Here is a 56627-nt window from a genome sequence, read left to right as displayed (position 1 = left end):
CTGACTTAGTTAACCTGTCAACTATCACCCAAATCGAGTTCATCCTTCGCGGTGAAACTGGCAATCCTACCACACAATCCATGGTGACATCTTCCCACTTCCATGTGGGTATTGGCAATGGTTTCAGGAGTCCCGCTGGCCTTTGATGCTCAACTTTTACCTGTTGACAAGTCAAGCATTCACGCACAAACCTTATGATATCCTTCTTCATACCTGGCCACCAATATAAGGATTGTAGATCCTTATACATTTTTGTACTTCCTGGATGAATGGAATACGGAACAGTATGGGCTTCAGTCATCATTTCAACTCTCAGTGAGTCTACTGCTGGCACCCACATTCTACCTCGGTGATGAACAATTCCATCTTTGACAGTGTACAAGGTACCACCCTTAGCTTCATCTTTGTTCCTCCACAACGTCAACTGTTCATCAAAAGCTTGGCCTGTTCGGATTCTATCGAGCAAATTCGGTACTACCGTTATTGCTGATAGTGTGCACACATCCATTGGTTCGAGTACCTTCAAGCTCATCTGTTCAAAATCAGCAATCACCTCCTGCTGGACTGTCAATTGGTTCAATGACGCGGACTTGCGACTCAATGCATCTGCTACTACATTAGCCTTACCTGGATGGTAGCTAATATCACAGTAGTAATCCTTCACCAATTCCAGCCATCTCCTTTGCCTCATGTTCAACTCCTTCTGGGTGAAGAAGTATTTTAGGCTTTTGTGGTCAGTGAAAATCTGACACCTTTCGCCGTACAAGTAGTGTCTCCATAGATTCAAATCAAAAACAACTGCCGCCAACTCAAGATCATGAGTCGGGTAGTTCCTCTCATGGACCTTCAGCTGTCGAGATGCATATGCTATAACTTTATCATCCTGCATCAAAACAGCTCCTAATCCACTCTTAGAAGCATCGGTATAAACCACAAAACGACCCGTTCCTTTGGGAATTGCTAGCACTGGCGCTGAAATCAGTCTTTCTTTCAACTTTGCAAAGCTCTTCTCACATTGTTCTGACCACAAAAACTTCACACCTTTTCGAGTTAAGGAAGTCAGTGGTAGAGCTATCTTGGAGAAGTCTTGAATAAATCTCCTATAGTAGCCTGCTAAACCCAAGAAGCTCCGTATTTCTGTAGCATTTTTCGGGGAAGCCCAATTACGAACCGCTTCCACCTTTGACGGATCCACCTTAATTCCCTTAGCTGAAACTATATGACCCAAAAATGAAATCTGCTCCAGCCAAAATTCACACTTACTGAACTTAGCATACAGTTGCTTTTCTTTCAAAATCTGCAACACTGTAGTCAAGTGCTGACGATGTTCCTCCAAACTGCGAGAATAGATCAATATGTCATCTATAAAGACTATGACAAACTGATCCAAGAAAGGTTGAAACACCCTATTCATCAAATCCATAAACACAGATGGTGCATTGGTCAACCCAAACGGCATTACCAAGAACTCGTAGTGGCCATAGCGAGTCCTGAATGCTATCTTCTGCACATCTACATCCTTCAGCTGATGGTAGCCTGATCGTAGATCGATTTTTTAGAACACCTCTGCCCCTTGCAATTGGTCGAACAAGTCGTCTATTCTGGGCAAGGGATATTTGTTCTTCACCGTAACTCGATTCAGCTCTCTATAATCAATGCACAGCCTCATCGACCCATCTTTCTTCTTAACAAACAACACCGGTGCACCCCATGGCGATACACTCGGTTTGATGAACCCCTTATCCAGCAACTCTTGCAATTGATCTTTTAGTTCTTTCATCTCAGTCGGTGCTAATCTGTACGGTGCCTTAGAAGCTGGCTTAGTTCCAGGCATCAATTCTATCCCAAATTCAACTTCCCTGACTGGAGGCAATACCGCAACATCGTCGGGAAAAACTTATGGAAAGTCCTTCACTACCTCCACTTCCACGAGTTTCGGTCGCGGCACTTCCGAATCGCCAGTTTGACTTGCAAGAAATCCTGTACACCCATTACTCAATAACTGCCAAGTTGTTCCTGCAGAGATCATACCTGGTTAGCTCCTCTTAGATGTAGTGCGATACACAAATGGTTTTCCGTTCTGATCTTTCAAAGAGAAAGTTCTCCGTTTGCAGTCAATAATAGCTTCATGCTGAGCCAACCAGTCCATCCCAAAAATCGCATCGAAATCCACCATCTTCAAAACGATAAAATCTGCACACAACACTAGACTCTGCATCTGAACCTTGCAATTTCTTAGCACACTACTAATTTTCAGTTCTTCTCCTAAGGGTAATGACACACAAAATTCCGAAATAGATTCTTCCGGAAAGACCCTCAATTTCATCATAAAACTAAAAGACATAAAAGAGTGCGTAGCTCCTATATCTATCAACACAAAAGTAGGTAAATCAACAATACGGATCATACCTGTGACAATTGCAGAATCTAGGTCAACCTGATCGTGACTCATAGCAAACACTCTTCCCTTGATTGGATCCTTGGATTGTGGGCAATCCTTGGCGAAATGCCCTGGCTTCTTGCAAAGAAAGCAAGTATTGGTCTCAAGCATGCATTGACCTGAGTGTGACTTCCCACACTTCTGACAGATAGGTGCATTCTCCGGCCTTGGAGCATTGGCGTTCGGCTGATTATGTCCTTGAGGTCGCGCCTGATTGGGGTTTTGGCGCTGCTGCTGCTGCGGTCTCCTTTGAGCTGGAGCTTGGTACGGCCTCTTTTGACTAGGCCCTTGCTGCTCTCTCCCCTGGTAACTGACTCTTTTCGCTTGCGATTCCTTGATAATATCATTCCCATCTTTTTCTGACAACATAGCCTCATCGACTGCTGCTCGGTACGTTTGTGCCCCACTCAATCTGACATCACGTCGAATAGTGGCATTCAGTCCCTCTGTGAAATGCTTCAACTCCTCTGCAGCATTACCCGAAATCATGGGCACAAAGTACCTCCCCCTCTCAAACTTCTTCACATACTCAGCAATAGACATGATCCCTTGGCGGAGCTCCAGGAATTTTCTAGCAAGTCTAGTCCTGGTGCTGATAGTGAAATATTTCCCATAGAACACATCTTTGAATCCATTCCAAGTCAACGTAGTCATATCCACAGCAGAACGGGCTCCCTGCCACCAACCCGTGCATCCTCACGAAACATAAAGATGGCACACCTCACACGGTCTGCATTAGTGAGGGCGCTCGGCGCGGGCGCGCCTCCTGTGCGCAAACATGCGCGACTCAGGAGCGGGCGCGCCGTCGCGACTTCTTTTTCCGAAAACTGATCTTTTCTGCACTATTTCAAAACCCACAATGCTTTGGGACGTTTTTCATCAAAAATACCATTCAACAACATCAAAATTTCAAAATAACCTGTACCAATACATCAAACATTTCAAAGATTTTGAATCAAAAACCTTCATAACTACTTTTACCCAAAAATCTGATCTATTGCATTCAAATCTTTCAAAACTCAATAAACATGAACCGAACACATCAGAAATTCTTCACGTATCACAATCAAGCAACACTCATAAAATTTTCAAGAAAACATTCATAGATCATCAATCAAACACCTAGGGTTTTATCTTGAAAATATCTATATTCTTGAATGGGTTTTAAAAAAAAACAGTAAAAGCTTGCCTGAATCGTCTGATTGGGATTAACCTGGACTGCGGAACGATCTAGCCTTGAGAAGTCGAAGAACCCTAGCTTGAAGATCGCAGTGTTTGAGAGAAATTTTGAGAAAAAAAAGTGAGCGTTCAAATGAGAGTTCAGGAATAAATTCTGAACGCTTTTCTTTTGTGATTAATGGGCTCCAACACGGCCCATTAGTTACACTTAAAATCCTTTAAAATTTTACTCTCTCATTTAATAAAAATACACTGCATCCCATTAAATTTAATTTATATAGAAGAAAAACAAATTTTCTTTACTCCTGCCAAGGCTAGGCTCGTCCCTACGACCCAAAATTAAAACCAACCTGAAACTTTAAAAAAATAACACATATCACATAATTCACATAATAATTAATCTATCTAATTAACATGCATTAAATCATATAATTAAATCAATTAATCGTGATTAGGCTAGTGGACTTTTTGGACCTTACAAGCACAAAAACAACAAAACTCGCGCATAAATTTGCTTGAAACAAACAATTAACAATTAAAATCATAATCTAATTAAGTGTATAAAATAAACTTATCAGAAAATTTATATAAAATAAATCATTTCAAAAAGATAGATATCAGAAAGTCTGTTTCACAATTATTTTTTAGAAACCCACGATTTCACACATCAATTAAATTAAGTGGTTAAAAAACAAAATTTAATTTAAAGATACACAAAAATCCAGATAAAAATTGAACTTTAGGAGCGAGTGAGAATAAACTTGAATGAAAAAATTAAATTAAGAAAAAAATGTGTTTCATCTTCTTAATTCATTTTTTTTTTTTGAAAAACAATTTTGTAAATCAAACAACGCATATCCCACAAATATACTTCAAAAAAAAATATCTGGACCAAGTCTACACAAATATGTTTCAGAAAATGGATCGGACCAAGTATTGGGCTAAACAAAAAAATTAGGATGAGTTGATATTACAATTTAACTTTAAATAATTAAATATACAATATAACTAATAAATTTTATTTTTTTAAGCATGGGTTGGAGTCCACCCCAGCCTTTGGGATGACTACGTCCCTGAGAGAAACTCCTTGAGTCACTGATATTATCTAAAAGAATAATAATTCTGATTTGTACTTGAATATATTTTGTCCATTATTATTATCTATACTATATATGATATTTCAGCAGCAATAATATCTTTTTATGACTTTTAAAATTCACAAAATACCTCTATTTCTTTTTTATCCCTTATTGAAAATTATATCTATGTACAAAAAAATTTAAAAAAAAAGTTAATAAAAAAATTAGAAATTTAAATTTAAATTTAAAATTTTCAATTTTAATTTCAATTAAACAGATTTATATGTAAATAAATCGAATCAAAATCCTTCAACAAATACTGACGTAATATTTTTGTTGTTATTTGGGGTTTTATATTTATTACAAATAGAACCATCTAAATAGATGGATTGAATTGGTATCACCAAAAAAAACATATTGAGTTGTATGATAGATTAGTGGGTTGTGGGCCAATCTGTCCTAACGGTTCACTAAGCCCATTCTCGTGCCGTCAAATAATGAGTTGTACGGATCAGCCCAACCGTTGCCATGTTTGGGAGGCCCAAAATGTTTTTGGAGTTGTTGTGCAATTCTTTTCCCCAAATCACAAGTCTGATTGATATATAACCTCGGCGGGCAGGGTTTAACGTTATAGCTTTCCAATTCTCTCTCAACTTTTGAAGATTTGTTGTTGTTATTCATTCTCATTCAAAGGTTAGATCTTTCCCACCAAAATTCTCGTTTCCAAGCACGTAATTCACGCGTATTGACTAGTTTTTTTTTGTGATTGATTCTTCGGTTTTATCTTTCTGCGTTCGATATTTTACTTCTTTGATGGTTTCGAGTGGGTCAATCTATTGAGGTCGTGGAAACTTCAGTGGCGTGCCCATGTGGCCACGTCTAACCCCAATTTCTCCAAACCCTAGGCCAGCTAGCTGTTCGGGGATTAGCAATATAACGCAATTTGATAACTGCGTGTTCGGTACACACTGTTGATTTGATTGCACAAAAGGGCTTCATAGAGCAAGATTAGGTCATTGTTTGTCAGAATTTGGCCAATTATTTGATTTGAGTGTTGGGTAGTTCGATATGGTGAGGGTGAGAATTGGTGTGGAAAAGTTGAGCGAAAATATGCACTAAAACTTTACTGGCTACTGGTCCGACTAGTTCCCCTTGTGTGAGTAAAGTTGGAAACTTGGGGGAGTTTTGACTGACGGAATATATGTTCGCGCGAAATCTAGATAATGCATTAATTAGTACGCACTCGTGTGAAGAAACTACAATGTTAGAGCTTTTTCCGGTGTTTAATTGAAATTACCAATTATTTTGTTTCGATCACCAGCTCTATTTCCACTTTCACAAAAATGTTGGCATTCTTTTGGCAAAAAGGAGATTTCTGGAAAGATATTTCTTTCTGTATTTAATCTTCTTTAGAATTAAAAAAATTGTACATCTGGGTTTTATTTTCGCTGCTTTGTCTTGTATCTTATGTGTTGAGATAACGATTTGCGTGAAAGCCTTTTTTTCCTTCATGTCGATGACAGGGAATTCTGTTAATGATCTTGATGAGTAACAATATTTTATCCTGCCCTCTATCATAACTGGCGTTGAGGGGAACACATGAATATCTGCTATGCACTGCCTTGTTTTTAAATCTCTTTTGTATTTTCTTGGAAATGACATTTTCTAAGCCTTTAAAAGATCGATTGATTGGCTATTAATGAGTTCGTGTGTCTTCTGATCGTGTTTCTTACATCATGATCATCTGTTGTGTTGTCGCTTCACAGAAAATATTCCTAAAAAATACACTTTTCTTATGGTGGTTGATGGTGTTTTTGCTGTTCACCAGGAGATCATTCTGAAAAATGAGCGGAGCAGCAGAGAAGGCATCAACTACTAAAACTCCAGCTGATTTCCTCAAATCTATACGTGGGCGACCTGTTGTGGTCAAGTTAAATTCAGGGGTTGATTATCGAGGTGAGTCACCTCTAACTTTTTTTTTTTTGCCTTTTCCTTGTTTCTTATTCGTTGTAAATTTTTGTTGTTATGGTCTTTTTCTCATACATCGTAACAAGAAACTTTTATCTCTTGGGCAGAATTTTATTTTGAATTTCAATCAGTATTATATTTATTTATTTAATGAAAATAAATTACGCTATAAATATACAATAAAAAAAAATATATTAAGTGACGCACAAGTCTTTAAACTATTATGCTTATATGAAATCTATGTCAATAGCAATACCAATATATTTCTCGATATGAATTAATCATAATATAATATACAAATTGTTCTCATAATGTTGTTTCAAATTGCTGTTTAAATAAGTTTAGTATTGGAAAAAAGGTTATATGGTTTCAGTAGTTCATAAATTTTGGAACAAATTGGTTGTTTCCAATATAATGAATCTTCATTAAAGATGGATATATGGTATTATCCTTTATAGAGAACAATATTGCCAAAGGAAATATTTAAAAAAGATTTTGGGTCTCTTAAATTTTGGGGTTAATTTTAATGAAATAGGGTCAAATGTCTGCTGGGCATTTGCCCGCCTTTGCCCACATATTAATCTCCCCCTGCTTCATACCTATCAATTTCCTTGGCATTGCACTGTTTCGGTTCTACTGGTGTGTTAGATTGGAGCGATATCAACTATTTGACACTTTCACGCCAACCCCCATGAAGCCAAAAACAAATTTAAATAATGATGGGCTCTTCTATTCTGCATGGGGCAGCAATGTTGATGGGGCAGAGGGGCAACATTATTCCGCCTTCATCTCATTGAAAGCATTTTATGCTACTGCTAAGGTGTCACTTGTTGATTAAAAAAATAGCTCACTTTGGCAGAGCACTAATCCACGATTAATTTTAGAACCTCAGTTTTTTGTGGTGCATAAATAAGAAGATTTCAATACGATAAAGATTTATGTATGGTAAAAATATTGGATTGTCGATACCCTTGGTACCTTCCCATCCAGGGCTGATAGGTTAACACTGTAGCCGTGCTTCAACGTCTCATCTTGTTCCCAGCCTAAAAATTCAGAATGGATGTATGAGCATGAACAAGTCACTGTCCTATGCATCATTCTCTTGAAGATTACGTATCTCAGCCAATTGTTCTCATTGTAACCGATTTTTTATACTTGCTACTATTAGAGAGCAAGAAAATTCCATATGTTTGTTGTTATCTGATTAGAAGTTCTAGGTTGTCATTCAGCCTAAACTATGTTCCTGCTTGTCAGGACGACAGATTAGGATATCCATCATCATCACTTCTTAATCCCATGCATTCACCAACATTGTCAACTTGTTATGTCGTTAAATGGCATAATAATGAGTTACTATTTAATAGATTCTTTTAACAAACTGATGCTTAAGCTTTTACTACCAACATAACTTTGATCAGCTATAAGCTATTCTAGTGATGAGTAGTGAACTTTGACATGGTCTTCTTCGTCTTTTAAAGTTGTGAGATCTGTCCATAATTTTCGGCCAAGTTCTGGTGAATGTTGGTTGACTTGATGGATAAAAAAAAGTATGTTTATTTTTTTTACAGGTATTCTTGCATGTTTGGATGGATATATGAACATTGCCATGGAACAGACAGAGGAATACGTCAATGGTCAATTGAAAAACAAATATGGGGATGCCTTTATTCGAGGGAACAATGGTAAGAATCAGTCTTGAGGATATTTTATTGAATTGATATATTACCGTCGCGACTGTTATATCAGCTATGTTGATTCAAATTCTTTATAATACAGTGCTGTATATAAGCACGTCGAAGAGGACCCTGGCAGAAGGGGCGTAACTGCGGCAATGCAAGAGGATGCGAAGATGATGGAGACCATGTTTATTGTTAAAAAGCATGTGTAGTTCTTCGCAGTATCTGTACTTTAAACTTACAATGGAGCACTAGTATTTATTGGACCCTGGTGACTAGGTTTGCTTCAATCAACTATTGTTATGTTAACTAATGGTTATGCATAAAGTTTCCTCTACTTAGATGGGTTTGGAAAAGATTTTAAAAAGCCATTTTTTAGGATTCGGGTGATGGGTTATGTCCCTCAAACGTTTGCATTCCTATTTATATCCCTCATTTGTTAGTTTGATTCCAAAAAATGTCCCTGCCGTCAATTGCTCCGTGAATGTTAAACGGAATTTAGACGTAATGTGCACGTGCGTCTGAAATTGCTTCAATTATAGCCCTATTCTCGGGATAATGCATTATTATATCTTTGTAGTTTTTCGATTTTCGTTTTTCTCACTTATATCTCTCAAACACTTGTGTTTCCATTTATATCCCTAATACATTAGTTTGGTTCTAGAAAATGTCCTTACCGTCAATTGGTCTATGAATGTCGAACGAACGTCATGTGCACGCGATGTGCACGCGAGTTTGAGAATGTCCAAATTATAGACCGATTCTCTTTTTTCAGCATAAACAATCTTTAGGTCCCTAAATAAATTATTCATCTTCGCCCCAATTCCACTCGCGACGTCGATTTCTCTCCGATACCATGTGACGACGGTATAAGCTCGATTGTAAACTGTATGTACAATCTTTCTTAATTTCAATTGAATTTATTGATGTTCACGAAGTCACATTTTCTTCCATTTTCCGAACTTCATTATATTTTAATTGATTATTTTTCAATCTGAATTTGATTATATGATAAAATTCGCTAATTTGATTTTGTTCCTTAAATTAATAATAATGTGGCTAAATTCATTCCCTTCAGATTATATTAGTCATCTCTAATGTTGAATAATTTACTTTTATTTTGATTGGGATGGGTTGTGAATGTAACTTGATTTTATAGATAACATGGTAAGGTGTTTGATTTCATTTCACTTTGCAGAATAAATTTTGCAAGCTATATATATTATAAATTTAGGATTTATGTTTAAATGTTTTGTTGTAATATAGTGAATTGATCATATTTTCATAATTAAATCAGTATATTTTTTTAAAAAAATTTAACCCATCGGACCGAAAGATTGTCATATTGTATAAAATAATAATATAATATAGTAATTGATATATTTTAAATTTTAAAAACCTTAACTATGTGTATATATAATTATATATTTACCAAATTTTAAAATCTAAAAAACAGCATACAACAAAATAAAATATAATTATTTATATATTTTGTAAAAATAAAATAAACGAAAACAAGATCAAATACTACTAAAATAGTAGTTTTAAAAAGTTTAAAACCGACTAATCATATATATGTAACCAAAAATAAAATTTTTTTACTAGGAAATAAATTTTTTTATGGGAAAATAATAAATAATTATATTTTAAAAAAAATTATTTTTTTTTAAAAAAAATTAGATGAACTGGTCGAACCGGGTTGGACCGGACAAACGTGTTTTGAGATTACTCCGGACTAGACCGTGACATGTTAGCGGTCGAACCGACCGGTCCGGTTTTAAAAACATTGGAATGGATCAATTCAAATTTAAAAATTTTTTTGTTGTGATGTATAGGGACATAATAATGTATTATCACGAGAATAAAGATATAATCTGGATATTTTCACAGTCACGTGCAACACACGTGTAAGTTCCGTTTGACATTCACGGAGAAATTAACGGTATGGACTTTTTCTGGAACCAAATTAACAAATTAAAAATATAAATGGGAATGCAAACGTTTAAGGGACATAAGTGAGAAAAATGAAAAACTACAGGTACATAATAATGTATTATCCCCAAACATCATATATAATGTCATCTTAGGTTATTAAAACCTCACAATCGTCAAATTCGTGCGTAACGTGTCTTACCAGATATGATTCACAGATTCAGTTACTTGTACTGCATTATAGGATGGATATATGAAATCTTAATTGAAATGGGAATATTTTGCACAAAATAATTTAATAAGTCCCACTTTTTAGGTTAATAATAATAATAATAATTAACATCAGAGCTATTTCAGTTGTACGTTATGTGATTGAGCTTAGAAGTGAGAGAATAATAAATTAATAAAATCTATCTCAACTTTTGTGCAAACGAAGATATGTATATGCTTTTAATGGGTGTCCAAGTTGGTGGAGTAGGTAAACTCTTGACTAGAGATCAGGAGTTCGATTCCCTCTACCAACACCTTTTTGGACTAGTCTGTCACACAGGGCTTGCCTAGTGTAGTTTACCTGGCTAACGTAGTTTGCAGGCTATTGCATTAGTCCGGGGGTTTAACCAGTGCGCACCGAAGGTAGTGGCTGCGGGTTTCCACGTCACAAAAAAAATATATGTATATCATCTGCTATGTTATCATTAATCTACGTTATAAAACATCTGTCTACTAGAGATAAAGAGACTTTCCCTTTTTTCAATTTCAGAAAATACCTTTTGCTTTAAAAGTTGACGTGTGATGTACCACTGCCTGCTATATATTCATCTTGATATTTCATCATTAATCTAAAATGATAATGTATGATTAAATAAGTCATAACATTTCTAAGACGAATCATATGAAAAGAGGAAAAGAAAGGTAATAAGAATGGACATGGGGCTGGGGGCTCGAGTAAATCGAGTTGCTCATGAAGATTACATCTTGGAATATAAGGGGATTTCACAAGCACCTGAAACAAAAGAGTGTTTCTTCTTATATGAACACTCAACATGTGGATGTTTTTGGTTTATTGAAGACTAAATTGGATGATAAAAAGTTGAACAATTTGATGAGAATTCGGTTTATGGGTAAGAAAATTTGGTCAAATGTGCAAGTTTGTGCCAAGAGTCGTATTTTGGTAATTTGGAACCCGAAGACGGTGCAAGTTGATGTCTGTGGTGTGGGTATTCAATTTATACATGTCCGTATCTCATGTCTAAGGACTTAAGTTGTGATATTCACTACATTTGTATATGGGTTAAATAATCGAGTTCAGAAAAGAACTCTTTGGGATGAACTTTGTAATTTTGGACAAAATCTCATGGAGCCTTGGATGGTTATTGGGGACTTCAATAATGTTCTTTACTCGAAAGAAAAATTAGGGGGACTAATGGTACGGAACTGTGATATCAAGGATTTTGTGGAATGCGTTCAAGAATTAAACTTGGTGGATATGGCTTACTCGGCTCGGGTAATAAATTCACTTGGTCATGCCCGAGTGTTCGTTGCAAGTTAGACCGTGTCATGATTAACACGGCTTGTCTTAGGGGAAATTTTGGAGCTAAGGCCGAGTTTATAGTCCCCGGAAGTATCTCGGATCACTCTCTTGGGGTTGTTTCATTTGCTAATTCTCAAGTGAAGTGCCCTAAGCCTTTTAAATTTTTTAATATGTGGACTTTGAGTGACAATTTTTTTGGAGGTGGTCAAGAAGTATTGGGTATTTTTTGGTGGTGGGACGAAGCAATTTATTTTAAAAGAGAAGCTGGGAAGATTGAAAGCTCCTCTAAAAAAGTTGAACAATGTTGAATTCGGCCATATCTCCTCCCGTGCTCGGAAAGCAAGAGAGGATCTTTGTGCTATCCAAAATAATATTTTGAATGGTGGTATTATGGAGGACGGTTATAGCAATACAAGGAAAAAAGCGGAAAAACTCTTGGAGGCAGAGAGCCTCTTTCTTGCGCATAAACTTAGAGATGATTATATTCGTCAAGGTGATAGATGCACCAAGTTCTTCTATGATATCATCCGGAGAAATCAAGCTCGAAATTCTATTACTTGCATTCGGAATTGTGATGGCGTGGTCGTGGAGGATCCAAACTTGATTGCGAGTGTGTTTTTACATCACTTTAGCAATCTCCTGGGAACTAGTGGTCATAGGATGGATATTGCTACGGTGGCCTTGGAGCGTGGCCCAAAAGTTGCGATTGATTCTCATTCGGATCTTATAGCCCCGGTGACTATGGAGGAAGTAAAAGAAGCATTCTTTGACATTGATATTGAGAAAGCCCCTGGACCAGATGGATTTGGTTCTTTATTCTTTAGAAAATGTTGTGATTGGATTGGTATAAATGTTTTTGAAGCTATTGAGGAGTTTTTCAATAATGGTAAACTACTTAAACAATTGAATCATGCTTCAATTGCCTTAGTACCGATGAGTATAGGCCAATTTCGTGTTGCTCTGTTTTTTACAAAGCAATTTCGAAAATATTGGCTATGAGGCTAAAGAAGGTGATTGGGACCCTTATTGATCCGGCACAAGCAGCTTTCATTCAGGAAAGATCTATTGTTGATAATATCCATCTTGCACAAGAACTTTTGAGAGGGTATGCAAGGAAAAACTCTTCGGCCAAATGCACAATAAAAATTGACCTCCAAAAATCTTATGACATGGTGGAATGGGGGTTCATGAGAGACACTTTGAGTGGGCTGAATTTTCCACAATAGTTCATCAATCGGATTATGGAATGTGTCACTACTACTTCGTATTTTATATCTATTGAGGGACACCTTCATGGCTTTTTCATGGGGAAACGTGGTTTGAGAAAAGGAGATCCACTATCACCATTACTTTTCACTTTGTGTCTTGAGGTGCTATCACACATGATTCGACTTATGTTTAGCAACCCAATCTTCAAATACCATCCGAGGTGCATGTGTCTCCGAATTACACACTTGGCTTATGCGGATGACTTGTTATTATTTACTCGGGGTGACCACCGTAGCATTTCATTGATGTTCGATTGTCTTAATCGGTTTGGAAACACATCGGGAGTGAGAATTAACTTGGCAAAATCGAATATTTTCTTGGCGGGTGTGGATACGGATGAGAAAGAGTTTATTCTTGGTTCCTTGGATATTAATGAAGGAGTATTGCCAATCTGGTATCTTGGTATCCCAATTTATTCCTCTAGATTGAGGGCCTCGGATTTTGGAATTCTACTTGATGCTATCAGAAGAAAGATTACTTCTTGGCCCTCTCATACACTCTCCTATGCGGGTAAATTGGAGCTAGTTTGGTCGGTGCTACAAGGGGTTGAATGTTTTTGGCGTTCTATCCTACCTATTTCGGAGTATATCGTGGAGGAGATCCAGGGGCTTTGTAAAAAGTTTGTATGGCCTTCTAAATGACCACCGATTTCTTGGGAGAGCGCTTGTAAACCAAAAGAAGATGGAGGTTTGGGAATTAAAAATCTAGCAATTTGGAATAAGGCATTACTTGCCAAAACCCTTTGCAAAATCCACTTGAAAAAAGATAGTTTTTGGATCAAATGAATCAACGAGGAATTCTCGAACTATGGAGATGTGTGGAATTGAGAGTGGAAGAAGGACCTATCGACCTTGGTCAAGAAGATATTAACTATCCGGGATGACATCGTGAATAGGATGGGGTCGGTAGATGGAGCTATACATGAAATGGAGAAATGGTTTGCAACACGTAAGAGCTTGAACAAGGAGCATACCTTCTTCATTGTAGGTGATGGCAAGTTGCCCGGAAATCTCTAGTGTGGAAATCCTATGTTCTACCAAAGCATAAAATCATTTTATGGCTTCAAGCCCATGGGAAACTAATCACCCGGGATAGACTGGAGTTCGTGGACAACAAAATTTGTCCATTATGCAAGAATTTGGATGAATCAAAAGCACATTTATTTTTTCGATGTAGGGTGTCCAGCAGTTTATGGAACCGAGTTCGAGAGTGGCTTGGCATGAAGAAGATGATGAGTTCACAACATTCTATTTTGCAAGCGTATAGGAGGCAGTACATGGGATCTTCGAAAATAGAAAAGATGAGAATGGTGGCATTAGCAGCATCTGTGTACCAGGTGTGGACGGCACGTAACAGAGCAGCGTTCGAGGACATTAGCCCAGTAATAGATGAAATGTTCTCTAGAGTCCAGATTTTAGTATTTAGTTGTATTTCTTATGTACCTCAAATAGCCTGTGATTGATTGTATTACTGCCTCATTGAGGATGTTGTTTATTTGAGCTTGTGTATCTCCTGGGGATGCCCAGTGTATCTTGTATTTTTACCCTCTTTTAATGAAGCTATTTTCATTTTTTTTTAAAAACCCCACATATTTCCAATTTCGTTATACAATCTTGAGTCTTGACCATTCGAATTTCGAATAATACTCACTTGAGTATATAAAATAAAGACAAACATGGTATATTGCTCAAGTAATTTGGCATACATGGAAAAACAATAATTAATTAATCAAAAAAAAATTTTACTCAAATATTTTAGCATCTAGTTTAACCAAAAAAATAAAAGGATGTAAACAATCATGTCATGATATGATAAGAAACTTAAATCAAAGCAAGTATATATTTATAATTCATATTGAATCAATATTTTTTGTTAATATTGATAAATATTAGATTTTATATTATTATTGTTGACAAATATTATATCAAAAATCTTTTAGAATGTCGAAAAATCTCGAAAGATTTGATCCTTCATAAATATTGACAAATTTTATAACTTAGATCAATATTTTGCGAGAATATTGATAAATCTTAAATAATTATATCGTATTCGTAGATCTTTTGAATATCGATATAAAATGATGTTGTGTTACTTCAAGAACATCAACATAAAAGTAAAAGTTGTGTTTTTCAGGAGCATCAATATAACATAGAATTAATGCTAATTCGAGAGCATTAGTATTGAATCTAAATATTGTGCTATTTCAAAAAAAATTAATACAAAATTAGTAGTATGAACATAAAATTAAAATTTGTACTATTTCGAAGAGCACCATTATGATTTATGAGATCTAAATATTATGCCACTCCGAGAGCATTCAAACAAAGACGAAAATAAAATTATATACGAGTTTTACCTTGAAGATCACTCATGCAACTCTCAAAATTTAAAAAAAAAATCATTCGTGCTAATAGCGTGTAATAAATTTAATAGCGAAAGAGAAAGATAATAAAAGGGGAGAGAATGGAAAAGAAAGAAAATAAAATATGGAAAAATTCAATTATATCTCATGCCAACTTACACACATCAATTTATAGGGAAAAAAGATTATTACAAACAAATAATATCACAATCAAATTAATCACCTAAATATCATTTATATATAACATACATTACAATTTCGTTTTTTTTTTTTTGGTTTTTTTTCCAATATTCCAAATTGCAATTTAGCCTTTTGATAATTTTTAAATTACGATATCATTCTCATGTTAATATAATCAATTCAAATGACAGTATGACCTTTCGTTATTTTTTAAAGTATGATGATATTACTTTTATTTTAATATAAATCAAATCAATAGAAAAAAAATTTTTGTAAGCAGGCTATGGTGTACTAGTTAATATTAAAACTTCTTTTATATTTAAGCAGAGAGTATATTATGAGCCAACCGATCGTGCTACAGCTAATAAATTCTTGTATGTGACAACAATAAATACAACTCAACTCTGTATGTTACACTGGCTCTGTACTACCACAACACCGCATAAATCAAAGAAAAAAAAATTAGAGAATGGGTAGGCTTGAAAGATGCCCACGGCTAAAAAAATTGCCTACTGCTAAAAAAAGAAAAGCTGCCTGCTTCCTTGTAACGACAAGAATACATCCTACAAATTATCCATCAAATCTTCCACTGTGTTCCATACTGCATCTACGATATTGATGGGATGTTTACCAGGTGTAATATATATTGCGATTGGGTATTCGCAGCACATCCTACAATAGAACTCATTGGCAAACATCCTATCAACAATGCAGATGACGAAGCACCAGATATAATCAATATAGCGGTTTCTTGATCCAAGGTCAAGAACCATAAAGAAGAATCAATCTTTAAAGCAAGGTGGGAAACTTGGCGTCGAGAAAGTCTCGCAAGGTTTTTGCTGCTTTGTGACCCCCAATTAACTCGGTTAGCTTTTCTATAGGAAGTAGTGCAAGTTCTGCCAAGCTATTGCACCCCTCCATTATTGACCTGTAGTTAGAATCAGTCACCCCAGGTAGCCGTCTCAGGAACTCCATTGCCGAGGTATTGTAATTTTCAGCTCTGCCAACGACAACATTTTCCTTTAAACCCGAAGTACCAAACCAAGGCACGATTAAATAAAGCTTCTTAGTCCACTACTACATGCAATGGAACAACTAAATTTCACGACAAAAATTGTGACATGGGCTATGGGCACACATTCTGCGAACCACAAAGGTTCAGACCTAGTGATGGAAATGCATAATGAAAATGTCGCAACATCGAAGTGGACCTTACCTAGTGTTCTTCAATTTGGAATAATCAGTACTTACCAAGCAGGTGCTTGGTATCTAACATTGAGATACTATTCTCTTTCTGGCAATGAATAGTAGTAGTTCATCAAAGAGGATTAGCGCAAAATGACATTACCTGACATCGTTTCCAATAATACCCTCCTCTGATGGAACGCCAACTCTGATTGCCTTGACTTCATCTGGTTCATCCTGGTTTGCCTTGAACGTTGCAAAAATCTCTGCAGTAGCATGTAAACTGCGAGACCAAACAATGCGCAGCCGAGGAAAATGGAGCACAAGCAGGGACAGCTTGGATATAATACTAGTTGGCGTAACATCATCACCAATATCGCTTGCAGACTGCATAGACAAACCACGACTCTCCTTAAACAAACATAAATCCATTTCTTTGCATGATAGCCATATGCTATATTGTATATGAGATGTCGCTCGCATGTTGTGTATAACAATGTAGTAAGCAATGAATTTCCTTCAGCAAAGACAAATCCATTTCTTTGCATACAAGCCATATGCTATATTGTATATGAGATGTCACGCTCGAATATCGTGTATAACAATGTAGTAAGCAATGAATTTCCGGTTGGTCACATCAACATTTTAACCGATAAGCATATGACAGTGTGATCAATGATCATTGATCAGTTAGACACCCAATGGGTCCTATCATTCTTGTGCCTCACCTGAGTGTAGCATTACACGAGCCTATACAATACTAATTACCTGAAATGAAAAGCTTTTATCTTGAGAAAACTCGATCAGGAGAACAGGTATCTTATAATAACGTGACATCATCTCCACCTGGTGATATAATCTACCAGATGAAAAACTGATAAAAAGATCTTGCACACTTTTACGTTCAACACATATCAATGGTGACAATATATAATCTCCAACTTCCAAAGTCACGGGAATAATGCGGATGCCTTTTTGGTGGAGCACGTTTGGGAGACTGCTCATAAATTCTCTCATATCCACTATGACCTAGAAAAATATAAATATTACTTCCACAACAGGAGTTAGATTAACATCCAAAGAGAGAGAATCAATATTTAAACACCTGCATTTCTTTTTCTACTTCCTTTCTTCCACCTGCTTTTCTGGTGATCAAATTTTGGGCAGTAATAGATTGCGGCTCAAAGGAAGAATTTGATCCTTGAAAATTATCTTCCTGATGGCCATAAAGTAACAAATCATGAACTTATCATGCCGACGAGGGTGTATGAAAGGGAAAATAATATAATACTGAGAGCCATGCAAACAATACCGGGAACTTGCATCACAATAAAACACACCCCAAAGGCTAACACATCTAATTCCAGTGAAACAGAACCACCCCTAAAATTTTCTGGTAGAATTTTTTCTGGGTTTTCATGGTTCTTGTATATGTTGGTCAGTATGGTTGGAGAGGAACAGGAGGGTTTGGATGGTTTTTGAAAATGAAGAAGATTCGTTTGAAGATCTTTGGGATAAAAAAAAATTGAGGGTTCCAAGTTGGTCTTCGAGCATTGCTGATTTCTATACCTTTGCGGTTACATATTTGCATAGGGATTGGAGTTTAATTCTTGTTTAATTTGACTCCGGCTTTTGCGTGAAGTTCACTTTTGCGCGGACCTCTCGTTCGCTGTTTGTAATCATTTTCATTTGTTAATATAATATAATATCGTTTCTGAACAGGAAAAAAAGAAGAAAAAAAAAGGAACCATGTTAGGACCTGTAATATGGTGGGCCTAGATCCAAAGAGCCCAAAAGTCACAAACCATAGAAGAGTCTAGAAAGAGGACAATAAAGTGGAGTGGAGTGGAGTTAATTTCTTTTGGGTATGTTTTTGGATTTTATCCTTGCAAGTCAATGATGCTGTTAGTCCTAATGAAAACCAAGAACCCACAATAGTTGTCAGACATGGCAATTGAGCCACTGATTCAATTCAGATGAAAAATATGAATGCACATTTTTAAATGAGAGAGAGAGAGAGAGAGAGATCTCACAACCTGGAAGCCAAAAATACAGTGAAATCAACAATGTCAAACGTGAAGAAATCAACCGCGGGAAATTGAGCATGTAAAGCACATTGCAACAAAATTTGACCAAGAATGCAACAGGAGTGGTAATTTAATCAATAAACTCATGCCCCAATAAAAAGAAGCACATGATGTATCATACCTGACCAACTGGTATTAACATCAGAGATTTCTGTCTAATTAGGGATTCGAATGCTCCATTTTCTCTACGTACACTTGCCTCAAATTTCTGCACCTCAGTAGAATCTTCATAGAACAGAAAGTACACTTTCAATTTCTTGGAAGGATTTTCAGCTTTGTAAATTTCAATTTCTCTGACAAAAGCAAGGCTAGGGTGGTAAACTATTATGACAGAAGGTTGTAAAATATCCAGAATAGCTTGATCACTCTCCAGAGCGTGGAAATGCACTGATGGGAACTCATTAGTATTTTCTGATTTTTGACAATGTTTTCGAAGCACCCCTTTATTCAGAGATTCAGTTCCAGATTCATGACCATAAAGTTGATAGCTGACATTTGTCTTGTCTTCACTCTTTGAAGGATGATCCTCAGACTGAACACCAGTTTCCTGTTCAGAATCAGTTCTATCAATCACCGATTTCTTCTTCTTGCTTCGTGTTTTCCTACCTGTACCATGCTCTTCACTGGCCCCATCAACTTCAACAATAGAAACCCTTTTAGCTTCTTTACTTATATCATGAGCTGCGGCCATCAATGCATCATTTTCTTGCTTGCTTATGCTAGTAACTTCAGCTCTTTGTCCAGAAATAGAGGGAATAAATCCATCTAGAATTCCAAAACCTTTGGGTGCCTTTTGTTTATTTTTGCTACTTTTTGGCAAGGCCTGTAATTCTACTTTACCAAGCAAGTACTTCTCCCATTCCTCCAGCATGACCTTCAAAATTTAACAGACAATACACATGCATTAGTTATATCAAGCAAACTCAAGCATGATTCACTCTCATGGTGCTATACATTTTAAAAAACAGAAGAAGCCTCCGCAACAGATAGTTGATTCCTTATTCCTGACACATGCTAAAGCAATAAATAGGCAACAATATCTAACCCACAATATACCTCACAAACGAGCAGAAGACTTCGAATATAAAAAGCTATCAGTGACCAACACGTCGTCTTACAACCTAAACATTCTTGCTAAATTTCTCTAAACAAGCACATATCATTACCCGAAACCATAAAATTTGGACATAAGACCAGGCAATCATATTTTCTCAAATATCAATTTTCAGGTTTACATAGGAGTGGCAATTTTCAACATAGCCTGATCACTTAACTGAACCTGTCTCAAAATTATTGCGTATTTGAACTTAACTGCGCTTTTTTCAAATTTAGTCAATCCAATGATGGACCCAAAAATATTTGGCTGGGCTGAACCCAACTCAAACTGACCAGGCTCGAAAAGATCACCGTTCTTATGTTTATAAAACAAAGGTTATAGGCATAGAACTCTTTTGAAAGTCAAAAATGAATAAATGAAATTAAAGATTGAGGACCAATAAAAAATATTGGGTCCGAATCAGATAAACAAACTAGCAGAGAAATAGAAACTTTAAGCATTTCTAGTGTGCAACAAGCTATATGTATTTCCTCTTCTGTTGTGAAAGGTCAGATTCCAAATAATGACAACCGGGTTCATTCAGGGTACACGAGCCACTTTCTCAAAGTCCTGCCTAAAGCCTAGCAGGTAAATTTTAAGAAAAAATAGAATAGCTAAAAAGGAGGAACAAAAGAGAGAAAAAGAAGAAAGGCAAAGAAAATTAAATTGATTTCATTCTCAATGCTCGGTTGCTCAATCCCGTATGCATCGCAGAACGGAAACAAATTCTGAAAAGTTTAGCACCTAAAAAATACTTTCCACATAGTGATGATTTCCCATGATGAAGAACCATCAAATAAATTGTGTGCTTCTTACTCGTAACCTTATTTGCATTTTCTGAATCCTTCAACAGCCTACAATATACATGTATAATATCAGATCATCTTCAACACTCACATCTGCTACAGCTACCAATTGAAGCCACACAAATAAATATACAAAGAGGCTTCTCTGAAAAATTCATGACTTTGAGACAACTCAGAAACTTTACGGCGAGTAACTAATCAATCAATGGCACAGCTGAGAGGAAATGGATAAGAGAATAGTGTGGAAACCTTATGCTGGCCCTTGTTGATTAAGTCTTGAAGCTGCATGCACGTGTGTTCATCCTTGCATGCCACTAGAATGATTCCATTGTGATCCTCTTCACCTCCAACTGATAATTCTTCCCCGACCATATCTTGCTTTTGTCTTTCCTCTTGTACCTCTATGAGAATCTCCTGAGGAAAAACAATTGGGATAATGTATCTCCTCAAAAATGACATGGCAATTATAAAAACCAACTGAATATAGTTAAAAGAATTCCATTCTTGAATTTGTCTCAACAATATCATTCCACCAAGCATTTCACACAGGGGCGGAGCTTATTAAGGCCCAGTGTGGGCAAGTAAGGGATATATGTCCTACTTTTCTAACCATCACACACTACTTAATTTTTTTTAAAAAAAGAGTTGTGAAGCCCAGTAGCCCACTACACATTTGGATTGACTCAAATTTTGTTTTCTTAATAATTCCAATTCCACCTTGCACAAATCTTCTTCTGCAAACTGCGATAACTCAAGTCGGGACCTTTCTGAATCGGCCGCTGCTCTCAAGTCTCATCCTTCAAAGATCGTCGTCACTCGTTAGGATCCAGAGATTCCATGACTTTTCTGCTTTTTTTTTTAGATTGGTTTCCATATTTAGGTATGTAAAAATATAAATATAAATAGACTAATAATTTTGTTTGTGATGAGATATTAGGTTTCAATTGAACTTATTATTTATTGTTTAATTGAAATTTTTAATTATATGTTAATTATGGAGAATTGAGAATTGACAATGATGAATAATCACGATTCACGTGAGGGCCATTGACATTTGACAACTTAGCATTCATTTTTTTTCTTTTTCTGGACACAGTGAGTTGGGCTTTTCTTTTGTTTTTTGAATTTTGATACATAATTATTGGGTTTGTTTGTTGAAACAATATTGGTTTTTAATAATAGGTCAAATGAAAGTAGTTTTGTATTGGTTTTATTCTTAATTATTTTGTTGCATTGGCCTATAATTTGTTTAATTTCATTGTATGAGTTAACTCTAAACATTTATAATTTTTTTATTTTGTTAGGAAATCAATATATCTACGATGCATAGATTTTATAAAAGAAAAGATCCAGAACCAGGAATACTAAAGCAGTGGAGATATTAGAGTTGTTGAAGAATTTAATTTCTCACGACTACCGGCAGATCGTGGATTAAGGACTCCAATTTGTGCTAATAATGTCAACATTAGGGATCAAGTTCGAAGGGCATATAGATCACTGCCTACACTGAACAATATTTCTATCTCCGCCCCTGATTTCACATCAACCACAAACATAAAAGTAAGCGTCAATTTTTTGTTTATACCCAAAGTAGGTGAGATAATTACTGTAAAAAATCCTCCCATGATTGGAAGGAACATATTCTAAGATCTGACCTGACATTAAGAATTGCACAGGTTGACCAAGTTTGGTGACCCACAATCTTAATCTTAAGATAAATATCTGACAATACACACAACCACACACATAATATATAGAAACTGAAATGAGTAGGTGTAGGTCAATGTGAGAAATATATAGAACTCTCACTCACACATAACACCTTCCACTTCGGTGGCGCCTCCAAGGTTTTCTCCAAAACTACTCCATTATTTGCAGTTGCACGAGAATCTACATATCCAGGAGAAATTGAAGCTTATAACAGCTAAATACCACCAAGCACGTAATTAATCGAGCCCAATCATGAATAGTTCTTATTCGATCAGCTCCACTCAGACGAAGAGGAAAGGTACAAAAAAAACTGCCCAACAATTTACATTCAAAGTGTCGAGCAGAATGTGTTCACAGTAGTGTTGATGATACCAAAAAAACTCACCATCTCCATCCTTGCTCCTGTTGTCCAGTTTTCTCTTCCTACCATCCGACCTGCCAAAATGATATACCCGCTTCTTTGCAAGCTCAAAAATCTTGAAACTAGACTCAGCAAAGACCCAAACAGAACGGAAACTCTCGGAGGCCCTAAGTGAGTCCAGATACTTGAGGTAGGTTACTGCATCATACCTATTAAATAGGGAAGAGACATTGCAATAACAGCTAGTGGTAAATATATCAATGAAAAACAAAACATTTTTCTCACTGTTGACATATAATATTAAACAAACCATACTGACATTAATGTATTCAATGTCGCAACGGAAAATAGGGATAAATTTGTTTGAAAAAGATTTCAACAGTAACTGAATGTTTATATTGTGTCAAAGATCTGGTCAACCTCTGTGATAGACCATTACAGAGGGAATAGACTGAGCCCGAACAAAAATGTCTTCCTCTTCTCTGACTATTTTTCAGCACAGTAAAAAATGTTTATCATACAATAAAACCACATTTCGACCACTCATACTTTTGCTTTGAGAGAGCCTGTCACAATGAAGCAGCCTGGAAGGAAGAAAAGATTGTTGCTTTACTCATGGGTGTGGAGTAAGTAACCTATCTACTTTGATCAACAATTATTGCCTGTAAAACCTAATGTTGTGTAAACACAAAACAGGTATATCACAAGATAAATAAATGTTTGATTATGATAAAGGGCTATGCAACATTGGTCTTGATAATGTTGAGCCAGCACCCATCCCATAAAGGCTAAACCATTCATTATATGCCACTACACCCTTCTCTCAATCAAACCTAAAACACTTGCAAGACATTGATAGCAGAGAAGTAAGAATATTTTACAATCAAAAGAAAACCATCATTCGTAATGTAGAGTTCCCTGTCATTCCTATAGAAAACACGTGTCATGAATTATACCGATGAACTCAATAAAGATCAAAAGCAGAATTTCAGCATAAAACCACAAAATTTCACAACTTCGAGAATACTGCTAATTCATATCATCCAACTATTTTCTCTTTCATCTTATCATAATTGATCATAATGTCAAAAACATAGGACCCTCTCACACAATACCTAGAAAGATAATCCAATAGCTTTCTCAGTGTCTTCAAATCAGAAACCAACTGCTTTGTTCTCTTTCCTAATGTATGCCATATAGGATCCAACTGCCTCCTAACAATCTCATCGAATGACTTGAACAACCCATTCTCAACTGTCAAATCTTCCACATCAACTTTATTAGTCTTCCTCACCTCCTTCAAACATGCATCCATAACTTCGATAACAGCTTTTTGAATCCCGAGCATGTGAGAGGACATTGGAACCCTAATGTCTATCACCTCCGGTGGGTTCCTTTCCAAATCCTGAGAAACATATACCTAAATTCACCAAAAAGAACACTGTTGAATTAAAAGTAATCCTGACTGTTAACAGTTCACAGAAAATTATAATTGAACCCCTAACAATTCAACAAAGTAGAAGACCTAAAACTAATCAGAATTTTAGCGCATTGAACTTAACTTATATCTAAACTGGGAATAACAAAAACCATAAAATGTCAATCAATCTACGCATAGACATGGTTACAAAGAAATGGCAAGATAAATCTAGTGTTACCAAAAATATTTTTCAACAAATGATTGCTTTTCAGTGGTAAGTATGATACACTGTGTGGAGGAAGGGTTGGCTAGGGAGATCGGTTGTGGGGTGGAATCTTGGCCCATTCAATACCTTGGAGTACCCTTGGGAGGGAATCCATTAAGGGTTTCATTCTGAGAACCAGTGATCTTTAAGATGTCTAAAAGGCTAGCCAGTTGGAAGAAAGCATTCCTTTCGAGAGGTGGCAGACTCACGCTGATATCGGCGGTCATGAGTGCCCTTCCCTTGTATTATATGTCGCTGTTTAGGATCCCACGAGGCGTTGCAGAGGATATGGAGAAAATTATGCGAAACTTTTTGTGGGATGGATCGGATGGGAAGACCCATTGTCATCTGGTAGGTTGGGATAAAGTTTGTAGACCAAAAGATAGAGGAGGCTTGGGAATAGGCAATCTTTGCCTTCGGAAAAAGGCTTTGCTAGGTAAATGGTGGTGGCGATTTTCGAACGGAGGGGAACACTTTTTGGAAGATACTTATACCCAACAAATACGGAGTTCAAGATAACGGGTGGGATGCGGGATTGGCTAGACACAACACTTTTAGAAGTCCGTGGAAATTCATATCGAGGACGTATCTGGCTTTCAGTCACTCTGTGAGGGCAGTGGTTTTAGGGGGGATAGATTTAGATTTTGGGAAGATTGCTGGGTGAGGAATTCTAGTTTTAAGAACCTCTTTCAGATTTCTAGGGAGCACAATAGACATTTTTTTTTTCCTTTGTTGAGATCCATCTTTTTCCTCTAACTCTCTATCTTGGAATTTGCATTTTCAACGCGATTTGAGGGATGATGAATTGGGCCAGCTAGGTAACTTGCTGGAAGTTTTGAGGGGGGTAAACTTAATAGAGGGCGCGGAGGATGTGAGGAAATGGGTGTGGGACAGCTCAGGCGTATTTTCGGTAAAGTCTTTCTTCGAGTCTTTGTTTCCAGAGGAGCGATTCCCTAGCTTCTCTCTTTTTTACCCAATCTGGAAAGCCCCGATTCCGACAAAGGTTCAGGTTTTCTTATGGACAGCTGCGTTGGGAAGATTACCTACCTGCGATTTGATTCAAAAGAGGCTCCCGAATATCTCTATTAGCCCGAACTGGTGTATGCTATGCAAACAGGGGGGGAGAGACTCGGGATCATATGGTTATTCACTGCCCGTTTTCTGGCTCCTTGTGGAACCTTGTTCTCAAGGAATTGGGATTATCTTGAGTAATCCCGAACGCAACAAAAGACTTATATGCTACTGATCTAGGAGGTCGGCTTGGAGAGAAAGGGAGAGTTTTTTGGTTAATAGTGGTTCATTGCGTGTGTTGGTCGTTATGGCTGGAGAGGACCAGAAGAATTTTTGAAGATAGTGAAGAAGCAGTAAAGGAAAGTAAAGGAAATTTGGGACAAGATCAAATTGAGAGTATCCATTTGTGCTCACAAGGGTTCTAATTTTCAATCTTTGGCTATATTAGACTTGTATAGGGATTGAAAATTGGCTTTGATTTAGATTGATAGCTGCCTTTGTTTGCATTGGAAAATAGTTAGCTTTTGTGAACCACTAGTCCACTTTTTGTAATCTAGTAATCTCATTTTATATATAATATTATAGTTTCCTATCAAAAAAAAAAAAAGTATGATACACTGTGAACAAGTAAACAAGTTGAGTTACGAAGATAAAGCAAAGAATCGAAGCCTTGTGGATGAAATACAAAGCATTACTGAACAATATTTAGCTATTGGATCAGGATGTGATGCACAAAGGTATGAAAGTAGATTAGCAAACTTTTAAGATTACACATAAGCTTCACCACATTCACCTGATCGATTATAATTTAAAAAAGTAAGATTTAATCGATTGCTTCAAATTCAAGTCATATTTTTCCAATCTACCAAGTAGCTGTTTACATTCTCCTATATTTCCAGTAGAAAAAAATCTTTCTAATCATTAGAACTTGATGTTCTATTTGATAAAAATACAATGTTTAAAATAACCACAAATTGCGGATGGGCATTATTAGGATGATACCTGGAACCTAGGCCAGAGATGGAGTTTTCGGAGTCCAAGGCACTTGAGAATCCTCTCCGATTTTGCGAACCCTGACACCATGGACTGAGGTGAATCAGAGAATGCCCTGACATAGAGAGAGCGATTAGAAGATCGCAAAATGCGCACAATAAAAGCCTCGGTTGAAGTATCCGACAGCGAATGTGCATTGAGTAAAATAATCCCGGCGACTGAAGTTGTAGGGAGACGAGAAGTGAGCAAGTCGACGATGAGAATCCTAGCAGTGATGAAGAAGACTCCGCCGGAAGTGTAAAGCGAGAGGCGGTGGTGCGCTGGTAGCTCGGAGGTGATTTCCGATGTGTGGGGATGATGTAGGTTAATCTCGAATCTTTGGGAAGAAGAGGCGGAGAGGAGGAGGAGGGAGCCCTGAGCAGGGTCGTGGAGGCTGAGGAGGGCGGAGATCAGTTTGGGGAGGCCGAGGCCGGCGGAGAGCACTACGAGGCCGCCGCTGGGTTCGTCGAGTAGATCGCCGATTACGTTCTGGTGAAATGGAACCATTGGACTCCACAAAATTGGCGCTTTGTTTGTTCGCGGACTGGAGGACTATTCACTTCCAACTTTTTTTTAAACATCAACATATTTACAACCCTTTTCTATATAAATCAAAATCAAAATTATGTCGTTAAAAATATTATTTTTTTATTATAAATAAATCGAATCTTTTTTTTTTCTATTCATGGGTCTATTTCAGAGAAGATCTGCTCATTTTTATTTGATGTCCGATAATCAATCTTAATTAATGTATAATATTACCTTCATATTATATTCAACCTTCCAATTTTAATTTGATGATCTAATGGACCTCATATGTACGAATCAATTTTGAATTCTTGAATTTTATATTAAATTTTTATTCTACGTATCCAATTTTAATTTGGTTATTCACATATTTCATATCATAAACCTCAAATGTATAAATCGATTTTAGATCCTTAGATTTTGCATTAAACTACCGCCTTTGTGCTTCTACGAACTTAACCCAATTCATAATATGGGATCAATCTATTATTTTGTCAAAGGTCAAGCCCACCAGATCGAAAGCCCATCTGATTAAAAGCCCATTTACTAATCAGGCATGGTGATCCAACTCATAATTCCTTCTCGAGGATTATTCCTTCAACGATAAAAGAAGCTAGGTTTTTTTTTTTTTTTTTTTGTCTTTTTTTTTTTTTTTTTGCTTCAAAGAATCTAGATTCGTTAATTGGTTGTATTTGTGGCAACAATAAATCATCATAGGATTACATATGTCGAGTTTTGCTATCCTGCCCATCCACCGTGCCCACATAATGTGCCCACAATGAGGTGGCACTCAACTATTGGACGCACAATTCATCACATCCAATAGTTGAGTACCACCTCATGGTGGACACATTAGGTGGACACGGTGAGTGGGCAGGATAACAAAATTGTACATATGTCATCATCTCATTAGTCATGTATATATATATATAAAAATTTTCAGTTGCCCAACCAATGATGTCCAACTCATCCCGACAACTAAAACCCGGTAGTGGGTTTTAGTGATACGAATTTTTTTTAAAAAAAACAACTAAAACCCGGTAGCTGATTTTAGTGGTCGAAAACGAGTTGGGCAAAAATGGTTGGGCAGCTGAAAATTAATACATATATATATATAGAGTTTCTTTCAAGTGCCCACCTACCATACCCACCACCATGCCCACCAATGATGTGACACTATTCTATTTGATGTGATAAAGATGTGATAAATTGTAGGTCCAATAGAATAGTGTCACATCATTGGTGGGCATGATTGTGGGCACTTGAAAGAAACTATATATATATATATATATATATCATTATAGGATTACATATGTCACCATATTATTAGTCATATATATATATATATATATATGTATATAAATCAGTAAACAATTCATTTTGTATATGAAACGTGAAGAGAATGTATTCCACATTTCCTTTTTCTTCATCGTCTTGTGTTTTTCTAATCATCCATCTCATATTTTACAATTTTAGACTTTTATGATCTTAAATAAATATATCATTGACTTACATACAATACAATCACATAAATACATCTCGAAATCATCATATTATATATACACATACAAGCACTTATTCATATCTTTTGTTGGAACTTTGGGACCAAACCTAATAATTTCACCAAACCATTTTCAAAATCGACTAGCTTCTCACATGAATAATACACGTTAAAAATTCAAGTCTCAACTAAGTGCACCTCTTTCGTGTCAAAAAATAATGATATTAAAAAGGGTAAATTATACCGACATTTCTTCACACAAGTCCAAATTTGAATACACTACCACCTTTCCTAAATTGCACAAACCTCATGACAAGCATCAGTAGAAATGAATCCTCAATGCAAAGGTTTGCTGTTAGCAAAACAACTCCACCTGATTCCTACAAACCAAAAGCATAAATGGCTGGACTACATCTTCATTTTATGTAGCGATTTCATCAACCTCTGAGTTGAAAACGAAGCTAGGAAATGTCGTGGTTATGTCCCTAGATAAACCATGATATGATGTAGAGCTTGATTGTACATAGCAAAGAGATGGGTAAACGTGTAGAAACAGTATTAATTAAAATACCTCAAATATTGAAGGGTCATTATCTTCAACAATGAAGGATTTCGGGTCACAAAGTTCTGCCATTCTGATTTATCTATTTTTCCATCTTGGTCGATGTCCGCATCAAGGAAAGTCTGTCCATGATAAGAGTTAAATATTATCAAGCTAAATACCGTGAAGGGCAAACAATACACACGTGCTTTCAAATGGAAATAGTACAATATTAAAAGTATTATCGCTCCTATGCAAATGGGAAAGTAAACGTTCTTGAAACTGACATTAAGACTGACATTAAGAGCTCGTTTGGTTGGAAAAAACTAGGAGACCAAAAACATTTAAACAACAAAACAAAAAAACTCTCTGTTTAAAAATTGTAGTGTCTCGTTACAAAAGCGATTTTTAAAAAGCACTTAAAAAAGCTTTTTTTTAGAAGCTAGAATTTCTAGCTTTTGGGCTTTTGCTTCCAACTACATTTGAAAATAAAAACAAAAGTACATTTCAATATTTATCCAAACGTCAAAATCCTTTCAGCCTTTTAAACTAAAAGCACTTTAAAAAGCTGAACATATTTACCAAATTGGCTCCAGGTATTGTGCAGCCACTTGACAAAAGTACAGCTTAGCTTATGTATCCAAATTGGCTCTAAGTATTGTGCAGCCACTTGACAAAAGTATTGTGTACTACACTTACCTTATCCAATATGGTCTCGATGGTATCATCAGCCAATTTCATCTCAGATTCGCACAGCAGTGCTATCAACATTTGTTTAACCTGTAAACGACAAGAAGCAGAAGAATTGGTTTCACGAAGACAGTAGTATTCACCAATTTCTCCAGCAGTCTTATAAATGGATGATCTTCAGTGAGCTCAATCCTCGTATAAGAGAAGCAAAACAGATATGGAATGATGCATAAGAGAAATCTTCAATACTGTGAAGTTAATTGGCTACAAGCTTTTTAAATATAACAAAACGAAACCTCCCATCAGTATAAAGCTCCCAAAATATGATTAATACATCCTCGTATGTTTTTTTACATCCTCGTATGTAAAAACACGTCAACACCGATAATACTTCAACAGATAATAAAACAACAAACTATACTGGACTTCTGCTCAGATGTTCTAGAGGATAGGGGCAAGACTACAAAAAACAAAAGCCCAAACGATACAAAGCGCCCAGCATTAATAAACTATACAGAAGAATCTAGAAGGAGAGAGAGGAGAGGTTTGGCACTTGTAATGGGGGCGGAATAAGAAGGGAGAGTTGGTTATTTTCAGTAGACAATTTCTGGGTGGATGTTGCCAGTATTGCTAGGGGAAGAGAAAATTACGTGGGTGATTGGCTGAGCTTATAAACTTTACAAAACTGTTCATAAGCTTTTAACATTTGTGTGGTTAATATTTTTCCAAACAGCTTATAAAGTTATCAAAATAAGCAATATGACAGCATATAAGATGTTTTTAAAAAAGTCAAGAGTACTCTACTTTTTCGAAAAAGATCTTATTTTAATGTTTACATCTCCAAAATATCCTTGTATATTTTCATTCCTCACCATGTCTTTCCACCCATTAAAAAAAAAATTTAAAAAAAAATCTAAATTTTTCTAAATTAAAACGTGAAATAAAATTTATTTTAATATAGGATTAACATTTATGATAAAAAATTCTAAAATTAGTTAAATAACCTTCATAGAATAATACACTTTTAGTAATTTTGATAATAAAAATATCTAATAATGTCAAACACATCAACATCTCTAATTGTCTAAAATAAGTTTATCCAAACACTTTAACAATTATTATTTTTAAAATAAGATCTGACAGCTCATAGGCTTCTAAACAACTTATAAGTTGTTTGTAAAAAGTTTAGTCAAACAACCTCTATATCATGTTAGAAGATTATTCTTACACCAGAAGCCATATCCACCAGAGAGAGTTTGTCATAACTTGTAAAAGTTTAACTATTTCAATGAATCTACATTTTTATTATGATATTTAGCTTCAAATTTATCCTCATTGTCCTTAAATTGTTTGTTGGTTCAGTCGTTGTCCTAACATTTCATCGGTATTCAGTCCTAAAGATAATGGAGGGGGCAAGACAGTAAGATCATCACCAAAAGTGAAGCAAAACTAAAAGCACTAGAAAAGATAGTGGTAGTATAAAGGAGAAGTATAGGACTTGGGATAGATTAAATAGTAAATACTAAATACCCTTGGAGATGAAATAGTAGATGGAAATATTATACGAGGAGACAATAAGATTCCCTCAACAAGCCTCGATCAGGATTCCAGATATACAGGGATTTCCAACGATATGCAAAAGATGAACCTACCAAATTATTTTGGGTTAGACTGGCAGGTGGAGCTGAGTGTCGTCCTGGGGTTGTCTTGAGAATAGAAGGTGGATTTCAGGGTGTTGAAGTGGTGGTCAGTCATATTTATTAATTTTTATATGGGCTGTTTCACGTCTCATGGTCTTGACGCAATCCTCTAGAACCCCTAGCCGAAGCTCGTAACACACATGCTAAATATTTTATCAGCAAAATTTCTACCCACAATTCCTGAAATAAAATCTATCAATTTGCACTTCTAGGAGTACTACCAGATGTACATGAATCAACATAGGCTGTAACTGAGAAATGAGAAAAACAGCGAGAGAATAATCAAATTACGCCAGCACTTTTTTTGAATCAAGCATAATGTTATCCACAGACTAAATGTATTCTAGAAGTTGGACAGTAGACATTATTTTTTCTAAATAATGACAAAATGTATGGCTGGGAAAACACAAAAACAAGGAAATTCCTTGTATTGTTTTCACATGAATGTATGAATCGTAACAAGAAATTAATAATTATTTACCTCTTGTCGCTCAATATATCCCGTGTTGTCCAAATCATATAGCTTAAATGAAACTTCAGCCAAAGATAAATATTCAACAAATTAGATATTAGTTCGCTGAAATCTTGGAATACATAACAGTAAAATTTATAAACAGCAGCATTGGAATGTTTTGCCTAACTTACAATTGATTTTATCCTCTTGAGGTGCGTTTGGGTGGAAAACATTGAGTGATCTAACAAAATCACCAAAATCAATCGATCCCTTTCGCTTCACGTCAAAAAGATCAAATATCTGCAATCAGAATATTGTTGACCATATTATACCACAAGATTCATGTATTACAGGGGAAAAAAAAGTAATCACTGGAATGGACTTCAAAATAATTAAATGATATCAGTGTTGCAGCATTTATCAGCGCACAAAATGGGAAAAAACATAGATTGTGGCTCAATATTGTGAATTTTCAAGTACTTGTGCATGCTTATCCCAAGCATCAGAAGCAAACATTAGTCGAGTTCCTTCCGCCTAGATCCTCTAATAACAAGGTTTTCAACTAAAAGACCAGAGCTCCTTGCATCTCAAACTAATACCCTGGTTTAATTCTACATTATAATTCAGGAGATAATAAAAGTAGCCTTAGTTCTTCTCCAATCAGGTCTCTTCGCATGTAAATTAAATCTTGAATCGTGTATCTTTGATAGATAATAATATCAAATGAGCAAAGTGGAATTTTTCTGTTGTGCTAAATGTACGAACAATCTGAAGAAGTGCCAGATCCTATAAACTGTATAACTTCGGGCATCTTTAAAAGGAAAAATGCATCCTATATAACTGGTTAAAAATAGTTGGCAAGCCACTTCTCAAGATGCCAAGAGCAGAACCATATAGGGAAGGTTTTCAGATAAAGCGCTATCTACAATGATCGTTTGTTGCATTCCTACCTAGTTTCCACATTTCAGTAAGATTGACGAGGAATTAAATCAAGGGTCTCCAATTTTCAGTTGTCCACAGCTGGGAATCCAAAAAATAAATGGCAGGTACCATTTTGATACTGAAATCCATGAACCTGGGCACTCCATTCCAGTAATCCTCATTATAAGTTCAAGTTGAACCAATATACAGCCTACTCCATTGGAATACTTCCAAATCAACCACATGCACGAGAGCAACATACAATGAAAATTATCATAACTCAACCATACATCAACCGATGGCATTATTTTATTTTTCACAAATGGAAGTTCCATTTATGTAGTCACAGCAGAATACTCTATTGGACGGATGGTTGAGACTTGAGACCTAAAGTCAATAGATCATTAAATCATGGATTTGAGCGCTTCCATCATTCTTTTGGTTTCAAATAAAACAAGTAAATGCTTGCGCAAATATAACAATAAGACATTAGGTTCTTTCACAAGGATCATAATAAAGTTAACCATTAAAATTAATACTCAATTTAGAAACGAACGGATCCATCCCAATATTTCTTTTTGTACATTACCCGGTTAGCAAAAAGATTCTCTTTTTTCCTATTCTTGAACAAAGCCAATTGAAATTCTTCCTGCATTTTGATCACAATCGCAAATTCATCAGAATAAAAGTAATTGGTCTATCTTTAATGAATTGAGCCGACAAGTCAATAAAACAATTATCTCTGTTCAAAATAGAGAGAATCGTAGAGAGGTAAAACTGCCATATTACAAAACCAAATGAACTAGAGAAGAAGAGATCAAGAAATAGTTATATATAAGATCATGCCTAGCGACTAGCGGCAACACCAAGAAAACATTAAACACCAAATCACAAGCAAAGAGACAATTAATAAAAGGAAAAACTTTTTAATGCAAACCTCAAGAAAACACTTATACCCTACAAACTTATCTTTTACATATCATCTTGTGAAAAAAGTTAATCAACCACCGGTTAAGGAGCATCCAAGAGACAGGTTTTCAAAGTGCAAAAATTGTCTTCCATAATTAACCTTTTACAGTCTAAAAAGAGGCATTTTAACCTAATTTATTATCAAATAATTTCTTGATAAAAGCAAGCTAGCAAAATAATGCATCTGGATTTCTATAATACCAACTATGAGAAACACAATTCTTCTCTTAAGAAAACTTTTAAATGCATGCTATGTAAAGAAAGCCCGAAAACACCAGAACTGTAGGTGAGCGATATGCGAACCTACTTTAAGCTAAATTTTCAAAAAGAAAATGGCTAGAGCTGCAATTAATAATTTGTTAAAACTACCTTATTTATTAGCCCATCATCAATTACAGAACTGCTGATGCTCTTGAAAAGCTCAAATAGAGCTTCAACCTCACTCACACTAACTGCAATTCAAAAAGTCAAATATGCAAGTTCTACTTGTCATTAGACTAAAGGAAAAAAGAGAGAGGGAGAGAGAGAGAGAAAGAAAGTAAGAAGTCCAGCAACATCAAATCATAAGCAAAAGCTGGAAACACTCATGATTTCGAGTGAAAATCTTTTTTCTTTGAGGAGCAATAACTTGGGTAATACGACATAGTGTCAACATTAAAAAATATATATGAGCAGGAAGTTCACACAACTTTCAATGAAATATCTCTTCCATTGAGATTAAAGCACCAGAAAAAACATTGTCAGCGAGAGAACTTTTTTAAGGCCCAACACAAGCATCAAAGAATGGAATGGCGCGACTCCAAAAGCCTGAATACATCAGAGTACAAGGCAATGGAAAAGTGTATCACCAAGGAAGATTGAAGTGCTGGTTTATGCTGAAAAACCGTCATACGGAAGGAAAAAACAACTTGACTAATCCTACTTGATGACCATCCAGTATAGGAGCAAGGAATTGAAGCACAAGAAATCGAAATCCCAGAACTGCAATATGAACATTTTTGCACGTACAGTCTTTCATTGCTACCGACTTGTAAGAACTGATTGGACATGCTACTGTTAGGCGTTTCATCCATCCAACAAGTTGTACCCACTTGAATAACCAGGACCTTAATAGATATAATCATTAAATGTGTGACAGCTTTTACCATTCCGCATCAAATCACATAATGAAACAAAATATTTACATGGAAATGCAATTTTATATTCAAAAGTCATGAAACATTTCATTTTTCACACTTCAGAGTGGAAATATCCATTTTAAAATAGAAAAACAAAATAAACTAACAGTAAGGGGAAAAGGAACCACTCACAAGCAGTTTGTGAAGCAAGTAAAACTGGGTCTTCATGTCCAGGAAATTGCCTTCTTGCTGTAGACTGAAAACAGCCCATCAATCGGTGAAAAAAGCTTCCCAATTCACTCGCGTGTCTATCACCTAGGCATCATTACAACATATCATCAAAACAATCTTAACCTTGCAAATTACATGGCTAATTGGAACATCAAATCTTTCAATCAAATTTAAAGAATAAATTTACAATATTTCAACAATTGTAATAGCTAATGGACAAAACACTGACAATTCACGGTGATAACTAAATTGTGGCATAAATCACCTCACAAAACTCCTAAGTCAGCCACGGATCAGAACACTGAGCTAGGAGATAGCTTGGTGTCCGGTGAATGACATGCAATTTAAAATAAATAAAAATGCAATAAAAAAAATTCATTTGGGATATTATAAACATGCTGCACATCTCCTCTTCAGGTGTAAAAACAAGAATGACATACAATAAATGATTCATGCAAGCCAAAATTCCAGGCATTTCAGATAAAAGTTGAAAGATAGACCCAAAAAATATGTTAAATCCTTCGTCTTCTTGATTCCCCATGTAACGTAATCAATAGTCTTTTGTCTGGAAAATGGGGGGAAAATAAAAAAGATAAATCACAAAAAAATCGAAAGCAAAAAAATACTAAACTTAAATAACAGTATAAAAAAAACAAGCACGATAAAAAAGAAAATCAACTAGAATTACAATATCTAAATCATATCTTGTAGCAACGAATAAAAACGGAATCTACAGCCCTTAATCGCCATACCTAGTCAAAAGCAACAGAAAAATCAAGAACCGAATATCTAGGAACCATTAAAGAACCCTAAACCCAGAATTCCCCAACAAGAAAAGGATAAATAACTAAAGATAGGGAAATCCAACACTGACCAACAAAAACACGAATTCCGCGGAGAAAATACGACGCTTATGTGGAGTTCTTCGTGGACGATATAAACAGGGAATTTGATGTATATGCCCTAGGATTTTGCGGGCAAAATGCATATAAACGATTCAGGATCCTGTGTTGATTGGAAGAAACGGAAGCCTATTGGGGAAAGGCTGATCGTGAAATGAAATATGAATGCTGCGGATGGTACAGGTCACGCGCGATCGAAGCGCGTGACATTATAGAGAGGCGAATATTCCCATTTAGTATTTCCTATGACTGATCTTTGAAAATGGAGGAAATAGGTCAACTCTCAAATAGTAGTAATTTACTACTTGTTTCTCGGAATCGTTTATTTTTATTTTAGTTAATAACTTCCGTTTTCCAATTAATATTATATGATACTAGAATCTAGATGGTTTATGGTTTGGTAAGTGTAACGAGATTAAAACTTATTAAAAAAATTTATAAGCTTTTAGAATTTATAAATATAATTTATAAATATAAATTGTTTTAAGAGCTTATAAGTGGTTAGGTTTTATATTAAAAATAAGTTGTTAAAGTGTTGAAACTTATTTTAAATAACTTAAAAATATTGATTGTTTGATAATTTAAAATTTTTTTATTAATAAAATAATCAAAAAGGGTATAATATTATTAATATAATAAAATAGTTATATATATATATATATATATATATATATATATATAAACAAACGAAGTAGTTTTATACGTTTATAAATAAATGTTATATAAACAAACGAAGTAGTTTTATACGTTTATAAATAAATGTTAAACTTATTTATATATATATATATATATATATAATTAAATCTATTTTATATTTAAATTTAGAAAACTAAAAAAATAAATTAAAAATTTAATGTATCATTAATATTTCAAATAAAAATTGTAGTTAAATACTACTCAATAATACGTCAGACATTTTTTTAAAAAATATCCTAAGAAAAAAAATAGAAAAAGTTAGAACAAAAATCTTGTTAGGAAAGGAAGTCGTGGCGTAGAGAAACTTGTTAGGTTTGTAAATTATGTGGAGGATAAGACGATGATTAATGAAAATATAGAGGGATATTTTGGAAAAGAGAATTATTAAAATCAGATATTTTTTAAAAAAGTACATCCTCCTTACTTTTTTTAAAAACAGCTTATAAGCTGTCAAACAGCTTATTTTGACAGTTTATAAGCTGTTTTTAAAATTTTTTACCAAACAGATTTGTGGAGCTTATAAGCTCCAAAACAGCTGTTTTGTTTTGAAACTTATTAGCTCAGCCAAACACTCACTAATATATATATATATATATATATATATATATGTGTGTGTGTGTGTGTGTGTGTGTGTGTGCTTGGTTTGATAAATTATATGATAATGCATGAGTAGACCAAACACATGTTTGAGCTCAATGGAGGCCCATAAATCAAGGGTTAAGGCTCGGGTCTCATTCTAAGGCGTAGGATCGGCCCATGGAGGTGAGCATTGAAGAAGAAGCATGTGACTCCCAAGACGTGAGAAAGAGCTCCATCAAGTTGGACGGACCCTAACCATGAGATCTCTAGGATGAGCCAATAGCTTATGACAATACAGAATGAAATGTGAAATTGGATGTGAGGAGTGCAGATGAAAGAAGTGGAGGATGTTGGGTGTATTGGAATATATTGTATGTATTTTGTATATTATGTTTATTATCTTGTAATCTTTTATTGTTTGTAATCTTTATCTATCTTAGTTTTTTATATTGTATAAAAACATCTCGTGTATTCATTCTTTGAGATATATGAAAATATTATTCTCTCATTAGTTTCTATATGATATCAAGAGTCCATAGCCTACGTCACTAAAACCTAACCCTAGCCTCCAGCCGTCGCCCAGCCACTGGAAAAAATCTTCCTTTTTTTTTCTCGTTTGGCTCTATGGCTGCCACGGCAGCGTTACTACTCCGATCTCCTTCAGTGTCGCTACCCACACGCCCTTGAAGCTCACCTCTTCCAACTATCTTTCTTGGCGTCTGCAGTTCACGACTCTTCTCACTGGTCATGATCTCCTTGGCTTTATTGATGGCTCTCATCCTTGTCCAACCAAATCAATCACAAATGTCGCTACTCAAACGCTGAATCTTGAGTACACCTCCTAGATCTGTCAGGACCAGTTGATCTTGAATATCATCGTTGGATCGTTGTCTCCTTCCTCGATTCCATTTATTGCAACTGCTAACACCTCTGTTACCGCCTGGAACACCCTTGCTCTCACCTATGGAAATCCCTCTTGTGGCCGCATCACTCAATTAAAGACGCAACTTCGCAATCCGATCAAGGGCTCTCGATCCATCACCGAATTCATGCAGTTCATCAAATCTAAAGCTGATGAACTACATCCCATGAATGCTCCTCTTGATATTGAGGATCTTACCATCAAAGTTCTCCATGGTCTGGATGATGATTATAAGGAACTCGTCAATGTCATCCAGGCACATGACACTACGATATCGTTTGAGGAATTACATGAAAAACTACTCAACCATGAAGCCCATCGCGGTGCTCACCGGGATGCTCCAACCCTCTTCCAGCCACAGCTCTCTCCTTTGTTCGATCTAGCAGTTCCTACTATTGGGCACGGTCTACCACCGTCCCACGTCCAACCACCGTCATCCGTTAACCTAGAACCTGGCCCTCTTAGTTGGGCCACCTCCTCATAATTCGGTGCATAGTCAGTGTGCCCCGCGCCCATATCTCGGGTGTTTATAGCTCTGCAGTCGTCAGGGCCACTGTACTCGCGGCTGACCGGATTTCCAATATCTGCCAGCTCTTGCGATTGCGCCTCCCACTTTCTAGCCTTGCACGCTTACACCATCCTCTCTGTCTGACTGGATCCTTGATTCTGGTTCCACTCACCATGTGGCCTTTTATCTTGCCAATCTCTCCATGCACGCTACCTATGTTGCCTCTAATGATGTTGTTGTTGGTGATGGTGTTGGCCTCCCCATCACTCAAACAGGTTGTCTCTTACCACCTTCTACTCCGTGATCCCTAAAGTTCTCACATGCCCTTTGTGTTCCCTCAATTAATAAGCAATTTTTATCGGTCTCTCAACTTTTCAAAACTAATGATCTTATTGTTGTTTTCTCTTTATCTCCCTTTCAGTAAAGGATCATCACACCGGGATCATTCTCCATCATGGCCCACTTAAGGGAGGTGTCTACTCCTGGTCTGCATCCCCGCATTCTCCACCACTAGCACTCTCGTTTTCTGTCGTGTCATTGCCTGTTTGACATAGTCATCTAGGTCACCCGTCTGGTCGAGTCTTACGTCAAATAGTTGTGTCTAATTCATTATCTTCTTTTAATTCTCCATGCGTCAATTTAATTTTAATTCTTGTTGGTGCAATAAAAGTCATAAAACCTTTCATGACTCCTCTATTTCTTTTCAATTTCCCCTTGATTTAGTTTTCTCTGATGTTTGGACTTCATCAGTTCTCTCTTGAGATGGTTATAAAATACTATGTTATATTTATGGACCACTATAGTAAATATATATGATGGTATCCCTTAAAATGAAAATCGAACGTTCTTCCTGTCTTTAGATGTTTTAAAGCTCTCGTTGAAAAACGGTTTAATCGTCATATTCTCACCTTATACATTGATAATGGTGGTGAATTCCTGGCACTCAAAGATTTTCTTGGTTTGCACGGTATTTCTCACCTGACCACCCCCTCACACCTTGGAGCATATTGGTTACTCAGAACGTCGTCACCGTCTTGTTTTCGAAACTGGCCTCGACCTTCTTCACCATGCGTCGGTCCTTACTCGTTTCTGGTCGTTTTCCTTTGCCACTGCAGTCTATCTCATTAATTGGTTACCTAAACACAACTTTTCCTACAAGTCCTCCTTTGAATGTGTTTTCGTTGTTCTTCCTAATCTCTCCAAGCTTTGCATCTTTGGTTGTATGTGTTATCCATGGCTTCGCCCTACGCTTCGCATAAGCTTTCCCATCGCTTTTCTCCATGTGTCTTCTTTGGCTACCCAGAGTGCCTATCTCTATATCGAGTCTTCCTTTGCCATAATATTTGTCTCGCGTCATGTTGTTTTTGTTGAGTTCGAGTTTTCATTTGCCATTGATGGCTCTGGTGCTGGTACTGGTTGGTGGTTTCCCTGCGGAGGATTTCCCCATCTGGAGATTCTTCACCTCTTTGTTCTCCTGCGCCATGCACTATCCTGCCCACATGCTCTCTCCAGCCTGCGCCCATACAGGAACAACCCGAGCACAACTCACGCTCCCTCGGTCTCCTGAACCCACCCCAAACCGGTCGCACCAACCCCACCCACTCCCTCGACTTCTCGTTCTCCCTCTCATCCTATGGTTACCTGCTCCAAAAATAATATTGACCGGCTAAATCGGTGTGATATAAATCTACTGGCAAGCGTACCAGGTCAAGTAATAGTAAAGTGGACAAAGAGTCCAAGTATCGATCCCACAGGGACTGTTGTCAATTCTCAAGAATTAATTATTTTACTTAATCTAGATAAAATCACAAAACGCAATTTGATTTAAATAAAATAAGAAAATAAAATAAAAACTGCTTAAGAAATAAGAATTAAAATAACTGAAGATAAAATTAATTAAAACGAGACAACTAAGACACACGTAGGTACCGAACAAATCATGTAACATGTAATCGATTCAGGACTCAGATTTAATCTTAATTCACGGGAATTCTCCTAATTTGTTCAAAGGACTATTTCTAGAACAATCAAACCTATTCAAATATTGATGAACTAATCTTTCGTAATTCTAATCAAATTTGAATGCATTAAATATTTATGAAAATTAAGTTTGCACCCAAACCGCACACTGAAACCGAATTCTATTTCTAGTCGGTTTTACAATATGTTGATTATAAAAGTGATCAAAATTGAAACCTCCTCTGTCGACTTGGAATCGATTAACAAGCAAGCAAACAGTTGATCAGACTATTACAAGACAAATATAAATCTGACAATCAATAAAATAAAATCAACTCTAAAAAATCCCAAACAAACATCCAAGTTTTCTACATGAATTTGTTCGGCCCAATCACGCCGTCTTGGTTGAAAAATAACTACTCAATAATTGAAACTAGAATTAAACAAAAATAAAATAAAAAGAAAGAACAGAAGAAAGAAATAGCGAAGAAATATTCTCTGCTCCCAGCCGCCGCCTTGCGTCTGCGTTATGCGTGTTGGAACCCCTTTCTCACGTCTGAATAAGTCCCTTAAATATGAGTTTAAAAAGCTCATGAAAAATAGCCCGTAAAATAAGACTTTTTAATTTCCGAAATTCTGATTTTTTCTGATTCCCGACATCTCGCTCGAGCGAGAGACTCTCTGTTCCGAGGAATAAAATTCGCGTATCGCTCGCTCGAGCGAGCACAAGCTCTCGCTCGAGCGAGCAAGTTTCTGCCCGAAAAATAACACACACAGAAATCATGCACGGTTCCCTTCATTCCTTGCACCAAACTCCTTCTTCTAAGTGCGTTAGCGCTTCTCCCTAGCGCCAAACACAAGGGCAAACGCGCTACAACACTCACCAACAGCGCAACTTTCAACCTGCTCCGAGCGACAAAGTTGAAAAATTCATATCTTGGGTTCTAGCCGTCGGATTGACTTGAAATTTGGACAGCAGCTTCAAAACATCTTGAACTTCATTCTGATTTGTAGAGATCAGATTTGGATCTATCTAAAATTAAATATGATTTTTCGATCAAGGCTGCTCCGTAATTAAGTCTTCAAAAATCCATTTTCCTATAAAATTAACCGAGAGAGTGAAATACACACACATGAACTTAAAACACATAAAAACACATAAAAACAATATTGATGCACACAAAAATATATGTAAAAATATCACAAACTAATGCATACAAAATGCACTTATCAACACCCTCATACTTAAGTCTTGCTCGCCCTCGAGCAAGACATGCAAAAACAAAATGCAAACAAAAACATAAGTAAGGGCAAGTCACGAATGTGCACAGCCTCTGAGAAGTTCAATCACCAACAAAAAAAAAATCACAGACATGCTCTCAAATTTTCATAATACACCTTCGATTTAACGTGAACGTGTGTGTGTGAAATGTCATTCCAGTTTCATGCAACTTAGACCGAATTCGTCTCAAAACTGCTTAGCAACCTATAACAAATCAGTGCAAGTTTCACTTTTCAAGTACTCATTCCTTCCAATGACCTCTAGAAAAAAAAACCACCTCCCTTGAGATAATGAATTACACACCTCCGGATTTTGCACCCGGTATTTTTTTTGCCCCAATAATTACCCGCTGACTTAGCTATAACTGGCTAGGATACAAAAAATCTTTCTCTTTTTTTTTTTTCTAATCCTCTCGTCTATAGCCCGGATGGAGCATCAACCCCATTTTACCCGCTAACTTAGCTATGGAACAATGATTAGGATTTCAATCATTGTCCAAGCCCGGATGGAGTTGTAAAAATATTTTTTTTTCTAGATGCGCCCAAGATCATAAGTGTAAACTAGAGCCTCATCAAAATTCATAGAACACAATCAAGATCCACAAACCACCTATTGCCGTGCAATGGTCAAACAGACAGAAACTTCATCAAATCTTTCGTTACACTCCACTGGTCTAACACAAGTGCTTATAAATATTCACGGTTCAACCTACAGTTTCTCATGTCAAGTCAAGAGCAAATTTTTTTTTAAAAAAACAATTTTTCAAATAAACTTCATCATCATTGGCTATTATGACTCATCTTACTCATGCAAGACTAAACAAACAACAACAACAACAAACTAGATGCAAACAAACACAAAACATGACAGATGCAACACAAACAATGCAATAAACAAGTCTACCCCCCCATACTTATCCAAAGCATTGCCCTCAATGCTTCAGAACAATGAACAGAATGCATAACAAACACACAAATGCAAAGACAAACAAAAACACAATGAGAACAAAAATAACACTCCCCTGGTTTTCGATTCATCCTCTTCCTTCTTGACAGTATCAGCTGGGACAGCAGCAGCAGACTGTGTATATCAGCAAGCTCGGCAAACTGGAATGGGAAAGAAGTAAAAATTAAATAAAAAAAACAAAAACCAAAAATAAAATAAAAAACAGGGGAAAGAACACTGGGTTGCCTCCCAGTCAGCGCTAAATTTATAGTCTACAGCCCGACTATGCAGAAGCCACCATCAAAGAGCAGCTGCCGCCCATAGTAAGAATCATACGACTCTACGTATGGGTCTAGATTTCCTTCGCCCTCAAGCTTGGCGTGATATTGACATGGAAAGCTCGTCGGTCCAACAACAATTGGTCTGAAATTTTTCTTTTGGAAGGAGACTCCGAATCTAGGCTGAAGCTCATAGAGGATGGAATATGCTGGAGGTGGCGTCAATGGCAAGAAAGAATCTTCTAACGGTGTACATGAAACGACCATTGACGAGGTAAAATATGTAGCCTTGTATGTTTCTTCCCCCTACATTGTCACTTTTGATTCATCCTCACAAGAAGATTCCTCAAAAATTATTTTCTCGTGCTCTGGCTCAATTACTTCACTCTCTTGGCAAATCTCAGAGACTGGTTCTCTATGAAGCGCAATCTGTTCATCCAAAAGACTCAAAAATTTGATGCGGCTTTCGAAGAACTGGTTTGTCTCTTCCTGCCTTTTCACAAAATTCTCCAACTGAGCCACATGATCCTCAAAATACCCTATGCACTCTTTTTGATGCTCCGGTGGTTGGTTCGCAAAAATTTGTGGAGTTGAATTCTGGAGGATATTTGTGACTCCAACCTTGCAATGAAGGATCACAATGCCAATGGTAGTCGAAATCCGCCATATCATTTAACAAGTGCATAGCACTGTCTTCATCTCTTCTGAACAGGTGACTGCTAGTGGCCAAGGCTCCATAATCCACCCAACTTCTTGTAGTCTCATCCAAACCACCATAAAAAATCTGAGTGAGCGTGTAGTTCAAAAAATTATAGCATCGAAATATGTTCGCCAAATCATTGAATCTCCCCCAAGTAGCATAGAAAGGCTCCGAATATTGTTGGCCAAATGATATGAATTCTTAATGTATGGAAGGCAAACACGACTATATTAAAATCGTACCCTCAATCCAATAACAAAAGAAATCAAGAAATTGCCCAATCTTGAAAACAAGTAAAAAGTTTTGGATTATTCACCTCTAGTTTACTTGAAACTAGCAACAAATAATCACGAAGAGAAAAACAATTGATCACAACGGGACCTTCAGAAAACCTGTTTCTGACAACCCACGAGGATAATCAATCGACAAATGTCACAAAGTTGAAAAACTTTGATAAGTTTGATTTTTGGGGTAAGCAAAAGCTTAATAAAATTCTAGAGAGAATTTTAATTGATAAATATCAAAATCTGAATTCTTAATTATTATTAAAATAATGAATGCTTGTTGTATTTATAATACAACTATAAAATAATAAAAGATATCGCAAAATAATTCAAAATATAGCTAAAGATATCAAAGATATCTCCTAAAAGTTTCCTAGTAGGAATAAAACTCTCAAAAATAAAAAAATATCATAAATACTCATAAATCCAAAAACATACACTACACGCCATACTGTGTGTAAGTGCGGCAGCGCTGGAGCGCTTGGCACATAGCGCTGGAGCGCTCCGTACAGAGCTGGAGCTCCGATGGACTAGCGCTGGGGCGCTTCAAAATACGAAGGTTTGGCGATGGAGCGCCGGCTTTGAAGCGCTGGAGCGCTGTCCTGTCGTGAAAATCCTTCATTTTCTTGATCTTTTTGGCCTTCAATAGCATTATAACATCTTCCAAATTGATCTTCAAGTACTCCAACTTGATTGCCATGAATTCCAAATCCTTCAATTCTTGATTGTAAATCACGGAGCAAATCTTGGAACAATATGAATCTTCGAGCACCTCCTAAATTCATATCACCAAACCTTGTGAACACCTGTCGATGATCCATCTCCAAGCACCTCACAAGAAAAAGAGAAAAAAATTAAAATTTAAAAATAATCAAAGGAATGAAAAAAATAGGAAAAAAAAAAATCTAGTCTCAAGCAAATAATCTATCCTAATATTAACTAAACAGTCCCCGGCAACGGCGCCAAAAACTTGACCGGCTAAATCGATGTGATATAAATCTACTGGCAAGCGTACCAGGTCAAGTAATAGTAAAGTGGACAAAGAGTCCAAGTATCGATCCCACAGGGACTGTTGTCAATTCTCAAGAATTAATTATTTTACTTAATCTAGACAAAATCACAAAAAGCAATTTGATTTAAATAAAATAAGGAAATAAAATAAAAACTGCTTAAGAAATAAGAATTAAAATAACTGAAGATAAAATTAATTAAAACGAGACAACCAAGACACATATAGGTACCGAACAAATCATGTAATATGTAGTCGATTCAGGACTCAGATTTAATCTTAATTCACGGGAATACTCCTAATTTGTTCAAAGGACTATTTCTAGAACAATCAAACCTATTCAAATATTGATGAACTAATCTTTCATAATTCTAATCAAATTTGAATGCATTAAATATTTATGAAAATTTAGTTTGCACCCAAACCTCACACTGAAACCGAATTCTATTTCTAGTCGGTTTTACAATATGTTGATTATCAAAGTGATCAAAATCGAAACCTCATATGTCGACTTGGAATCGATTAACATGCAAGCAAATAGTTGATCAGACTATTACAAGACAAATATAAATCTGACAATCAATAAAATAAAATCAACTCTAAAAAATCCCAAACAAACATCCAAGTTTTCTACATGAATTTGTTCGGCCCAATCACGCCGTCTTGGTTGAAAAATAACTACTCAATAATTGAAACTAGAATTAAACAAAAATAAAATAAAAAGAAAGAACAGAAGAAAGAAATAGCGAAAAAATCTTCTCTGCTCCCAGCCGCCGCCTTGCGTCTGCGTTATGCGTGTTGGAACCCCTTTCTCACGTCTGAATAAGTCCCTTAAATACGAGTTTAAAAAGCCCATGAAAAATAGCTCGTAAAATAAAACTTTTTAATTTCAAAAATTCTGATTTTTTCTGATTCCCGACATCTCGCTCGAGCGAGCACAACCTCTCGCTCGAGCGAGAGACTCTCTATTCCGAGGAATAAAATTCGCGTATCGCTCGCTCGAGCGAGCACAAGCTCTCGCTCGAGCGAGCAAGTTTCTGCCCGAAAAATAACACACACAGAAATCATGCGCGGTTCCCTTCATTCCTTGCGCGTTAGCGCTGCTCCTTGCGCCAAACTCCTTCTTCTAAGCACGTTTGCGCTTCTCCCTAGCGCCAAACACAAGGGCAAATGCGCTACAACACTCACCAACAGCGCAACTTTCAACCTGCTCCGAGCGACAAAGTTGAAAAATTCATATCTTGAGTTCTAGCCGTCGGATTGACTTGAAATTTGGACAGTAGCTTCAAAACATCTTGAACTTCATTCTGATTTGTAGAGATCAGATTTGGATCTCTTTAAAATTAAATATGATTTTTCGATCAAGGCTGCTCCGTAATTAACTCTTCAAAAATCCATTTTTCTACAAAATTAACCGGGAGAGTGAAATACACACACATGAACTTAAAACACATAAAAACACATAAAAACAATATTGATGCACACAAAAATATATATAAAAATATCACAAACTAATGCATACAAAATGCACTTATCAAATATCTTCAAGCCCAACCCTCGCTTTAGCCTCACCGTTGTCACTAACACCACTCTTTCAAGCCATCCACGCACACTACAGCTATCCAAGATCCTCGTTGGCATGCCGCAATTTCAGAGGATTTGATTATCTTTTCGCAATGGAACCTGGAATTTTGTCTTTGTCCCATCTCAAAATGTATTGGTCTGCAAATGGGTGTTTCGGATTAAACAAAAATCCAATGGCTCTTTTGACCTTTACAAAGCTCGCCTGGTTGCAAAGGGATTTCATCAACGCCCCTTGACTACACTGATACTTTCAGTCATGTGCCAAAACCCACTACAATTTGTATTTTCTTATCCCTTGCGGTTTCTTATGGGTGGCCTCTTCGTCAGATGGATGTAAATAATGTCTTTCTGCAGGGTCAGCTAGATGATTGTGTGTATATGGTGCAGCCGCCAGTTGATCATAATGTTCCATCCTATGTCTGCAAGCTGAACAAAGAAAATTATGGTCTTAAGCAGGCGCCCCGTGCTTGGTACACGGCCCTTCGGCAAATTTTAGTCAGTATTAGCTTCACTGCCTCCCATGCTGAGTGCTAACACATCCCTATTTATTTTTTGTTCTCGAGGTGTTACTATGTATCTTCTTGTCTATGTTAATGATTTGATTCTCACAGTAAAGAATTATGGAGTCATCCAGGACTTCATTGATCAATTAAGTTGTCGGTTCTCCGTCAAGGCTCTGGGCTCCTTGTCTCACTTTCTTGGTGTTGAAGTGGATTCCTATGCAGGGGGCCTTCGTCTCTCTCATAAAAAAGTATTTGCTTGACATCCTTACCAAGGTTAACATGACTAACTCGAAGCTGACTCAATCTCCTATGGTCACATCCCCTGTGCTACAACTGTTTGATGGCTCGGTCCCTACGGATGCCACCATGTATCATCAAATGGTTGGTAGTTTACAATATCTATGGGTGTCAAAACTCAACTCAACCCGTCAACCCGAAAATATCGAGTTAGGGTTGGGGTTTTTTGGGTTTGGTTCGAATTGGGTTGACACGAAGGCTAACCCAGAAAAATTAATCGGGTTCAGGTTGGGTTCGGTTCAACCCGAGTTGACCTGAGATGACCCAAAATTTATTATTATTATTATTATTATTATTATTATTATTATATAAAATTAAGAAATATTTGCTACATTTTTATACATTGATGTTTCAAAAAAAATTATTTTATATTGATATAATATATTTTCATCATTTAATGTTTATTTTGCACAATTTTTATTTTTTAAAATAATTTTTTATTTTTTCTAGTAATTATACTTTAAATTTTCTACAACTAAACTTTTAAATTTAAATTAAATATAAGATTATATTTTTTTATTATATGATTAAATTAAATATTAATATTATTATTTTGTGTTTTAATTTTTATTTAATTATTTTGTTAAAAAATGAAAAAAAAAATAAAATCGGGTTGGTTTAGGTTGATCGGGTTAGTCGGGTTTGAGTTCGAGTTTGGGTTGGCCATTTTTGGGTTGGTTTGGGTTCGGGTTGAGAAATTTTAAAAAAATCTTTTCGCAAACCCGATCTAAACCCACCTGACCTACCCGAATTGGCACCCCTCGCCCAGATATTGCATTTGTTGTTAACAAACTGTCACAGTTTATGCACTCTCCATCATTTGTTCATTGGGGGGGTTGTCAAGCGGCTTTTGCACGACCTCAACAGTACGTGCTCCTATGGTCTTCTTCTCCAACGTCATAGTTGCTCGTTCTTTTACTGAAGCTGATCAATATCATGTCGTCGCCTCTGCCACTGCGAAGGTGCAACGGGTTGGCTCTCTTCTTGCTAAACTTGGTGTTGTTCATGCGCCTTCTCCCATTCCACTTGATAAGTGCATTTTGTGTGCATTATTTTTTGTTATTTTTATGTTTATTTTGTGTGCATTCATTTTATTTTATGTATTTTTATGTGTTTTAAGTGCATGTGTGTGTATTTCACTCCTCGGGTTGATTTTGTAGGAAAGTGGATTTTTGAAGTGTGAATTATGGAGCAGCTTTGGTAGAAAAATCATATTTAATTTTAGAGAGATCCAAATCCGATATCCACCATTCAGAATGAAGTTCAAGATTTTTGAAGCTGCTGTCCAAATTTCAGCTCGATCCGACGGCTAGAACTCAAGATATAAATTTTTTAAAATTGTCGCTCGAAGCAGGTTGAAAGTTGCGCTGATGGTGAGTGTGTAGCGCGTTTGCCCTTGTGTTTGGCGCTAACAAGAAATGGTGGAGGCGCTATCGCGCTAAGGAAAGGGAGTTTAGCGCATTAATGAGCGCGTTAGGAAGAAGGGAACTGCGCATGAAGTCTGTGCGTGAGTTTTTCTCGGGCAGAAAATGTCTCGCTCGAGCGAGAGTTGATGCTCGCTCGAGCGAGCGAGACGTGATTTCAAATCCTCGGAGCAGAAGAGTGTTCGCTCGAGCGAGCCGCGGGACCAGAGTTTTATTTTTGAAAAATTCTTGCGCGGGAAGGATTTTATCTTTTTAATATTTGGGACCTATAAATATAATTTTTAGCATCAGAATAAGGGTTCCACTTCCAGATTTTCAGAGACGGTGGCTACTACAACTTGGGAGAAAAGATTTCTCGTTTCTTCTTCTTTTCTTATTTTTATTTTCAATTCATGATCAAAAACTTTGTTTGAATTATGAAATTGATTCTTGAGTAGTTTTTCTCTTTCGATCAAGTCCACGTGATTGGGCCAGACAGTTTATGTAAAAACTTGATTTGTTTATTTGAGACTTTCAGACTTGATTGAGTTTATTGATTATCAAATTTATCTTTGTCTTACAAATTTCTTGGCCAGTTGTTTGTTTGCTCGTTAATTGATTCCAAGTCGACAGAGGAGGTCTCGAATTCGATCACTTTGATAGTCAACATAGTGTAAAACTGACTAGAAATAGAATTCGATTTCATTATGCGGTTTGGGTGTAAACTAAATTTTCACAGTTATTCATGCATTCAAGTTTGATTAGAATTACGAAAGATTAGTTCATCAATATTTGAATATGTTTGATTGTTCTAGAAATAGTCCTTCGAACAAATTAGAAAAATTCCCGTGAATTAAGATTAAGTCTGATGTCTTAGATCGACTGCTTGTTACATGAATTGTCTGGTACCTACGTGAGTCCTTGATCAAACTTTTACCAAATTGAGTTAAATCCAAATTTTCCAGCTTCGTTTTAGTTTATTTAATTTTATTTGCAATTTTATTTGTTAGTTAAAAATTGAAATCATCCTTTTAATTAGTCTAGATTAGGTAGAAATAAATATATTTTGGTAATCATTTTTATACAGTCCTTGTGGGTTCGACACTTGGACCTTTGTCCACTATATTATTACTTGACCTGGTACGCTTGCCAGTTGAATTTATTCACACCGATTAACGCGGTCAAGTTTTTGGCGCCGTTGTCGGGGACTGTTTAGTTAATATTAGGATAGATTATTTGTTTGAGACTAGACAATTTTTTTTCCTGCATTTGTTTATTTCTTAATTTTTATTTTATTTTTTTCTTGCTTGTGAGGTACTTGGAGATGGACCATCGACAGGTGTTCACAAGATTTGGCCAGCAATACTTGGAGCCTTTCTATGCTGCTTGGGGGAGATTCAATGATTTGGCGAACAGATTTCAATGCCATCAGTTTTCGACTTACACCCTCACTAAAATTTTTTATGGTGGTTTGGATGAGATTACAAGAAGTGGGTAGATTCTAGAGCTTTGGCCACTGACAGTCAATTGTTTAGAAGAGATGAAGACAGTGCGATGCACTTGTTAAATGATATGGCAGATTTCGACTACCATTGGCATTGTGATCCTTCATTGCAAGGTTGGAGTCACAAATATCCTCCAGATAACAACTCTAAAAATTTTGCAAACCAACCATCGGAGAGTCAAAAAGAGTGTGTAGGGTGTTCTGAAGATTATATGGCTCAGTTGGAGAATATTTTGCGGCAACAGACACAGACAAATCAATTCTTAGAAAGCCGTATCAAGTCTTGGAGTCTTTTGGATGAACAGATTGCGCTTCTTAGAGAACCAATTTTTGAGATCTGCCAAGAGAGTGAAGTAACTGAGCCAGCGCATGAAGAAATAACTTTTGAAGAATTTTCTTGTGAAGAAGAGCCAATAGTGATAGTGGAGGAGGAAGAAACATACAAGGCTACTGTAGTGACCCTGCATGGTATCACCTACTAACTGACAACTAATAGCATGCATTAAACTTAATACAACAAAATAACTTAACAGAGTAAAACGTGCGGAAACATAACCATAAATTACATATCAGCTTAGTATAAAAGTGTCAAGCTTATTCATCAGTAGTGATACAACCATATCGAAATACTTAAAAGTAAACATTATACAGCTATATCGAATCATGTTGTATAACTAAGGCCTGCTCCCTAATCCTTCCTTGAACCACCAGCTCCGTCCATCCTGCGACCCGCCCCATGGAATAGGGTGTCCAAGATAACAACTAGGATGTGAGCGCTAACGCCCAGTACATAAACATGAGTACACGTATAAATATGATGCATGCAACATGATGACTGGTAAATGGTCATCTGAAAAGTCATGCTCAGTACCGACGCCACATGAGTGCTGCCACCACACGGATCAACCTCTGGGTGCAACCACACTTATCAAGTACACCAGAGTAGTCAGACATAAATGTCCCCGCCGTCGTGGTAATCTCAGTGACAGACTATCGAGTATAGAGCTGAGCGGCTCTATAATCAGGTATATCAAGGTATAGGCTCAACGTGTATATGCACATGACATATGAATATAGAAAACGGTAAATCATATATCATGCCATATAATAATGCCAAATAAAAGCAACATATAAACATGTATACTCGCTGGCAATCTCAGTCAATGTGTACGTACCTCTAGGCTAGTTCAAGTATAGTAGGATCCTAGGTTCCAAGCCTATATTCAAAAGTTCACCGTATCACTACATAAATTCTATAAGTCTTAACTAAGCTAATAAGTACTCCCAAAACTTAAATAGATTCCCGAACCATACCTTCGTCCGTAGATAGCCCTTTGGAGTTGCTAGTCCCGGATGACTATAACTACTCCTTGGCTATTCCAGAACCTCTATTATAACCGATAGGGCCCTCAAGTGTATAACTCACACTATATAACTGAAGAAGGAACCTCGGGAATTCGTATTTCAAATTATGACTCCGAAGAGCCCTATTTATAGCCAAAAATCCGTCGGAGTTTGGAGCCTCCGAACTGGGTTCGGACCCTCCGAACCTGCATGTACGACACTTGTCAAAAATTGCGGATTAGTCATCTAGCATTGCTGTCTGGGGGAGTTCGGAGCCTCCGAACTGGCTGAGTTTGGAGCCTCCTAAGTGCTGGGTTCGGATGGTCCGAACTTTGTATTTGAGTTCGGCAGGTCCGAACTCATTTCGGTGCCTCCGAACTTTCCGAGACCCTCAGGACCCTTCCTACCATTTTCGGATGTTCCGGAGCTGATTTTCCACTTATTTTTACCAAATAAGGACTCCTTAATCATGTTTTACATATCATTATCTTAAAATGGAATCTGGGTTACTACATTCTCCCCACCTTTAGATATTTCGTCCGCAAAATAAAATCTAAAGACAAATCAAGATAATAATATGAAACATCAAACCATGTTTTATTACAACAACTGTAATTACAACTACATGGTAATCAAAAATACAAAGCAAACAACTCAGGATATTCTGCTTGCATACGACTCTCAGTTTTCCAAGTTGCTTCTTCAACGCCTCGGCGCTGCCACTGTACCATCACAAGTGGTATAGTCTTGTTCCAAAGAACTTTCTCCTTTTTGTCTAAGATACGGATTGGTCGTTCAACAAAATACAGATCTGGCTCTAGCTGAATATCAGTAGACTGAATCACATGAGATTCATCAGCTATATACTGTCGAAGTAACGACACATGAAAAACATTATGTATACTGGAAAGATTTGGCGGTAAAGCCAAATGATATGCAACATCTCCGATCTTTTCCAGTATCTGGAAAGGTCCAATAAAACGAGGAGACAACTTGCCTTTCACGCCGAATCTCATCACCTGCCTGAAAGGTGATACTCGTAGAAACAAATATTCACCAGGCTCAAACTGAAGTGGCCTGCGACGAATATTAGCATAACTGGCTTGTCTATCTTGAGCAACTTTGATCTTATGCTTGATCAAATCTACCTTGTCTACAATCTGCTGCACCAATTCAGGACCCTCGACTTGTCAATCCCCGACTTCATCCAAGAATAACGGAGTACGACACCGTCGATCGTACAATGCCTCGAAAGGTGTCATATCAATACTACGATGATAACTGTTATTGTAGGCAAATTCGATCAAAGATAACTGATCCTGCCAAGATAAGCCAAAGTCCATGACAGAAGAACGTAGCATATCCTCCAATGTACGAATCGCCCGCTCTGACTGTCCGTCAGTTTTCGGATAATATGCAGTGCTCAAACTCAGAGTGGTACCCAACGCCTCCTGAAACTACCCCAAAAACGTGAGGTAAATCACGGGTCTCTATCACTGACTATGCTCACTGGAATCCCATGCAATCGCACTATCTCCTGAACATGCAATGCGATCATAAGAATACTCCCGGTTATAAGGAATAAAGTGTGCTGATTTCGTCAAACGGTCAACAACGACCCAGATAGCATCACACTGACGTGAAGTCATAGGTAAGTGGGTAACAAAATCCATAGTTACGTGCTCCCACTTCCATTCGGGAATCTCAAGATTCTGCAATAATCCACCTAGTCGTCGGTGTTCAGCCTTGACCTGTTGACAAACCAAAAATCTTGAAACAAATTGATACACACTCTGCTTCATCCCTTTCCACCAGAATCTAGTTCGCAAGTCTTTATATATTTTCATGCTTCCAGGATGAACTGATAATCGACTCCTGTGAGCTTGAGATAGAATATCGTTCCTGAGCTCCGCAACATTAGGTACAACCACTCGATTAGAAAAGCACAATAAACCATCTGCCTGAAAATGAAATCCAGATGTATTAACTCCATTGGCTAAACATGCCAAACGCTGAGTCTTAACATCAGATATCTGAGCATCTCTGATCCGAGAATACAATGATGGCTCAGACAAAATAGTATATAATCGAATCTCATTTCTCCCTTTCTTGTGCTTGAGCGTAAAACTCAATGAACAACACTCTTGAATCATATGAGATATTTCACTAGTCTGAAGTGCAGAAAGTCTCACCTGCCGACTCAAGGCATCAGCAGTAAGATTAACAGAACCTGGATGATATTTGATTTCACAATCATAATCCTTCAGAAGATCCATCCAGCGTCTCTGTCGCATATTCAACTCCGCCTGAGTGAATAAATACTTCAAACTCTTGTGATCTGTGAATATCTCAAATTTCTCGCCATAAAGATATTGCCACCAGATCTTGAGTGCAAATACAATGGCGGCTAACTCGAGATCATGTACTGGATAATTACTCTCATGTGTCTTCAACTGTCGAGAAGCATAGGCAATAACATGTCCATGCTGTGTCAGAACACATCCTAACCCCTGACCAGAGGCATCAGTATAGACAACATAACCTCCTGATCCAGAAGGTAGAGCTAGCATAGGTGCAGTAATAAGACGTCCACGCAGCTCGTGAAATGACTCCTCACAATCCGAGGACCATATGAAGGCAACATCTTTCCATGTAAGCTGTGTCAAAGGTTTGGCCAACTGTGCAAAATTCTCGATGAACCGACGGTAATATCCAGCTAGACCCAAGAAACTACGAATCTCAGCAACCGTCGTCGAACGAGACCAGTTCAGCACTGCCTCTATCTTACTAAGATCAACAGATATCCCTTCATTAGAAATCAAATAACCGAGAAACACTACCCGATCAAGCCAGAATTCACACTTGCTCAATTTCGCATACAGCTGCTTATCTCGTAACGTCTGTAAAACAATCCTCAAATGCTGTGCATGCTCATCCTTTTCATGAGAATAGACAAGAATATCATCAATGAAGACGATGACAAATCTATCCAGATATTCTCGAAATACCTGATTCATCAGATTCATAAAGACTGCCGGTGCATTCGTCAGACCTAATGGCATCACCAGAAATTCATAATGCCCGTATCTGGTCCTAAAAGCAGTCGTAGATATATCTGAGTCCCGTACCCGCATCTGGTGGTATCCAGATCTCAGATCTATCTTGGAGTAAACAGAAGTACCCTGTAGTTGATCAAATAGATCATCAATCCGCGGCAAAGGATACTTATTCTTGATGGTGACACGATTCAACTGCATGTAATCAATACACAATCGCATCGATCCATCTTTCTTCTTGACGAACAAAACAGGTGCTCCCCACGGAGAAACACTCGGATAAATATATCCCTTATCAAGCAGATCCTGTAACTGCTGTTTCAATTCCCTCATCTCTGATGGTGCTAGATGATAAGGCGCTCGGGATATAGGCGTAGTTCCTGGTACTAAATCAATACCAAATTCAACCTCTCGCACCGGAGGAAAACCAGGAATCTCATCAGGGAATACATCAGGAAACTCACCGACTACCGGTAACTGATCAATACCCGTACTACTCATGGACATATCAACTGCATAGATAAGGTAGCCCTTCCCACCTGACTCCAAGACATGACATGCCTTCAGAGCCGAAACAAGTGGCATCGGAGGTCGCGCACCCTCACCATAAAAATACCAGTTATCACCCTTAGCAGGATGAAACTGTACCAGATGCTGATAACAATCCACAGTAGCATGATACAAAGTCAGTATATCTATTCCCAAAATACAATCAAAATCTACCATCGCTAATATCATCAGATTAGCTGACAATACATTAACCTCAAACTCTAGAAGGCAACCCATCACTAGAACCTTAGTTATTATCTCCTGCTCCAGCGGAGTAGATACAACTAAATCCATATCTAATGATACATAAGGTAATCTATGTCTCTTAACAAAGCGACTAGAAATAAAGGAATGCAATGCTCCAGTATCAATTAAAACAAGTGCAGGAATACCACATAACAAAAAGGTACCTGCCAACATGCAATCGCTTCCCTCAGTAGCCTGTTCTTGAGACAGAGCAAATACCTGCCCTTGAGACTGGGGACGGTAACCAGAAGAACTCTGTGGTGCTGGCTGCTGTCGTGGAAAAGTAGAAGCCTGAGATCCAACCTGTGATCCCGATCCACTAGCAGAACCCATGCGCTGAGGACAATCTCTCCGCAGATGTCCCTGCTGACCGCAAATATAACATGCACCAGTAGCTCTCCGACATGAAGCTGCAGGATGCTTTCCTCCACAGTGACTACAAAACTCCTCCTTCTTCTTCTTCCCAAAACGGAACATACCTCGTGAACCACGAGATCCAGATGAAGTAGTAGGAGTAGAAGAAGACGTAGGTCCAGATTGCACAACAGATTGAGCTCTAGGCTCAAATGATCCACTAAGCTGTGCTGGCATCAACAACTGTGCACGCCTGTTGCTGGTCTCCACAAGACGGCAACGGTTCACCAAAGTCTCATAAGATACTGGGTCATCACAGACAACAACCTGTGAGTAGATATCTTGGTTCAGGCCTTGTAGACAGAGATCATACTTCGATGCATCACTCTCATTAATATGAGGACTGAAAGGTAGCAGATCAAGAAATCGTTGCTGATATTGATCAATAGTAATTGATCCTTGCCTCAGAGTAAGCAACTCC

The 56627-nt window shown here is 36.9% G+C and overlaps 4 protein-coding genes across 9 annotated transcripts; 1 reads left to right on the top strand and 3 right to left on the bottom strand.

Annotated features, from left to right (window-relative positions):
- Nucleotides 1-2035: 2035 nt before the first annotated feature.
- On the bottom strand, nt 2036-3094 carry LOC140861614 (uncharacterized). The gene has a single exon (XM_073264637.1). It carries the CDS (start codon nt 3092-3094, stop codon nt 2036-2038), a length of 1059 nt encoding a protein of 352 aa, XP_073120738.1.
- Nucleotides 3095-5262: 2168 nt separating this feature from the next.
- Nucleotides 5263-8683, top strand: LOC140866552 (sm-like protein LSM36B). The gene is made up of 4 exons (XM_073271568.1): nt 5263-5391; nt 6527-6654; nt 8235-8348; nt 8443-8683. The coding sequence occupies exons 2-4, from the start codon at nt 6543-6545 to the stop codon at nt 8487-8489; spliced, it is 273 nt and encodes a 90-aa protein (XP_073127669.1). The 5' UTR covers nt 5263-5391; nt 6527-6542; the 3' UTR covers nt 8490-8683.
- Nucleotides 8684-15916: 7233 nt separating this feature from the next.
- On the bottom strand, nt 15917-27333 carry LOC140863634 (DNA repair endonuclease UVH1). The gene is made up of 10 exons (XM_073267202.1): nt 26560-27333; nt 23977-24281; nt 22886-23070; nt 22604-22680; nt 21040-21204; nt 19010-19762; nt 17907-18017; nt 17570-17830; nt 16965-17188; nt 15917-16616 (listed from the first exon to the last, which is right to left on the bottom strand). The coding sequence occupies exons 1-10, from the start codon at nt 27094-27096 to the stop codon at nt 16406-16408; spliced, it is 2829 nt and encodes a 942-aa protein (XP_073123303.1). The 5' UTR covers nt 27097-27333; the 3' UTR covers nt 15917-16405.
- Nucleotides 27334-28629: 1296 nt separating this feature from the next.
- LOC140861367 (calcineurin B-like protein 9) lies at nt 28630-36345 on the bottom strand. Of its 6 annotated transcripts, none has more exons than XM_073264385.1 (9): nt 36117-36345; nt 35204-35326; nt 34263-34345; nt 33514-33573; nt 32195-32303; nt 32031-32083; nt 29859-29939; nt 29190-29302; nt 28630-28998 (listed from the first exon to the last, which is right to left on the bottom strand). In XM_073264385.1, exons 2-9 carry the CDS (start codon nt 35280-35282, stop codon nt 28974-28976), a joined length of 603 nt encoding a protein of 200 aa, XP_073120486.1. In that variant the 5' UTR covers nt 35283-35326; nt 36117-36345; the 3' UTR covers nt 28630-28973. The 6 variants fall into 6 exon arrangements, with proteins under 6 accessions (XP_073120486.1, XP_073120485.1, XP_073120484.1 ...); XM_073264384.1 differs by lacking the exon at nt 36117-36345 and adding an exon at nt 34902-34999 and having other exon boundaries at nt 28630-29103; nt 35204-35327; XM_073264383.1 differs by having other exon boundaries at nt 28631-29103; nt 35204-35319; nt 36117-36342.
- Between the last annotated feature and the right edge of the window lie 20282 nt (nt 36346-56627).

The sequence above is a fragment of the Henckelia pumila genome, chromosome 4 (assembly GCF_033568475.1).
Source record: "Henckelia pumila isolate YLH828 chromosome 4, ASM3356847v2, whole genome shotgun sequence".
Taxonomy (NCBI): domain Eukaryota; kingdom Viridiplantae; phylum Streptophyta; class Magnoliopsida; order Lamiales; family Gesneriaceae; genus Henckelia; species Henckelia pumila.
The sequence above is the reverse complement of the archived record's forward strand: the minus strand, read 5'-3'. Positions and strand labels throughout refer to the sequence as shown.

What these genes read in the sequence shown, in the direction of transcription:
- LOC140861614 (XM_073264637.1), bottom strand. Translation starts at nt 3,094, where the DNA reads ATGACTACGTTGACTTGGAATGGATTCAAAGATGTGTTCTATGGGAAA.
- LOC140866552 (XM_073271568.1), top strand. Translation starts at nt 6,543, where the DNA reads ATGAGCGGAGCAGCAGAGAAGGCATCAACTACTAAAACTCCAGCTGAT. An exon ending in TTCAGGGGTTGATTATCGAG is followed by an intron (nt 6,655 to 8,234) that starts GTGAGTCACCTC and finishes TTTTTTTTACAG; the next exon opens with GTATTCTTGCATGTTTGGAT. An exon ending in CTTTATTCGAGGGAACAATG is followed by an intron (nt 8,349 to 8,442) that starts GTAAGAATCAGT and finishes TTTATAATACAG; the next exon opens with TGCTGTATATAAGCACGTCG.
- LOC140863634 (XM_073267202.1), bottom strand. Translation starts at nt 27,096, where the DNA reads ATGGTTCCATTTCACCAGAACGTAATCGGCGATCTACTCGACGAACCC. An exon ending in AAGTAGAAAAAGAAATGCAG is followed by an intron (nt 17,831 to 17,906) that starts GTGTTTAAATAT and finishes ATATTTTTCTAG; the next exon opens with GTCATAGTGGATATGAGAGA. An exon ending in ATAAAAGCTTTTCATTTCAG is followed by an intron (nt 17,189 to 17,569) that starts GTAATTAGTATT and finishes TTGTCTATGCAG; the next exon opens with TCTGCAAGCGATATTGGTGA.
- LOC140861367 (XM_073264383.1), bottom strand. Translation starts at nt 35,282, where the DNA reads ATGGGCTGTTTTCAGTCTACAGCAAGAAGGCAATTTCCTGGACATGAA. An exon ending in ATGATGGGCTAATAAATAAG is followed by an intron (nt 33,574 to 34,262) that starts GTAGTTTTAACA and finishes ATCAAAATGCAG; the next exon opens with GAAGAATTTCAATTGGCTTT. An exon ending in ATGACCCTTCAATATTTGAG is followed by an intron (nt 29,104 to 29,189) that starts GTATTTTAATTA and finishes TGGTTTATCTAG; the next exon opens with GGACATAACCACGACATTTC.